Below are 54,233 nucleotides of genomic sequence, written 5' to 3' on the forward strand. Positions count from 1 at the left end.
AATCTAAATGAGAAATGAAAAAAAATTCAACCCATCAATATGTACAATACATATGTTTTGCACCACAATACTCTGAAGTAATTGACCCATAAGGAATCCATAATTTTGCTGAAGGAAGTGCCTCTGTCTCTGCACTTACTCCCAATTTCTCTCAACATGGGACAGAAGAGGTGTCAGCGAATAAATGAGAAAAACAAAGTAACTGCCGTTACTTATTTGAAAAAGTAATTTAGATATTTTCTTGAAAATTTAAAAGTAATGCATTACTTTAGTTACTTGAAAAAAGTAATCTGATTACGTAACTCGCATTACTTGTAATTACTTGTAACTGGTCACAAAGTTTTATTTTAAATTTTAGTATGGTATAAAGTAATTTTTACTAATACAATCTCTCAAATAATATGAGGTCATAAATCTGCATGCATAATACTTAAAAGAATAAATACGGTTAAAAATAGATGTAGATGCAGATGCATATCACACCAAAGTGAAAAACCAACACTATCAAGTGTTTCACAGATTGTAATGTACATTATTATGATTAAATTAGCTTTAGCCATTTCTGAAGTTGTTCTAACTTGGTTGTCTACAGAGAGACATCAAAAGAAACCTGGGGGCAGAATGAGGCAGATGGGAAGAGGCGATTTAGGGCTTGGAGGGCAGATGGGGTCCCTGGAAGGATGGCTGCCCAGATCCACATGCTAACAACATCTGAGCTCTTAACATTTTTTCAAGAACTATTTCAAACATTGAATCTGTGCTAAATATACCCCCATCCCATTAATCCAAAGCTAAAGTGTTTATCCTCAGTCTGAACTGCTCATCATGAATGGAGTTTTCTAAAAGAGCATCTTGTATCACACCTTCTGGTCAGAGAAATTATCGTTTTTGTGATTGGTTTGCTTCCTTTTATTAAATCAACAGGAATTCACAAGATAATAAGATTTCAATCAATCGTCTTCCTGGAAGATAGGCTTACATTTTTCATCTTCATGGTAGAAAGTCCAACCAACTGTGGATTGTATGTGTAATGATTCTGTAGTGGAAAAGGTTGACTGACAATCACTGTGTTTACAGAAATACTTGCACTCAGCTCCCTCACAGCTCCAATATGGCTTTTGCTCAATAAATGACGCTTGGATTTATAAAGGTTACATTAGACTTGTGCAGTAGCAGGTAAAATTAAGCTACAATTTTATGTCACAACTGCAAAGCTATAAAATTATCAGACCACTTGTCACATAAATGCCACCACAAAAAAAGGTGAAAACATAAAAGCAAATAAGTGAGTAATAAATCACTCTGGGTCAATTCCAGACATCACAATAATCCATTAACCAGAGCATCACACGGTAATGGCACAATTTAAAAGTGCTGGTATTAATTAGATTGTGCTTATATGATGGGCAGCCTGTCATCTACAATGGTGAGCCAGAGTTAGAACACTGATAAGAGGGTCCAAAGTAAATGAGAATGTTTAACTGCTCAGCGGGACTAGGGTCATTTTAATGCCACCGCTACCAAGAATCTGCAGCTGTGCAAAAAAATCAGACGGGTTTCTTGACGTGTCCCATTATGTGTTAAAAGGTCCAGAGATCCTTATTACTCAGTTGGGCACATCACTAAGCGACTAGGCACGGACTGAAATTAGTATTACTGGAAGCCAATAAAGTCGATGACTGAGGCAGACACACACAAACACACACACACACACACACACACACACACACACACAAACATAATCTATCCTCAAAGAGAAGGACCCCTCAAAGCAACCTTGCACTAGGCTGCTTAGATGAACCTTACTCAAGTTAATTAAAAATTTGCTCACAAACAATTGACCCTTTCTTTACAGTAAAGTAGTAATTAGTCTAAACAAATGAAGACTTTTATTTTCCTGTTATGCCTGTGGTTCTGTGAAATTTAATTTTGAGACCGGCAAGTAAATCAATTTTGCATACTATACTGAGCAATCCACATAGGATGCATAAATTACTTACATGTGCATTGTGCAAGTGCCGTGGTAATGTATTGTTTCTAAGCATCTGAATAGGAACGACAGTAAGGAATGTTACAGATAAGACACTTGTGTATTGGATATTATCTCAGTTTCTTGCATTTTCCTACTTAATTATTTCTTAATTTAATCTGCACAGCTAATCATGGGGTTTAATCTTGTAGCAGATGAATCACTCCTAGTATTTTCCCTCTTGTCAGTTTGAGGCAGGGAAAGGAGGCATTTCAGACATTATCTATGGGAGAAGATACTTCTGATATGCTTTCATCAAATAATCTCTCATGTCAAAATATTTAGCAGATTAAAAATATTCAGTTTCTTTCTTAATAAAAACTGATTTGGAGAAATTTAGCATTACATCACTTGCTCACCAATGGATCCTCTGCAGTGAATGGGTGCCGTAGGAATGAGAGTCCAATCAGCTGATCAAAACATCACAATAATACATAAGTAATCCACACAACTCCAGTCCATCAATTAATGTCTTGTGAGGTGAAAAGCCGCATGTTTGTAAGAAAAAAATCCATATTAAGATATTTCAAACTTTTGCTTCTGAGTCCTCAATCAGTAATATTGCAGTGAAAAATATATCTCCAGTGAAAATGTCTCGTCTGAATCAGGAGAGAAATACACACAGATCAGTTTACACAAGTACCATTTACAAGAGAAAACAGCTAAAGCCATTCTAAAAAATGTTGGTGGATTTTGATGTGAGTAGACAACATGGGGTAGACTTTTTCACTGGATGAAGCATTATTATGGCGAATGGACTTTTAAAGTTTAAAGTTAAAACACCTCGATGGATTTGTTTCTTACATGCAGCTTTTGACTTCACACATAGAGTTGTGTTGATTACTTGTGGATTATTGTAATGTTTTTATCATCCATTTGAACTCTCATTCTGACGGCACCCATTCACTGCAGAGAATCCATTGGTGAGCAAGTGATGTAATGCTAAATTTCTCCAAATCTCTTCTGATGAAGAAACAAACTCATCTACATCTTGGATGTACAGAAAGGATGAACATATACCGTTTTGTAGATAGAGGAGCCTGCCGTCCGACGCCCCGCTTGGTTTGATTTTGAGTGCATATGTCTATATGTTGCATACCTCATTTTTGCACCTTTGGTTGTAATGACACAAATGGTAATGTGATATAAATATGGAGGTGTCCATGAGGGGGCAACCTGCTCCATATAAAATAAAAGCTATTTTCTCCCTTTTTATCTTTTTCTAGAAGAGTGATATGTCTGGAGACTTCATTTCATGTGAGTGTGTATTATTTTAATGACAGTTTTTCAAAAGAACTGTATGTGTAAAACTTTTTCATTAGCAAAAAAACGACTGCTTGCACCTTTAAGAGAGCAAAGCGCGTGACGCCCCTCTGAAATGTCTCGGTAAACTTGGAAATGGACTTTTCTCATTACCCCGAGGGATTGAGATGGCCATGCTGACGGACTGTATATATAAAGGAGAACAGCATGAATCTACTTATGCTCAACTGTGGACGCAAAGCGAGCGGACCTGTGACGTTTAATTGCAACCTTTACGCAAAGGCGCTCTTCTAGATTTCTGCCTCAAGTAGATTGCTTTACCAGAAAAGATTGGAATATTTCGAAAATTATTAAATAATAAGAACACGTATACAACACACATTAATTTTACACTTATTTATGTGTGTGTTTTAATTAATATCATTATTTTTAAACAGACATTATTTTTACAGTACGCAAATTCTGTGTCTGTTAGTATAAAAACACCTGTCTTGAACTTTCAAGAAGCTCCCTAGTGATGATTTTATGATTTTTTTCCCCCTGGTCTTTTTTTATCCCAATGCCCGCCCTAATTACTGTCATGGAATCGTTTGGGTCTTTTGTCACCGAGTCTACCGACATCACCACACCGGACGATCCGTTCTCGGGTCCCCTCAAGTCTGTTGCGCCCTGGAATTACACTTTCCTCGCCTGTCTGATGTTCATAGTGACTTCACTGTCTTTAACAGAGAACTTCACCGTTATGCTTGTGACGTTTAGATTCAAACATTTAAGGAAACCGTTGAATTACATTATTGTTAATTTATCTGTTGCTGATTTTCTAGTTTCACTGACAGGAGGCACTATAAGTTTTCTAACTAATGCACGAGGCTACTTCTTCCTGGGCGTCTGGGCGTGTGTGCTGGAGGGATTCGCTGTCACTTTTTTCGGTGAGTTATTATATAACTATACCAAAAGGTGTAACATGTATTACTTTAAACTAAGTAGTTACTAGTTATGTTACAGTTTATTATATTTATTTGTTAGTACTTATTCCTCTGCTACTAGCCATTCCCAGTGACAATTCCATTGTTAGTGGTAACAAATTGCACATTTTTGTCATTTAGTTCTATTGTAGTATGTGTTCCACTTGTTGCTGGCCTTTTCTAGTTTTATTCTTTAAATAATAGTATTATTTCTTAGTTACTACCTACCAGGATTTATCCCAGTATATTTATTAGTAACATTCAATATGAAAAATCAGTGGAGGAAAATTAGTAGACTATGTTAAAAACAGTGACTAACGCTATAGATATGATTCCCTATTGAATTTCTTTCTTTATTTTGGAAGATTATATAGTTCTATTGGCATGTTGTTGTTGTTTTTGTACAACACATATCATGGTTAAAATAAGGTTACTATAGTAAAACAATGGTAAATCTGTGGTTACTGAGGTTTTACAGCAAATACTTAAACTATAGTTACTGTAGTAAATCATGATCAATTTTCATCCATTTTCATCCATCCATCCATTACAATACCATCATAAGTGTAGTAATTAGAGTACTAGTTTAGTTTTACTGAGTAAATGTTAAAACAAAATAGAAGAGTTTATGCAAAGCCCTGATTCTGTGCATATTGTCTTTGTTTTACTAATCAGCCCTTTTCTTCTACATAAGAAAAAAAAATCTTGCTTTGGTAAATCATAAGTATGACATGAAAAGTAGAAATTATGAGCTCCAGTCTACTTTTGAGATATAAAGTTGAAATTACGACAAAAGTCAACTTTTTATCTAATCATTTTGACATTTTATAACTGTGATTCACCCAAGCATGATTTTTTTTTCTTATGTGGTGGATAAATGGCTTCCACAGTTACCTGCAATCAGGTAATCAGGGTTTTATTTGAGCTTGAGGAGTTGCCCCCTCCCTGCTGTTCTTCTCTTCTCATGGGCCACTTCTCATCTGACACGTGACTAGTAAGCGACATTAATAAAAGACTCTTCATCTCCACCCTGGACTCCCTGTCTCTTCATTCCTGATCCAACACATCCAGTAGTTGTTCTTGTTTCCCATGATGCTCATTGCTTTTAATGTAAAATAATAGATTTTCTGAAAATCAAGCTGAAATCTAATGAATTCAGTTTAAGTCAAATTTACACAGAACTTCTGTTTCCATCTCTTGTTAAATGTCAGTACAGGTACATATTATATTACTGACACAGTACAGTAATGATGGGTGTACCTTCTTGGTTTCTAGGGATTGTGGCTTTGTGGTCTTTAGCAATCTTGGCATTTGAGCGCTATTTTGTGATCTGTCGTCCTCTGAAAAATGTCCGGATGGGAGGCAAGCACGCAGCGATGGGTCTTGTTTTTGTCTGGACCTTCTCATGTTACACAGAACTTCTGTTTCCATCTCTTGTTAAATGTCAGTACAGGTACATATTATATTACTGACACAGTACAGTAATGATGGGTGTACCTTCTTGGTTTCTAGGGATTGTGGCTTTGTGGTCTTTAGCAATCTTGGCATTTGAGCGTTATTTTGTGATCTGTCGTCCTCTGAAAAATGTCCGGATGGGAGGCAAGCACGCAGCGATGGGTCTTGTTTTTGTCTGGACCTTCTCATTCATCTGGACAATCCCTCCAGTTCTTGGCTGGAACAGTTATACAGTCAGCAAAATTGGCACCACCTGTGAACCCAACTGGTGAGCTCAAATTACTATTTCACTGAATGTACCCTCCTTCCTTCAGTTACTCACTCTGTTTATCCAATATTTGTTTTTCAATCTCTGTGTTTCTCTGGCATGGACATGTACACTCTAAAAAATGCTGGGTTGTTTCAACCCAATGTTGGGTCAAATATGGACTAACCCAACTGTTGGGTTAAATTTTGGTTACATTTTTAAATTAGCTTTTTAACCCAACAGTTGGGTTAGTCCATATTTGACCCAACATTGGGTTGAAACAACCCAGCATTTTTTAGAGTGTATTAACAGAACAACATCCACAGTTATATATAATGTGCCTTGCACATGTTCCTTAAAGTGGCATAATTTGGAGACAGACAAGGAGTTCAAGTCAAGGCTTCTTCCTGAGTGTTATATTGTGACAGAAAAAAAGAAACCACTTATAAACCCAAGGCTGATGCCATGCAGCCATCAGTTGAAAAATTGCCTTCAAGAGACTGGCACAAAACATTTGTGGCTGTGGCTTAGCCTTGGCCTTGGAACACAAACAGTGCAAAAACATGTAAATAGGGAATGCACAGTGACACAGAGAAGACCAAGGATGGGGAATATTTTTACCATTGCGGGGCATAGTTGCATCCGTGTTGATGTTCAGTAGAGTAATGCAGATGAGATCTCTGACAGCAAAACTGTAAGCTTGTAAATTTTGGTGTCTATTTAGTCTCAGTTATCCACATTTTGACACTGCCTTGAGCTTACAGGTGCTTACTACTCAATTGTTCTGTTGCAATGTTTGTTTGGACTGAACAAAGCACATCACAAAGCACACAAAGCATATTATGCAAGTGTAAAACGTGCATGTGATCTTACTGTTAAAGATTAGTGCAGAATTATCCACACTAAAGTTTGTGCTCAAATGGTATGTTCAAGTCCTCCTGGGAAGTTTGTATTTATTAGTTGGGAAGTCGTAATTGTGAACTCAATTGCATTCAAGTCACTTTTGTTGGAGCAAGATGGCGATGTATTTCTACAAAAAAATGAACTCTTCTTCTATTAAATGATGAATAAGGAATGTGCATCAGGTGTGTTTTTGCTTTTTTACCTTTTTATTTAATTTATGAAGATGCTGTAAATTGAATCATTATAAATTCTATCATAATTGTACTGTACCATAATATTTTGTGCATGCAACTTTGCTAGTTTCATTGTAAATTTAAAAAAGTTAATTTCAACAATACAGATGCTGCATCCATTGCGGCTGACAAAAAGCTAATTTAAAAATGTAACCAAAATTTAACCCAACAGTTGGGTTAGTCCATATTTGACCCAACATTGGGTTGAAACAACCCAGCATTTTTTAGAGTGTATTAACAGAACAACATCCACAGTTATATATAATGTGCCTTGCACATGTTCCTTAAAGTGGCATAATTTGGAGACAGACAAGGAGTTCAAGTCAAGGCTTCTTCCTGAGTGTTATATTGTGACAGAAAAAAAGAAACCACTTATAAACCCAAGGCTGATGCCATGCAGCCATCAGTTGAAAAATTGCCTTCAAGAGACTGGCACAAAACATTTGTGGCTGTGGCTTAGCCTTGGCCTTGGAACACAAACAGTGCAAAAACATGTAAATAGGGAATGCACAGTGACACAGAGAAGACCAAGGATGGGGAATATTTTTACCATTGCGGGGCATAGTTGCATCCGTGTTGATGTTCAGTAGAGTAATGCAGATGAGATCTCTGACAGCAAAACTGTAAGCTTGTAAATTTTGGTGTCTATTTAGTCTCAGTTATCCACATTTTGACACTGCCTTGAGCTTACAGGTGCTTACTACTCAATTGTTCTGTTGCAATGTTTGTTTGGACTGAACAAAGCACATCACAAAGCACACAAAGCATATTATGCAAGTGTAAAACGTGCATGTGATCTTACTGTTAAAGATTAGTGCAGAATTATCCACACTAAAGTTTGTGCTCAAATGGTATGTTCAAGTCCTCCTGGGAAGTTTGTATTTATTAGTTGGGAAGTCGTAATTGTGAACTCAATTGCATTCAAGTCACTTTTGTTGGAGCAAGATGGCGATGTATTTCTACAAAAAAATGAACTCTTCTTCTATTAAATGATGAATAAGGAATGTGCATCAGGTGTGTTTTTGCTTTTTTACCTTTTTATTTAATTTATGAAGATGCTGTAAATTGAATCATTATAAATTCTATCATAATTGTACTGTACCATAATATTTTGTGCATGCAACTTTGCTAGTTTCATTGTAAATTTAAAAAAGTTAATTTCAACAATACAGATGCTGCATCCATTGCGGCTGACATGTTTTCTCACTGACACACCCCCAACTTGGAAATTTGGGGTTTAAAGAAAAGTTTTCCACTCGTAATTATGACTTTGTGGTGGCACTCATGTACTTTTAACTCGTAAATGTGATTTTTCCAACATGGCTTGAACACACCAAAAGTACCTGCAAGATGACATGTAGGAAAGATAAGAGGAGGTCTGAAGTCTCTGTTTTCTTTCTTTAAGGTACTCGACTGATTACTACGACCACACCTACATCATCACCTTTTTCATTACGTGTTTTATCCTTCCTCTTGGTGTGATCATTATCTCCTATGGTAAACTTATGCAGAAGCTCAGAAAGGTTGGTAATATACTGTACTCTTGTCTTGATTTTCATTACTTGCTTTATAGCAGATCATTAGATATAAATAAATAAAGAGCAAAATACTGAATAAAACTGGTCAAACAGCTAAAAAGCTTTTGTTTGGTTGTGTATTGTACATTAACATTGAATGTTAATTTAGTCTTTGACTGCATTTGACCTTAGAACTCTAATATGTTTAATAGGTATCGAACACTCATGGAAGGCTGGGTAATGCGCGTAAGCCTGACCGAGAGGTGGCGAGGATGGTCATTGTAATGATAGTTGCATTCATGGTTGGATGGACGCCTTATGCAGCATTCTCTATCACTGTCACTGCCTGTCCCACAATTCATATTGATCCTCGCCTGGGCTCCATACCGGCCTTCTTCTCAAAGACTGCAGCTGTATACAATCCCATCATCTATGTCTTTATGAATAAGCAGGTACGTCTTTGCCATTTGTCTTCCTTATCTGTCATTTTCGGATTACTTACACATTTTACAAAAATAAAATGCTTATAAGTTTGGACAGATACTTATAAGCTTAATACCTATAAGCTGAGAATAGAAAATTATAGGGTTTTATATTTGATGTATTAAGAATCGATTTGTAGTGTTTTTATGCTATCAATCAATGAAAGACAGAAAAGCAACAAGGAGTGAAGACATTAAACAACAAACTCATCTTTTTTTTTGCGGTAAACATCATTTAATAATTATTGCACTATATGGGAAATGGTTATAGCTATCTTGTCAGAATTGACTGTGCTCTACTAGAAACACCATTGCATGAGCAGGTGGTCTGAACTTCTACAATTCTTTCTTTTATCATATGTCAGGGATAAATCACAGACATCTGATGATCTTTACGCTGACAGTTTTGGTTGAGGGGATTCCATTTTCTTAGTTCAAAAATATATGAAATATTCATATTTAATGTTAAAATTCACAGAGGTTGAGTGATCCATATATACCCAATGAAAACTTCCTTGTATCTATCGAGTTACAAATCCACCTCAGGAAATGTTTGGGTTCCTTTAGCTTTCCTAAGGGGAGGATTTAGGCCCTACAATTCAGTTGCTTCAATTGCTTTGTCGTCCTGGGCAAACAATGGTTTAAACCTCTGACTATTTCCATTTTAAAGATATTCTGTAGTTACGCATTATGAGCGATACTGTGTGCACAGTTGCTCCACGATATCTCATTCTTTTTTATTTATTTATTTTTTTGACATACATTAAGCCACATACATTAAGCTCGGAGAGGGAAATTTCTCCTCAGTGTCCCTGTAGTGTGTCGTTTGATGTAAAGTGCGAAGCAGTGATCTTTTGTAGTCATGTGACTCTGATGACCACCCCTAGGATGTGGGTCCCAGGTGGTTTAGAGCGGAGGCTCCTGGACCCCTTGAGCTGTGCACATCTTCCAGAACTAACCCAGTTCCTTCCCAGCTGTTCCCAGAATAAATTCAGGTCAAGGGTCACAGGGTCTCACATTTCTTTGACATGAGAGAGAGAGACAGACTACATTATAGAGACACGAGTACAAACACTCGAGAGTGAGAATAGGGATGTTTTCTTTAACCATATAGCATCTGTAATGCTGCATTGTATTTGGATATCACAAGAGCTCTTGAGTACATGGAGAATCCTACAAAAATGAACATGTCATATACGGGCTGTATATAGACATGTTTTGTTGAAGTTTGCTGTTATTTGGTGTATTCAGTAAGAATGCAAAGCTGATTGTCAGTCTTTTCTGAAATGGATTGAATATAGATTTGATAGATCTGAAATAGAACATATATACTGCTCAGTTGCCTTGGTAGAATATATAATATGCTGCTCAGTTTGCTAACATTAGTTCATGCATTAGGTAACATGAACTAACAATGAACAATATTTTTTCAGCATATAATGTTAATTTATGAAAATACAATTGTTTGTATTTGTTTATAAGACATTAATGTTAATACATGTAAAAATTGTCAATTAAATATTAAAATGTATTAGTTGTAAAAGAACATTAACTTTCACTAATACATGCTGTACATGCTCATTTTTAGTTCATAATATCTAATTAACTAATATTAACAAAATGAACATTTTTGTAAAGTGTTATCATGTGCTTATCATCTAACACTTCAACAGCTTATGTTATTGTATAAGCAGTTAAAGTTTACTGTAACTTTTCCATTTCAGATCAGTGCAGTTTGTCTTTGTACGTTCTGCTTGTGTTATTCTGTAAATGTATACCGACCGTAGTTTCTCTGCATTATAAATTTGACAGAGAGAGTAGCTGGTATTATAATTACCCAGGGTACCTCATTTTCCAAAACCTTGAGGAAATTAATATATTTACGCTCATGACCTTATCTGCTTTAATTAAGGTCAAAATGTCCTTGTTTTTACATAGAATACATCTTGCTTAATGACCTTTTCCTCGTTTCGATGCAGAGGTTGTGCAAATGTTTAACTACTGAAAACAAATCTCTACTTGGTGGTTTAGAGACTGGAAATATTAATGAAATATATTCTTTTGTGTTTTGAGCATACTCTTATAATTAAAACCCTCATTTGATTTTATTTGTGTGTGTGTGTATGTGTGGGAGAGTGATTTCCTTGATAGCACTTTAGGAAATTCAATGGAACGACTATGATCTGTATTCACACTGAAACTAACACTCTTTCTCTCAGTTCAGGAAGTGTCTGATCCAGATGTTTAAAGGAAATGTCACCAATTTGGACTCCACTAATCTGAACCAGACATCAGACAAAGGAGCCATCACTGCCACAGCTGAGAGTAACCTTGAAGAGATGTCCACCATTGCTGCTCGCGTGCCCATGTGCAACATGGAGAAGCGTGAGGATGACGAGGAAGAGTCGGAGCAAAGTGGGAATGAAGGTCCGAAGCAGCTCTCTTTATCAGATAGTCGAGTGTGTCCTTTGTAGAAAAGGGGTAGTCTGACTTAATAAATGTATACCTTTAGTCTAACCTGTTGTCTAACTAAAGCGTAGATCATGCAGTCGTTACCACTATTGGAATGAATATGTTAGAATGTATTGTTTGCATTTTCATGTTCTTTGTTGTTGTTTGTATTTCTTTATGTTGTGGCAATTTGCAGTCTCTGTGTATCTGTGTACTTGTCAGTATTGCATTATTACCTTACATAAACATGAAGGAGGCAGGCGATACATTTCCATTCAGTCCTCTGAACGAATGCTATTTGTTTTTTATTTGCTATTTGGTTCGGTTTGATTTTGGTTCAAAAACCAATAGGCTGAATGGTTGTTGTGTTAAATCACAGGGGTCTCAAACGCTTTTATGAGACAAGCAAAAAGAAAAAGAAAAATAATAATACAAATAGTCGAACAGCAGAAATAAAATTAGCTGCTTTTGAAAATGTAAATAATCACCCGGCTACAGCTTGGGACACTTTCCCCACCCCTGGCCTCTTCTGATTGGGCTGCTGTTTTGAAATTGACATTGATGAGCTTCTCTTTGTCTTAAAATCTAAACCTGACCTAAGAAGGTCATTCTAGTACATGTTTACATAAAAAACAAATATAATATAATAATTTTAAATGTAAAAGCATGTCTACACATCTCTGGATATAACATGCTGCTGTATATGACACCATAACAATTAATTTAGTGAACTAACGGGTCAGACTGCTTTGGCAGTGTATCTGCTTTGCAATACAGTAATAAACCTGCATGGTTTATCCTCATCTGACAATTAAATTTCTTGTCTATTGTTGATTTTTCAGTCTTGTTTTGAGAGGTTTAATGAAGGAAGAGTGATCAAATTGTATTTATTTAGCAGTCTATATACACTTTGGTATATGAGTGCTTGTGAGTTTGAATGAACTGTCTGAATGTCTTATTAGGCCATAATGTTCGGTGTTTGCTCACAATTTCTGTCCAAACTGACTATTGATATCGATGTTTGTCTGTGGCATGCCATGTAATGTTTTACGTATGTATTTATTTGTCAATATCTTGGAGTCATTTAGATTTGGTGTCATATTTCAATTAATATGATTTTTCAAATTTATTTTTTAAAACATGTCAATGTTGTAGAACACTAATAAAACAACTTGCAATAACTTTCCAGAGTGGTCACTAAGTATTATAGTTCAAGACAGAGGCACATTGTGAATCAGAAATGAAAAAAATAATTACAACAGTAGTACTGTAGCAAATCCAGGGTGTTTATTGCATCACACAGAGAACCTGAAATAGCACAGAATCTTTTTAGATGAGAGTTGAGCACTGTAGGTTCTCTTAAGCTCAGAATCACTCTTTCAACATCAGCCTGGTAAATGAAAACATCTGAATTCAATTTTTCTTGGCCATGGTTTGTTAACACCCTAGGTAGCGAGAGGAACCAAGTATCAGATCACAGAAAAGAAAATTCATCAGCAGAGGACCCCCATGCTTGATCTCACCCATAAAGTGAAATATCAGAGGAGTATAACAGTTTAATAAACAGTTTTGCCTAAAGGAACAGTTCACCCAAAAATTAAAAATTGCAGAACATTTACTCTCCCTCAGGCTATCCAAGATGTTTAGCATTACATCACGTGCTCAACAATTGGTCTTCTGCAGTGAATGGGTGCTGTCAGAATGAGAGGTCAAACAGCTGATAAAAACAATCACAATAATCCACAAGTGATCCACACAACTCCAGTCCATCATTAAGTCCAGTCTATAATGATTATAGTATAATCCATAATAACACTTCCATCAGTGAAAAAATCCATCCCCTGTTGTCCTATTATCAAAACCCACCAACATATTTGTTCAGAGCTGTTTTATACTGTTTTTACTCTGTGCTTGATCTGTGACTATTTCTCTTCAGATTCAGACAAGACAACTTGTTCACTGGAGAAAGCAATAATATGGATAGAGGGCTCAGAAGCACCAGTTTGAATTTAAAAACGCCTTAATAATGGATTTGTTCATTACAAACATGCAGCTTTTTGCTTTATAAGATGTTAATAGATGGACTTGAGACGTTGAGATGTTAATGTAGATTACTTGTTGATTATTGTGATAATTGAATCAGCTGTTTGAACATCAGATGTTCTGATGGCACCCATTCTTTGTTTTGGAAACAATGGTGAGCAAGTGATGTAATGCTAAATTTCTCAAAATCTGTTCCAATGATGCAAGAAACTCATCTACATCTTGGATGGCCTGAGGGTGAGTACATTTCCAGCAAATTTTGAGTGAACCATTCCTTTAAATCCTACGTTACCTATTCAGCAACAAAGACAACGTTTTCTTCAAACTTGACAATTACAAAGGCCTCAAGATTAAAGTAGATGGGTTTAAAAGATGAAAAACCTCAATTTTTTTGTGCTTTTGTGCCCTTGATGTGTATCTTTGATACAGTCATTAAAACAACACATGCAGTGTGAATACATCAGGCCCTATAGCATACATTTTTATGTGACATAGACATCATAAACATTCATGTCACTATCCTCAGGGGATAGTTTGAGTGTGTGTTAACCATTAACGGAAAGAGACAGAAGATATATATCAACCTAGTTTTATTTTTATTTTTTTAACAATGCTGTGCAATAGCATGAACATTAGGTCAGATCTTATCACTGTGAAATTAAGAGTTTACCCATAATGCAAAAGTTTTAGGTTTTTATACTGAAAGATCTATAGCTTTAGTCATACTTATGAATGTGCCTGGCAATTTTTTTTTTTAAACATATATGGTTGGATTCTCATTGCAGCTTTACAAGCATAAAATGATTCTTCGATTACTTTAATTATTTTTAACAAAATCTTTGCCAGACCAGATTTGACTGATAGTGATGCTGTTCCCTTTGTTAGAATATCATGCAAACCACATAAATACACTATGAATGGAAATACATGTCTGGCTACATTACTCTTGAAAAATCTCTTTGTTCACCTTTTTTGTCTCAGTTTTGGTTATACATTATTTTTTGCTTGGAATGTTGAATTTTGTCCATGTCTTTGTCTCATTTCTATGTTAATTTTCAGAGCTTGTATTCTACTGTGAAGGCTTCAGATTGGTATGAATTTCAAGATTTCTTGCTATAGAATTCTGCAGTGCCTGAGGTGCTCTGTGGCTAGAATTCATCAGGCATGCTGAACTTTTTTGGTGGGCACTACTAATAGGAAATCTCCACAGCAATGTGATAAGAACAGGCTTAGCTTGCTCACGAGGTCAACATGTTTACACAAACAGCAATAGGGCTCACTTGAAATGAATTACTTTCTGCAGTTTTGTCTCATTAGAAGGTACTGGAATGTCATATATGTGTATTTTTTTTCATGCTATGTTATTTGTCATTTTGCTGCATTTCACACACAGTCTACTTTGTTGAAATCATCAGTAAAAGGAAAACAGTATTTTCAAAAATGTCTGGGATTCTAAAATTGATTTGAGACTCACAAAAATGTCTGTTAACAGTCTAGATAGCATTTTACATGAGACTTCAGACTATATTGTCTACAAGCTGCTTTTTTTAAATAAAATTAAACAAAACTGTTTTGCCTAATAAGAAATTAAAAATAGCTCTCAAAGCAGAACAAATAAGATATTTAAAAATAAAGATTGGTTTATTTTTCTCTTTATGGTCTAAGAACCTCTTGTATGCACAGAAATAGCCCTTGGGGTCCCCACTTGAGGAAAAGCACATCTGTCCTATATAAACACTTTTTAATCTGTGCAGGAATGCCATATGAGGAAAATTAAACTTCAGATGTGCACAGATATATGACCATTCTAATCCATAAAAAAATAAAATGTGATCTTTAAACAAAAATGGCCACCCAGAGAAAATTCATTTAAAATGGATGCCCAGTTCAAAGTACATATTAATCAACAAAATAACAGTAATATTAATAGCCTTCTCTAAGGTAAGTTCTCTAAGGTAATTTTCACTCCAATTAAAACACACGCAAGATGCGCAGAGAGCTAGTCCCCGGTATGATAGAGAAACCTGAAAGTAGCGCCAGTTTCAGTGACAATGTGAATTGGTGGGTTTTTGTTAAATGTGAGCCAAAATCATCACAATTAAAAGAACCAAAGACTTAAACTACTTCAGTCTGTGTGCATTGAATTTATTTAATACACAAGTTTTACAATTTGAGATGAATTACTGAAATAAATAAACTTTCCACGACATTCTAATTTATTGAGATGCACCTGTAGCTGATCTTCATCTCACCCCTGATCTGCATTTGCTCAACAGCTGAAATGCAGGCTAATTAGATAACACTCAAAACAATCAGTGATGAATTAAGATTCACATAAAAATTATTCTGATAGTAGATTAATAAGCAGTGACTTTTTAACTTAGTAAACTTACTCAGTAAATTTACTGTTTTAACTTCTCATTGAACTTTGCTGAGGAAGTCACAGAGGACATTGTTGGTGCTGTCAACTCAATTACCCCTCATCATAACTAAAAAATTAAAAAAGGAATAATGACAGTAGGCTACGTGTTGAAATGTGACCTGAATGGATGATGATGGGATAAGAAATTAATGCATCCTGACACCAGCAGTGTTATTTCTTTAACGATTTACTCAGTAATGAATCCATTCTCTACTTCAAAAGGAATGCAATTTACATAGCTGGTGTTTTTATTTTCTCTCTGCAATCCTCTGTTGGTCTTTCCTACACGGGACTTAAAAATCTTCTCCTCCTACTCACAATCTGGCCATTCCACTGTGGGATAATTAGCTCCAAATTGTGGACTTTAAAAATGTAGAAAGAAATGGGATGAGAATCCCGTGGAGATACAAGCAGGCATTGTAATGAGGTTAGCTGGGACGTGAATCAGCATTGGCATGCAGAGATCTGTGAATGAATGTCGACATGAGCCTGTGGTGCTGATGGTGCATATATCAACACCATCATCATTGAAGAGGTCATAGGATAGTCTTGGCTTCAAAAACGCTTCATAAATAAATAAACATTTTAAAATAGTCTTAAGGTGCCTACATCTAAAGGCAAGGTTGACATTTCTGTATGTTTCCTGACCTGGCATCGGTGATTTGGCAACTTGTTTGTAGTATTTGAAAGTCAGTGGCAGACCAAAGGGTGAGAGAACAACAAACACCAGTGGGATCAAAGCTAATTCATCAAAGTGTGTTGGTTGAGTAAATTAGTCTGGGACGGAAAGATAACTTCATATTATGTCGGTTCATTACTCTCTGCCTGCCAAGTCCTTACATAATTGCAAATTCTACCATTTTTTGCTTTATAACGATGCATGTATACCCCTCCTCCCACCCCTTTATCATTGCATATTTTTGCAGTAATTCTGGTTGTCCACCGGAATTTCATCCAATCTGACTGGACTTCCAGAAACCAAAGAGGTTAAGATTTTCTTCTTTAACAGACTGAGGTCATAAGCTAAAAAAACCCCACACAGACACCTACAGCTAAAACATATTTCACCATAACAGCATCAAATCTGTGTAAATATGTTTCTGATGTCCTAAGCAACAAATTAAGCCAAAAAGTTTCATATTAGGCATTAAAGTAAAAAAAAACTAAATAAATAAAGCAAAAAATCAAATAAAGTGAAAGTGTCCCATTTCATCGGATAATTTTCAGTTTAATTTTACTCTTACTTGTCATTGTTTTAATGCAACATTTATTATTATGTTTAGTTTTGGTTAGTTATAATTGTCATTTAATGTTAGTGCCAAATATAGTGCTTTATGGGATTGATAAAAACCCCATCAAATAATTGATTTGTATTTACTATTACAATCATTTTGATGATGATGATGATTATATTATTATTAAATATAATAATAATAGTTATTATTTAATAATTTGATTATTAGATCTAACAACAACAATAGAGGCAAGTAAAATAACATTTTAATTAAGGTTGTGTGAAGATAAATCATAAACAAGTTGTTCTTCATTGGACTCATCTCAACAACTCCCAACTAAATCTTCCATTTTTATTCACTATTAAAACAATTTTGATTATAATTATTTAAAACAGTCATTTTAATATTAACGTTAATACTAATGTTAATATTAATAATATTACATTAATTTAAGGTTTGAATGTGGCCTCTTTCTTGTTTTACTTATTTTGAGTCCACTAGAGTGCACTGTTACATCACACTCACCATATTCGTTTCAGCTCCATTCTGCAGCATGTCATAGTTGCACCGACTATCGGTCTCGAAATTGAATTAAAAATTACAGATCTCTTGCTCCTATTTGCCTCAGATGTTTATTATGGCCCAATAGGCCGTTACATGTTTGCACAAAAAGCATACAATTTTCAATTTCAATAACCACACACTGACTCCTGCTGTATGAATGCATCATTCACTAAATCATGAAATCAAAGCATTTCACTGCTTGTAGAGGAAAGGCTTGCTCAATACCTCACCATGACAGCCGTGAGATTCAGCTGCAGTTACCATTTATACTTCTTTTTTTTGAAAAAGCACTGCTGAAAAGGCAGTGCTCAAGCGTATATTCGGCACATAACGAAAAAGTGAGGAAATTCAACAGCATTTTACATCTAACAATCTAACACTACTGTGATAAATAATTCACAGATTAGAATCAAAGACAGTGACAAACTTTGATGCCCTAAATGAACATTAACAGATTCTGACAGTCAGTATTAACAGGGAGAAGAGAAGTCTTTCTCAGTGGGTTAGAGTGTCTATTTCACCTGTTTTGAAAATCAATCTGACCTACCTGCTCAAGATACCAGCAGTTAAAACTGTCATCCTTACAACACGAGTTGAGCATCTAATCAGGCAGGAGGGAAAAACTGTTGGGATGTGCTACCACTGCAATAAATGTAGGCTAATGAAAACATTCATAGTGCATCTTGTCATGCAGGAAATACCCATTGTGATGTGCTTACCCAAAACCCTATATTGTGTGGGTATACTAGGTTTTCAGTACACCTTGTCTGTGTAATTTGTGTGTTTGTGTGAAACTGAAAATGGAGAACAGGGGTGGGTGGCGGGGGCGACACAGAGCGATTCATGGCTTCGAGTCAAAACGCTGAGCCCTCAGGGATGGAACGGCCTCTCACGCCTCTCTGGTGCTGCTTAATCTTCGCTCAGCTCGTTCATAAGCTAACGTGCTGCAGGGTCACATGGTGCAGATGACCAAACGTGTCCCTAATGGTTTACATAAACTTCACAACTAATACAGGCAGTTGCTGTTTTTCTTGATAGCATGATTGAGTGCTTTTTAATGCTTGACGTAGCCGTTACCCAGTACCAGAATTGTATTTACACTAATTGAATGGTTTCATGTAGGTTAAGCAAAACAAATTTAGGCAAAATTACAATACAGATTGATTCCAATTACAGCATGTCAACACAAAATATAGTTGTTCAGCCCACAGACTTGACTTGAGGCATTATAATGCCTAACATTTATTTTCTACCCGCAAAATATGTAACTTTGAAATGTAGCATGAAACCATGGGATTTTTATAATACTATAATACCATGATATTGCTGACATAATTGATCCAAACAAACACGGATAAAGTGACTGTCAGAAAGGATTCAAACTTTATTGGTGTTATAAAACATGATCCGTGCAAACAGTAGCAGCAATAATGTTCATTGAGTACAACAGCACTTAAGAAGATGGGTAGAGTCACATAACCTGTCATTTAAGGACAATTATATGCTCATTTGAGCAGAATGATCATAAACTGCACTTAGATTGTATGGTTTATTCTGTTGTATCACTTTTATGTAGTAGGCTTAGAAATGGTTTAATAAGAAAAACTATTTTTCAGCTTCAACTCCTAAGTATTTTAAAGATTTTTCCTCTTTGTTTTAGATATAAATGTAATTATATTTGGTTAAATTCATGCTTAAAAATGCCAAATTGATTTTTTATTTTTTTATTTTTCATATGTGCATTACTGAAAAAGAAATGGTGGTGCAGTCATCATCTTCATAAAAAAAGTAATTTAGTCATATACATTTCAATTGAATTTCTAAACACATTTAAAACATATCAAAGGAGGCACATGGAGCTGTGCAGGGTACAACAGACAAAAAGGATGGGAAACACTGTGTTTACAATTTTATTTATTTATTTATTTTTTGTATATAGTTCTGTCTGCTGTAATGAGATCTGCCTGTGTTTGTGTGCAGGCTTTTCAACCCAGGCTGGCTACACGACCAGGAAAAACGAAAACACCTGGCTTCAGAATCTATCACAACAACTCTTTGGACATTTGCATTTATAGCAAATAATGAGCTTGACAATTCTGCCTTCTCTCTCTCTCTCTCTCTCTCTTTTTGGGTCTGGTAAAAAAAAGTGATTTCTAAATCCACTTTAGACCAGATAAGTGATACGAATAGCAGATAGTACTGCGTGCTTCTTGAGTGGATCATAATCCTGTTTTTTCCTGAACTGGCACTTAGACAGGCCCAGTCACACTGCATGTGGATTATCCAGACTTATGAGACACTGAAAGAATGTGGCCCACACGGTTTTAGATAAAAACCCTAGCGAGGAATCACTTTTTGAGGTTGGAGTAGAAGCCTATACATCGTGTCAAAACACATTAGCCTTAATAGAAGAAAAGGTCTGAAGTTCTCCACTAGGAATGTGAGAGAGAGAAAAAAATGGCTTGGGGATATAACGAGGAGGACGAGAACTAACAGAAACTGTATACAGCAGGAAGCAAACATATACAAATAACACATGATTGGGAACAGGTTGAGCCAAATCTCAATAGTACAGTGATAATGACCTCTGGTGTTGAGACGGTAACATTACATCTATGGCACTTTGCTAATGCTTTGATCTGTAGAACTTTTTGAAAGTGGTGTGGTTCATATTTTTGAACCCCTTTGATAATTTCAAAATCTGGTCAACAGTGGCTTTAGTTTTTATGTGCCAGAGGGAAACGTTATGGTCTGGAATAAGAATGAGGTGGAACTTTACTGCAATGTGATGAGCCTCCTGCATTTCCACAATGTTAAACAGTGCAAGAATGATTGTATACATTTAATTGAGCACTATATCCAGAACAAACCATTTATCCTGATTATTCGTTACATTAGGTGTTCATGAAATGTTATTCATCTATCAAAGCTAAATTGACTCCACAAACAATTCAGTGCCTGTTTTTCTAACTGATTACCAACTGATCCGATTACACTAATTCACTCATAAATATACTGCTGAAAGCATTAGTGAATGCCTGAATTTATGATTTGCCAAGCTGATATAACAGAGATGTTACACCAGTTCAGCGAGACCCCCTTCCTATAAACATTCTGAGCAGATGCATAAATCTGTTTGAAATTAAATCAAGAAACTTGGACGGGTGCCAGTGCACGCGTGTGCTGATGTTCCCATTATGTAATTGTTGAAGACTATTCTCTTACCGGCTGGTTCACAGTGCTCTAACAAAGGGTTAACACACTGATCAAAACCTAAAACTAGGCTTAAAGGAGAAATGTGTAATACAACATTTAAGGGAATATAGCCTAAAATAGCCCTAAGTAACAAAAAAACAAACAAATCACATGGACATTGTAAAAATGCTATTTCAAAGGTGTGAATAAAACAAATGTTCTTGGAGTGTATTTTACAAGAAAACACTTTTTTCATGTTTCTTTGTAATTTTTTGAAATTTATTAGCAATATCCGAGAAAGACGAGCGCGGACGAGCTAGAAAGACAGGTGCTGTTGTGCACAGAAAGTCCTTATTTGGGCACTAGTCCAGATTGATCAGCATTATAACGAATGTAAGAACAAATGTATATGTGTATCCGCACTTCTTGTTATAAATCCAACAGAATTGTTGTGCAAAAACCTTTTCTGAGCACATAAATACGCAGACTGTAAAAAGTTATTGAATAAGGCCAATTTCAAATAGGTTTTCCGAACACTCCCATTCGTCTGCCATTGGTCAGACAAAAAGATAGTCCCGCCCAGGATCACGTCATTAGTTAAAATTATGTTGCTTGTATGGTGGGTCTGCATGCTTCACAAACAGTGATATCACATGTTGCGATAAAGTCGCAGAGACACAGTGTTTACACAGTCTTTTCGGAGAAAACAACCATCAGATGGCTTACTAATAGCTGTCTCTGCCTATTAAGCTGACATAGGAGAAAGTAATTTAACATTGAAAAAACAGACTTAAGCTCTTACAAACCTCTGCTCTTGGGGCCATCTGAATGTCTGCAGCAATAAGAGGTGTGAAAACTGATGATACAGTAGATGTAAGACTGGATAAATCTCGCCCTGTGGCTGATATAAACTTAATCGTTCTCAGAAGAAAATGCACTGTGCTGTGAAATAATGATCAAGAAATGCTCCACTTCACTATAACAGGTTGTGAAAGCAATCATTGCCCTTTAGCATTAAACTCAGGTTATCACAGAGGAAATATGAGGGAGGGAATGCTGACTCGACAGCTTAGAATGAATTAGGGCCCGTTAGCTCTGTGGAAACCACTGAACTGAGTGTGATAACTTTTCTTTTGCTAATTTAAAGCCTATGAACAGGCTAAACTCAACCCTGGACTGAAGAAGTTAATGGGCCAGGCTAAAGGTAATCTGCCTTTGGGAAATCTGGCCTGAAAGTGTTCATTCTCTTGAGAAATAATTCCAAAGAAATATCAGTAAACCCTAAGGCAGAAGTCTTCAACCCCCTCCTAGGAGCTAAACTCTGCACGACAAGGTTTGGCTATGGGCCAGTTAGCCCCTGCTAGATGCTGTAAATACAATTTTCTGTATTGACAGTCATTCAAAAATAGCCATGTATGCTGATGAAATACTTTTTTTTTTCAATCAGAATTTTGACATAGATATTTTATTCAACTATAGTAGATGCTTTACCAGTATTTTTTTTAGAGCTTGAAATGGAATTAAGCTTTTCCCTGTCCACTGCATTTGATATTACAGGATATTTTTTAAACTCAATCGGTCAAAAAAATTGACAGACAGAGAGAGTTCCCCTTCAGGAACTCGAGCTGCGTGGAAGTCGCTTTGGGAACGCCCTTGCGTGACCGCGTTCTGAAGCACGTGTCAAATCCGTCCAATGGAGCAGCGAGACGTCACCAGCGGGGTGACGCAAGCACCAGAAAGCATAAAAGCGCATCCAGCAGAGCGCAAACCAGCTTCTGCTTTTCAATAGCGCTCTATGTATGTGTCTGTCTATTTACTGTTGTCTGTCTGCACAAGCACTCATATATATAAAACAATGAGAAAGTCTATGGCGAGCGAACGGCATTACAAACGCTGTGTTTCTCCCTGCCCACGATATCTGGCGGTGGGGGATACACACGATTTGTGTGTCGTTTGTTTAGGAGCGGAGCATGTACGGTCAGCTTTCGAGCAGCTGATTGTCATCACTGCGACTTACTCTCACTGCGCACGCTCCGCTCTCGCCTGGCTGTGTTTGATGAGAGCGGCCAGGCTCGCGGTTGCCGAGGCACAGCGCAGACTGTTGTCTTGGGGATCGCGGGTGGATTTAGTGGAGGGATCCGAGACGGGCTCGTCCTTTTCTCGGTCCTCATCCCAAACAGTTTCAGAGGCTGTTGGGCCTGATGGCAGCGGCGTCCAACGTGATACCTCTTGGCCTGCTGTACATGAGACCCTTGCAGGGGTGGCTCAGAACCAAAGGATTTTCCCAGAGGGGGAATCCGCTTTGCATGATCAAGGTCACGTGGCGATGCTTATGTGCCTTAGACATGTGGAAGAAACGTTGGTTCCTGGTTCAAGGCCCTTGTCAGGGGCTCCTTGTCGTCGCGTAATGCTAATGACGGATGCCTCTCTCACGGGCTGGGGAGCGGTCATGGGTGGGTCTGTGGGAAGGCCATCATCTCTTTTGGCACATCAACTGCCGAGAAATGCTGGCCGTGTTTCGAGCTCTGACACACTTCCTTCCAGACCTAAGGGGGCATCATGTGCTTGTCCGCACAGACAACACATCGATGGTCTCCTACATCAATCGGCAGTGGGGTCTGCGTTCGCGCCCCTTGTACAAGCTGGTGCGCCAGATCCTTCTGTGGGCTAAGGGGAAGCTCCTCTCTCTAAGAGCAGTTTATATCCCTGGGTATCTAAATCAGGGGCATCCAGCTCCTCTGGGGCTTGATGCCATGGTGCAGACGTGGCCGAGGCGTCGTCTGTGCGCTTTTCCCCCGATCGCTCTGCTCCCGGGAGTTCTGGAGAGGGTACGCCAGGATGGAGTCCGTTTGTTGCTAGTAGCCCCATTCTGGCCGGCCCATGTATGCTTCTCGGACTTGGTGTCCCTTCTCGATGGCTCTCCGCTGGAGATTCCGATCAGGAGGGACCTCTTCTTGGGTATTCTCGTTCCCAAAGCGACTTCGATGCAGCTCGAGTTCCTTAAGGGGAACGTCTCTAGGTTACGCATGTAACCATGGTTCCCCCGAGGGAACGAGACGCTGCGTCTCTTTGCCATACTCCCTGCATCCCTGCAGGCGCTACTTCATCGAAGCTGGTTTGCGCTTTGCTGGATGCGCTTTTATGCTTTCTGGTGCTTGCGTCACCCCGCTGGTGACGTCTCACTGCTCCATTGGATGGATTTGACACGTGCTTCAGAACGCGGTCACGCAAGAGCATTCCCAAAGCGACTTTGATGCAGCGTCTCGTTCCCTCGGGGAACCATGGCTACATACGTAACCTAGAGACGTTTCTGATTGGGTAAAAAATGAAGACAAATTTTTTTTTTTTACAGAGCCTAGGGCCATTGTTGCTATGTCTGATTATTCAAAGTGACTTTGAGCATAGGTTTTTTATTTTAATTAGTATTTTTTCAATATAGATGCTAAAAAATATGGGTAGTTGTGGGTTGCAATTATGTCTAGAATACACTTGTATTTGGGATTACTATTTGTTTTGCCACAATGGAACAATGAAGTATGACCGCTTCTCCATGATTTAGTGTGAAATAACTCCAAATTATGTTTCTCTGTCTCTGTCATGGCATCTGACAAGTTCTGCTCTATCTGTATGAATGAGAACTGTGAATGGGGCATCTTAGGCGAGAACTGCCTGTATTACTTTCAGCAGTTTTGCTTGTGGTCAAATGAGCAGAAGAAATAATTCATATACCACACAACTGTTTGATAATGCAGACATACTGATTCACCAGTACAAGAGAGAGATAAATATATTCATTGAATTAGTTTTGACAGTTTTGTTTGAATTAATTAAACATTGTAATTAATTTTGTAAAGTGCTGATCATATCAATGAAATAAAGGCAACTATATACTTCAAGCTAAGGTTTCATATTATTATATGTATAAAAAAATAAAATAAAAATTTAACGAAAATTACAGTAAAGACATTTATAATGCTACAAAAGATTACAAAATGTTACAAAATAATTTCTGAATGATCATGTGACACTGAAGACTGGAGTAATGGCTGCTTGTGGTGTATGAATTAGTGATGAAAAATAAGGAAATATTAGATGAAATGCTGCTGTTGATGTTTATTGAAGCTATTTCATTTTATTTTATTGAAGCTGTTGTTGTAAGCAAGAGTAGGAGGGTATCCACATTATGTGCTGTTTTACATTGTACAGTAATTGCTGTCACCTGTCATTTTAGCTTTCCTGTCTTTTGCTGTGAGTTTCTTTTATGCTGAACTATACACCCCCACCCCTGCTTTTGAGACATTGTTCCTCGCCATGAAATGACAGAATGAGGAGAAACATTTCCAAGCATCGATCCTGACATCATATCACATCAGTTTCCCTTTTGCAGTGAGCTGGTTGTTGTGAAATATTTGTGGAGCCAGTGTAGCGTTGTATGTAAACCGCTTCATAAGCTCATCGCTCCTGGGAGCTGGCCAGGGAATGAGGCAGGGTTAGTGCATGCTGTCATCGGGCACTGCGGCGGTGGTGGGTGGCACACAGCTCGACACTCAGGGCAATGCTGCCAGTCGACAGCAATGCCGGCACCAGACTCTCCTGAAACCTCCTGCCCTCTCCTGATTCATATTACTCAGAGGCCCAAGCGAGAGCCCTCGCTCTGTCATATCCTTACGTAAGTCCTGAGTTTTTTTACCCTACACATGTCAGAATTGGGCTTGAGGCTTTATCACATGGTGCTCTCGCACTCCACAGTCTATCCGCTCAGCCACGGGCTTCGAGCTCCAAAAACTTCAAACTTCACTGGAACTCCTGTCCCCCACAATGAAGGAAACTGCCAGGTGTGGTTCGAGCAGACAGACAGCAACAGGGATGCCGCTGACATTTTGTCAAGAGAGTGGTGCGACATCAAGTGCATGGCATGGACTCCAGGCTTTCCAAGAAGCTGCCAGGACGAGAGTGGGCGGCACTAGATTGCAAAGTGCCTGACAGCTTACTTTTGAGCCTCATGGGAGCTTACAATGTTAGAAACCGGTCTTGCCTTGTCGAGATGATGGCATTAGGAGAGTGCTGTAGGTGTTGATCGAGCAATGTTAGCCAACCTGGGCAGAGTTTTAAACGCCAATTCTCTCCCTTCTTTCACTCTCTTCTTGACAGGTCTCAAGCAGGGACAGGTCATAATTCATGCAGCTGTTGCCTCAGTTTCTTTCTGCTATTACAGTTGCACCCGACTTATTTCACTATACGGCTCATCGTTTGCCATCTGTTATGTGTCTTCACAGGAAATTACCTCATCTCTTGCACAAGCTAAACAATCAGCATATTTTAGGCTATTTAAAATAGGTACTTTTTGCCCTTTAACTTTTTCTTCAGCTAAATTATTTTTAAAATAATTCAAGTGCAATCACTGAAACAACAGTAAAACAATACTTGAATAATTACATGTTTTATATAAGTGCATAAAATGTTAAATAAATTATTAATACTTGCTATAATTAGTTATAATTAGGCCCAGGTTCAACTTAACAGAAGGCCTACAATTAAAGATTTATCAAACAAAATGAGGAACTGTCCCAGTGGACTACTTGCAGGCAATTAAAACTCAAAAAGCAGTGAGCAGTCTGAGTATGGTCTTTGCTGTCCAATCACTGCTTAGATCAGCAGCATAAACAGCATATCAAGCACTGTGCAAACCCATTTTTCTATGTGACTTGGTTCAAAACACTGGCAGCATCCAGATTATTATACGTATGGATTTGTTAGAGGTTATTTCAAGAAATACAAATAAAACAGTAATTGAATTCCTGTTATTAGTCAGTTTAATATAATATAATATAATATAATATAATATAATATAATATAATATAATATAATATAATATAATATAATATAATATAATATAATATAATATAATATAATATTCAACATAGTATGACCTAATTTTTCTGCATGAATTCTCCATTATAGATAAGATTGTGAATTTTGTTCGGTATGATAATGTGTCAGAGCAGTTGGCTTTGTTTATTTTGCCATTAAATTTACACAATTAATGTCTTGTCTGTTTTAATGTAGTGTTGTTTTTGTCCCAAGTCATGCTTCATACTGAATAATGATTTAAATCCCTTATAGGTTCACAATTCTCTGTTCTGTTCTCATGGGGTGATACACTAAAGGACATATTTAAATGTCTTCAGTGGGAGTGTTGCAGGAAGCCTGCACTGTCTATATTTGCATGAGCGAGCAGAGAACTTTTTGGACAGGAACAGCATTGCGTTTGACATGCAACCCTGAAAATGTTTTTATTCTGCAGCATTGTGGGAGGAACCTATTTGAATGCATCTTGTGTAATGTTTGATCTGACAGGCAACATGCTGATGTGCATGGATATGCAGTCAATTAGCTTTGGCACCAATGGACTTGCAGGTGCTTGATGAAGATAAATCAGAGAATACATGCTGTTTTCAACCACAAATAAGTTCTGGGATTTTTTTTTTTAGTTAACTTACCTTCTCAAAACTTCAATAGCCTACAGTCAAACATACAATGATCTACACACATTTTCAGCTCTCAAATATGCCAAGAAAACATCCATCAGTTTCAAAATGAATCTCTTACAATTAGATCTATGTGCCTGTTGGCAGTTAAATGTTGGAGAGAAGCAGTAAGCGGGTTTATTACGAAATTGCAGAATCCAGCCTCTAACAACCTGCTTGAAGAAGCGAATGCATTTAGAGTGCTCTGGTATAATCTATGCATCTTATTTGCCAGAAGTAAGTGGGCGAGCATGTGAAAATACAATTTCATGCCTCAAAGGAAATAACCTTTTGGTCAAAGTGACATGTCATATAAAAAAGAGATTGGGTTTGCTTACATGTGCAAAATAGCCTATGGAGATTAGTAGTATGATGTGCCTATGTGATGATTACATGCCACTGTGATTCAATGCAGGCTATATTTTCAAAGCATGTGAGATGTGCCACTTTCCAAGCCTGTTCCTTCCAATCACTATTGAACCATCACTGATAGGTTCTTCTCCTATGCGCACAGCGCAGAATGTGTCTGGGATGCAACCAGTAGTTTAGACAGACTGCTGTGGAGTAGTTGCGCATCACTGACGGATACCGGCGCCTGGAAAAACCGCTGAAAGTCACGTCTTTCTTTTCACAGAACTAAATGGCTCGGATTTACAACAGATACAGCATATGTAGATGAGTGATTCGATATTCTAAGAGTTTGAGAAATGCAAGCGATTGCGCGGCTTTAAATGTAAGTACGCAGTGAGTCATATGTCATACGTTTATGAATTCGAATGAAATATTTTGATGTATGAAAACATGCAATGTCGGGACTGTACGATGGATTGCAGGGTTATATTTAACATATCGTTTACGAAACATGTTTGTTGTTTAAATCACTTGATTTTGAAAACAGTTTAATTAGATAAACAGTTTAAAACCGGCTTCTTTTATATTCTAGAAGACGATTTGTGTTACTATAGCTAATAGATTGAAATTGTGTTTTATAATTAATGTGAATAGTTTTAATGTATATTGTGCTTGTGTTTATAACGGTTCCACTGATCGTCAAATTTAACCATTTCAGTCTTGAACTAGTTAAGGAACGCAACAAATATGACCATGATTTATTTCTACTCTAAATCCTGTCATAAATGATAAAATATCAATCCATAATAATGCTTTATAGCTATGAATGATAGCTATGTAAAAATTAGTTTGTGTGTGATGTGTGTGTGTGTGTGTGTGTGTGTGTTTATGTATATATATAACACACACATACACACACATGTGTGTGTGAAAATTACTGAAGATTGCATTAAATGTGCATTATGGGAGCATTATAAGTGAAATCACATGTGTCTGTTTTGTCTTTTGCTTGCACTTAGACTCACCATTACAGTGAATAATCATCATGATAATCATATCAGCTTCATTTTAAAACTGTCAAACTATTATTGATATTAATGCTGGCTTAAGAGACTTAATTCCATATTTTCTGCCCTGTGTCACAGGCCTCATTGCTTAATTTCATTAGAAGATTGCTTTGTAGTAATAAATAAATAAATAAATAAATAAACAACCCTGCTATGCACATATGAGTTATCGACATCCAAAAGTGATGTGCACTGGAACGAATACTGTGTCTGATTGAGTTGGCATAGAGTTACATTAAAGTCACAATATGTAATTGTTTTGCCACTGGAGGGCGCGTATTCAAAACAAACAAAGAAACAAAGGGTAGTTAGATGACGCCGTGACTGAGTGTGGAATCATGGGAGTTGTCATCTTCATCTCCACAGCCGATGCAATCCGATGGGACTCGGGCAGAAATTATGTTCATGGATGAGCTAATGTATTAAAGATTTATTAACATCGTAGTATGAAGCAGAGTGAGGCGGAAAGCCGTCGAAGCGAAACGAGGCCGCTGAACGAGCGTGACACATGGCTCGAAAGCAGCGGAGCTTTTATTATGCCACAGTCGACCGCTTCCGCTCCTTCCGGAAAGCAGCGGAAGTAAGCAGCGCTGTTTTATCATACTAGATACATTTGAACGTTCTGTTATAATGCTACTCTGTGCAGTCGTCACCTGTCTAATAAAATGCATAGCATATTAAAGCGTCTTTGGTGTTTCCATGTTTTCTACAAAACAAAACCGGAAATTGAGGGTGTATGACATCATTGGCAGGCGACACAATGACACTATGGTCCGTGTCACTAGTTAGAATTTCTTATTTCTCTGGATTTAAACATTCTTCGAAACATTTGGGATAATATAAGTACACAAGTCAGCAAAATATATAACACTGTTCTAGTGGTTTTTGGATATTTTAATAAACAAATCTTACATATTGTGCATTTTAGGCCCTTCAATTGAGATTATATTGACCTTCTCAAGTGACATGAAGGTTTATTGATAGCAATCACTGTTTGTTGCTATCTTTTACTATAGACTGTGGCCTGAAAAACTATGAGAAACTTTGCAGATTTCCATCTTGTGATTAGCTGAGGGCTTAAGGCTAAGCTGTCCATTGGTTTTCAAATCAGCATGTCTCATGTTCTCTGTTAGCTGGTAAATGATCAGTTGTGTCGAAAGCTGTTAATCTTTGGTGCCATGAGATGCCCAGATAATCGCTGTCAAATGCAGAATGATAATATTTACCCTGTAGGCTACATAAACTCTCTCTCTTCCACATCCATATTTTATTATTTACAATAATCTGATGAGATGAGATGTTTTCCCTGTTACATCATACACACAAATAAACAGCAAAAAAAATAAACAGATCTTTTCAATAAATTATAAGGCCAAGAAAGGCTTTAAAAAGTAAAATGGTTCGCGTTATTCTACTGTTTTGCTTCATGATTAATTCAGAAGGTTCTCATGGAGATATTTTTAAGTTAGTCAAAGAACAGTAATTGGACCTTGCTGTTGTGAGATACAGAAATCAATCATTCACTGACCTAGATTCTCGCTGAGATATCTAGTGTTTGAAGTCAATATAGCAAGAAGGTGTGTAATAAAGAAAATAGCTAAGGCTCTTTGCTTTGTAGATGGATGTAGCTTAGCACTGTCAGACCAGCCATCAGATTTCCTAATTATACTACCGTTCAAAAGTGAAAAGGGGATATTAAGATACGATAGATAGAAAAAAATACTTTTATTCAGCAAAAATAAGGCAATTAAAATGGTCAAAAGTGACAGTAAGGATATTTTAATTTTATAGAAGATTTACATTTTAAACAAATGCTGTTCTTTAAAGAATCCTAGAAATAACTGAGGCACAGTTGAAAAGAAAAGCAGCTTTCAGTAAAATATTAAATAAAAAATACTGTTTTCAGAATTGATAATAACAAGCAATGATTCTTGTGCACGAAATCCGCATAGAATGATTTATGAAGGATTATGTAACATTGAAGACTGGAGAAATTATTGTTGACAATTCAGCTTTGGCATCACAGGAATACATTTCATTTTAAAATAATTACAAATAGAAAGCAGTTGCGTTTTTTCCCCAGCCTTGCTGAGTGTATGGAAGCTTGATTCAGCAATGGCATTAAAAATAAAAAAGGTAATAGTGACGTTTTATCTAACAATTAAGACTGTTAAGATATAAAGTCAGAATTATATACTGTAAACTCAGAATTCTGAGCAAAAAAAATCAATATTGTGAAATATAAATTCATAATTGCAAGAAAAAGTCTGAATTGAAAAAAAAAACTGAATTGTGAGATATAAACTCAGAATTCTGAGAAAAAAGGCAAGATTGCGAGATGTAAACTTGGAATTGCGAAAAAATAAAATAAAATCTGATATATCTTAAAATCTCTTATATCTTAAAATTATGCATTTCCCCCAAGAATTCTGAGTTGCAAGAAACCTTTTTTAAGAGACTCAAAACATTTAAAAAACGTACTGATTCTAAACGATTGAATGGTAGGGTATATTGGATGAGAAAGTCAAGAGAGCAGAACACTTGCACTGGAGACACAATACCCACCACCACAACATTCTTAGCTGCAGGGCTTTTGGGTTTCCTGGGAAGGTTGCTAAACAAGTCCAGTGTACCCTTCCCGTGGGGTCCTTCCTATCAAGGTTCAGACTTCATGGGAGATGTCATCTGTCACTCTAAATGAGTGACACCTCAGTCTTAATATCAGGATCCTTCGAGCAGCCACTGACTCACAAACCACTAGGGTAGGAACGAGAGTGAAGAGAACAGCTTTCGCAACAGAGAGGAGAGAATATGTGTGTGGGATGACTGCCCTTTTCACATGTTCAGGTACAGATAAGTCAGGAGACATCAAGATTTTCTCCAAGTAATTATGTGTCAACTTGTGCTTTCAAAAATTAAAGGGATATTTCACCTAAAAATAATTCTGTCATCATTTATTCATCCTAATGATGTTCCAAACCTGAATTTCTTTCTTCTGTGGAATATAAAAGAAGATATTTTAAGAGTTTTTTTAAAGAGGTTTGGAGTTTACCTCCAAATAATGTAATTCCAAAACTGAATGACTTTCTTTCTTCTGTGGAACACAAAATAGGTTTTTCTGAAAACCATTTTGTATTTTTTTTTAATATAGAAGTTGATGGGGTCTGCACAGATGAAACACTCTTGATGATGATAAGATGATGATGATATAGATGTATCATCACCATCTTATCATCATCAAGAGTGTTTCATCTGTAGACCCCATCGACTTCTATTAAAAAATTCTAAATGGTTTTCAGAAAAAACAATTTTGTGTTCCACAGAAGAAAGTAAGTCATTCAGTTTTGGAATGCCATTATTTGGAGGTAAACTATCCCTTTAAGATGATTTCTGTAATTTTTACCTCAGTTTGACAACCAGAAATATGCTCTTATGGTAACATGCTTTACCATGGTCAGGAACAGGGGTTCTTATTCTGCTACCTGCCTCCATCACAATCCATTATGAAGAGCTGATGAGTAGAAAAGAGTATAAAAATAATAAATAATTAAATTAAATGTTCTGATCTTAGAGATCTTTGCTGTATGTGGAGCAACCTGGATTTAATAGCACTGACAGGCAGAATGGAAGAGCATTCATAACATCTTAGTGTGTTTTTGTAATGGTCTGTGTAAAAAAATATTGTTTTAGATTTTTCATGTTAACATTATGACAGTTTTGTGTTTGTTTGGCCATGTCTACATAATACCATGATATCAAGAGATACCATGACTGCTTTGAATAGCCCTATCCATGCAAACCAGAATTTAAGTGCATTTGTGCACTTCCTGCACATTGTGTATTTATGAACACAGGCTTCAGGGCAGACGTCTGTTGTCTCAAACTCATCGTCACAGCTGCACACAGATTGCAATGGTGCTGGAAGACTGAGCAAAAAATCACAGACTATTTTTTGCCATCAAGGCTCAAAATAGACATCAAGAAGATAAAATGTAACTCTGAAATATAGGGCCAGATAAAAGCTATGTTATTTACAAGGCTGAAAAGAGAATAATTTTAAAACCTAAATCTACTTATACGGTTGTATCTTGTCATCTTTGTGTAGTTGGCGAAAACATAGCTAAACTGGTTTTACATAATTCCTTGGAAAAAATGCACAGTTTCTGTTGAGTTTTATGTCACCATCAGAATATCTGTTGTGAGAGTGAACTGTATTCCAATGTTAAAACATTTTTAAGGGATTATTTCACTCCATGCTCTGGAATTATGCATCAGAGTGCATATATTCAATGGTTAAATTTATATGTACAGGTCTGAAGTTAATGATTTCAGAAGACAAATGTTTCACAAATAATAAGTATTTTAAATGATTTAAATGAGCAATTTCACATTGTTTTTTCATATATTCATTGGTTAGCTCAAAGTTTATCGAGTTTATCACCTTATTACGCAAGCCAAAATTTGAGTAAGTAGTATATTTTTGTCTCTAAACAGTCTCTAGACACATTTAAGGTGGATGGAGAAAACCTGCCCTAATTTTGCCAAGCTCATCAAGTTAAAATGTTGAACTGTGAAATTTATCAGTAATACTTAATCTCTGTGTACAAATCGGTTGAATCTCTACATAATCTCTCCATTCTTTGTCTCTCATTTCTCAGTCAGACGCGTAACGCTCAAGCAGCCATGCATTTGTGTAGCTCTGTGGGCTCTTTGCTCCTCGTCCTTTTCATCAGCAGGTAAGAAACTCCTGGTGGCTTATTAATATCTCACTTTTGCTATTCCTACACTCATTACTGCCATATGGCTAGCTGAATATGAATGCATCCTACACTGTTTATTGCTTTTGTGTCATTCCCCCTTAAGTTCTTTGTCTCAAAAACTTGTAGAGTGTAGGATGTGAATTCACTTCAGTAGTAACTTTGTAAAGTTGATAAACACAGCATTTCTTAACGCACATAGGAAAGCCGAGGCGGAAAACCCATTTTTGTCAATAAGTTCTCCCGGGTGATAAGCTTTCGGAGTGTCGTCTTTGCCGAGATGACAAGCCGGGTATAATTTTGGTTTTACTCTTTTGGCAGCAAATAAAAGACTAAATGCCTTAAGTATCCATTCACACCAGATTAGGCTATGTGGGCTTGGTGAAAGGTGTAGCTATAGGAAGGATGGAATTATAGCTAATCTTTGTAGACTTTTGGGTGAGCCTGAATGAGACCATCTGAGTCAATGTATGGGTTACAGATGGAAATAACAGTGCTTGTATCGTGTATCCTCGCTGTTTTGCCTGTTTGAGCTTTTCTTTCCATGCAGCGGTACAGTAGCTGCAATGCTAACACGATTAGGTGACAGTGTAGAGACAAGGCAAGTTGACTTACTGGAACGGCCACCACTCAGCCATGTTCAATGAGAGTTCAGGCAGATTCAATTTAATGAGATATGCATCTGATCATCGATGCTGGTATTCTGGCCTGCCCTTTGAAATTTGATGGGAAGCTGTAGGACCTGGTCAGGACGACGCAAAAGATCAAAGGGGGATGTTGAGGAAGTGTGCCAACATCAATTCACCTCACCATCTGCTTTCCCCCACCCCCTTCCTGTCCTCCTTTCCCCTCCAATCTCCAGTCTCTCTTCCTGGCAAACAGGGAGACTTTAGTGGGTGCACATATAGTTTGGCCAGGAATTCAGCTTCCATCACATAACAAACCACAACAACAAGAGCCATACCTCCTCTTTGGGTTCTTAGAGCTTAGCTTATGAAGATAAGGATGCGCTATTGAAGGCCTAATCTTGCAGAGGGACTAATGTTTTGTTGTTTGAAATCTGAAACGGCTGGTTTCAGGTCTATATAGACCCAATATTGTTTAGGTGGATTTTAAAGGGGCCATGTCATAAAAAATGTTACTTGATCTTTTGAGATAAAAGAGCTTGTGGTACTATGAAATCATACTGTAACTTTCAGAACTCAAAACTCACTTTCCAGCCAAAAAGAGCATTTTTTGAAACCTAGCTGCAAAAACAGCTCATTCTATATTTCTGCAACTTGGACTGAATGCATCAACACATCGACATTCATGTTTATATGCTGATGAAGCCTGTTAGGTGATTAGAAATTTGGCCCACTGATGTCATGCAAATTACTTATTTGCAACACCTAACAACCACAATTTTTTGCTGTGATTATGTGTGATATCTATGTTATTTGGGACATGGGATAATCTATGTCATTATGGGAATGTTAATTTTGAATGCTCTCTTAACATTCTGAAACAAGTAAATAACATTAGGTGAACGTCCAGCTAAACGTTTTCAGAAATAAAACATTCCATAGACAATGTATAATTAACATTTTTGTGCTAACATTTAAGAACAGCAGCAAAACCAGATAACTGTGAACAACCGTTAACATTACTGGAAGGACGTTTGCTCATACTTTGAGAAAACCTTGCCAGAACTTTAGCTGAGAATGTTTCTTGTTAGCTGCGATAACGTGCATAAAAAACTGCATTTACTATTTACAAAAATAATTAAAATGTTTTGCATATATCAACCCAGTCACTGACAGTGAAACAGTCAATGACTTTTCAATGAGCCTCTCTTTCTTTCCTCTCTCACTCTCTCTCACTCTCTCTCTCTCTCTCTCTCTCTCAAATACCCATGTGTATTTTGGAAATAAGCCTATAAAATGCAATCTGCCACTGCCCAAATTTGTGACTGATGAAAAAAAGTCGCTTATAATAAGCGGATATGGCAATAATGTTGGAGAGTTTAGGATTTGGTGAAGAAAAGTGGTATTTGTCATTTCAAATGCCTGTTTAATTTCAAGATTCAGGGAGAGGTTGAAATGGGCACAAAAAACTATGTTATTTGGCACAAAAAATGTATTAACATTCAAATTGGACCTCAGAGAAAAACATTTATAATATGACCCTTCTAAAAGTTATTTTAACGAAAAACTCCCCATGATTAAAGTTTTATTTTATAGGTCAGTTGGCAGAGATCTGTAGAAACAGAAATATACTGTAGGACTGTTTTGTAGATGAGAGACACAGCTGAATGATCTATTTTAAAAGCCATATTTAATGCATGAACTCGCAGTACACTAAGCATACACTAAGCATTTCTTTGACATATACTTCTGGGTAAACCAGACTAGATCCAAGCCACATGAGGAGATCAGAGTGGTGAAAGTAATTCGGACATCATCACTCTGAACTCACTAGCTTCAGAAAACAAATTGCCCGGCAAGCGTGCTTATTTATTTATTTTTTATTCATTAATTTGTTTATTTGTTTTATTGCTGTTTCAGTCTGTTTTCTATCAGTTTAAAAATATACAAAATTTAATTATTTTCTGCACAATCTTTCTGGGGTTGTTTAATATTTCAGTGCTGGGCAAGGTCTCCCAGATACTCTCAAAGAGAGAGTTTGTGATGTTGGGGCTCATATCTCATATGACCACTGATGTGTGTAGACGGGGAGATGGAGTTGATACAAGCTTGAGAAACTGTCTCTGTGGACCAAAGCAGAAACAGCTGGGGAGACAGTCCTGCTAGGAGTGCTCTACCTCCATACACAACACATCAGTCAGCCTAAACACCAGAGACACAGGCTGGATTTAGTCTCAATGTTGGTTCAGAACTAAGAAAGAAAATGTATAGAGGATTTTTTAAAGACATGGCTTATTTCCTGCAAAACCATACTTGTATAGACACTTACTGCCAATTATTATGTGTGTGTGTGTGTGTGTGTGTGTGTGTGTGTGTTTTAAATGAAGATTTATTAATTGTGTTTATTGTAATTTCATGTGTCTCCTTCATATTTTGCAGAAATTAAAATAAATTTTGATGCCATTTGTTTTAGATTTAGTTTAATGCATTTATATTAAACAATACTAAAACTTGTTTATATATCAATTGGCTAAAAAATAATCCCAATCTTAATAAATCCTAATGCTAGTTATTAAAACCAACTCGTAAAACATATTTCCACTAGCTTTACTTGTATCGTTTGTAGTAATACTTCAGAAAGAAATGGCTCTTGTTTCTCGGAGTCTGTGAACTGTTATCACAGATCATTGTGAGAGAGAGTAGTGACTGACTCAATTAACTTGAGAACTGCATTCAGTCCGATTCAGTGAACTACATTCAACCTGTTCATTAAATTCAGTAAAATGGTTCAATCTGTTCATTAAAAGATAGTATTCAAAAGAGCGATTTGTTTGGACATCGAAGTAAAATCGTTTGCAGACACATCTCCATTTCATATTTCACATAAAGAGTCAAAGCATGTTGTATCAAATGTATCAATATAATGTTAGATGCCTATAAGAGTATGATGGATGCTTATCAACTGCCACACTCAGCAGAGAAAAACGGTCTACCCAGCTTTCACAGACCAGTAACCCAGCATTCCCTCAGCCTGAAGGGGGCAGCAAACAAAGGGTTGCCTTTTAATGCTAAAAATGTCTAATCTTACTAAATAGACAAGCCTGGCATATAATCACTCTGTTTATTTTCAGTCAGAAGAAGTGTTTTTTAAAAATGTAAAATACACAGCTTGTGTGATACGATAAAACAACACAAATGGCATTGCTTTTATGATATGGCTATTTTTTATTTAACCCACATTACTTGTTTTCCTTGCATGACAGAATACTAAATTGTTCTTTAGTTAGAGGATTATTGAGCTTCCAAATGTAAAGACCCTGTCCTGTTTTCCTGACTAGCATGGATTATTAAAGCTGAAGTGTGTAATTTCTGTGCAACTGGTGTCACCAAAAAGAATTTCAAAAATGATGTCTGTTTGCCATTGGTCAGACGGTCAGTGTCAGGGATAGTCCAGCCTCGTCAGGCCCAATCACCTCACACACCCGTTCACAATCACCAGAGTACTAATCAGCCGCACCTGTCACCGCCTCATCGACACTAGCTCAAATACTCAGTCACTGCAGTCACACTTTGTCTGGTCTTGAGTTCACTACGCTACTCCTTACCTGACTCAAGAACCCGGACGCCGACCTGTCTCTGTGCCATCCTCTTCAGCCCGATCCTAGAAGGAACCCGTCATCATGTGAGCTAGATCCCTTCCATTCAATAGACTGTTGCTTAACCCGTTTGCTCTCCATCTCTTCTCTCAGCCCCTGTTCAATAAAGAACCCTGGTTACTTTACTTCTCCGTCCTTGGTCTCCTTCTGTACGGTGACAGTCAGATCCTGCCCCAAAGTCACATTATTGGTTGAGCCAATGTTGCTGTGTTGGGATGCTCAAACAAACAGAGCAATGGCTACACCTCAGAGAAAGTGTTACGAAAACAACCTACAAATGGCTTGCTTTTAGCTGTCTATGCTTATTAAGCTGAGATAGTAGAAAATATTGTAACATCAAAAAATTTCACCCTTCAGCTTTATCATGGGATCCACATTTATCATGTGGAGTCAGACTTCATCTAGAAAAGCATCCTGAAAAACAGACATTCTGAAACACTAGCTGTGCTTTTCAGCCATACATGTAGAAAGTACCAAGTTTGCAGTGATGCAGAACATGATCAGATGTGTCTGAGGAGAAAAATGTTTTCCAACAGCCTTTGTTTATAGGGGGTAATGTAGAGGCAGTGACCTGCATGTTCACTTCTTGTTTTATTGAATTATTTGTTTTAATTTAAGTAACAGTTTAATAGAGCGATCATGTCAATGACCTAGAGCTCTCCGTCTGTCTTCCAAACTCTCTGGGTCTCTCTCACACTCTCTCACCATCTGTCTCATTTCCTTTCTTTTGATCTTTTGTCTTTTTTCTTGATACAAATATGTGTGTGCATTTTAGCATGCATAATTCCGTACATCATATGGATAAAAATGTCAGAAAAAAATGTCTCATACCTGGATACAGGTGAAGATGAGTGATTCTATTTGAGGCAAACCTGATTTTGGAATTAGAAAATGTTTATATTGAATTATAGATTTAAGTCAATAGCTTATATAGAATGGATTTTTCCTTATACTGTTTTTTTTTTTTTAAATTACAAATAGTAAGTAGTAGGGCAATGTTTTTGAAAGAAAAATATATTACTCTTATGCTCACTATGGCTGCATTAATTTGATAAATTAGATTTTCAGCAGCAATTACTCCAGTCTTCAATGTCACATTATCCTTCATTCTAATATGCTGAAACTTATTATTTTTTATCTTATTTCTAACTTTTTTCTTATTCTTATCAATGTTAAAAACAGCTGTGCTGCTTAATATTTTTGTGGAAACATGGATACCTTTTTAAAAAATTCAAAAAACATAACTGATTTGAAATAGAAATCTTTTGTACCATTATAAACATATTTACTGACACTTTTTATCAATTTAATCCATTCCTACTGAAAAAAAGTATTCATTTAAAAAAAATAAAACATACTGACCACACATTTTTGAACAGTATATATTGTGAGCAAAATTAACATGAATTTCATACTGTCTTAACATTTGATTTGTCCATTTTATATTTTAATGACCGCAGCACTCGAGTTGCATGAACTTTTGTCAAATCTGATGACGATGTGTTCCAGTATAATTTGAGAAAGATCCAAAGAGCATCTTGAGATTCAATGAAAGCAAAAACATTGGGTAAATCAGTCACTTGATCAATATTGCAAATCTACTTTGATTAGAGACCTAAAAATAATGCAGAATTTTAAGTATTTCCTAATAATTTTACATCAGAATGTTTTATGCTTTATTCTTTGTTTTAATTGTTTCATTGTAACTCCTTAAAGCTTCTGTTTATGTCCTTTTTGGATTTGCAATGTGGTCTCAGACTGTATGCAATTATAGAAGAAGAATATTCTGGGTATGGCGATGTCTGAGAGAGCTACAGAAGGGACGGAAGAGATCTGCTGCATTGAGAAGCAGTACAAATCCATGTGTACCTCTGTCCTCCTGCTGTGCTTGGCCCACAGTACTTGTTTCTGTTCATTCTAGAATATTCGTGAGGGTATTGTGTAGTGTCAACCAAGCAGGTTTTTTTATCCCCCTAAGACGTCTCTTGAAGTATTTCCCACATGTGCTGCTGTGCTCTGTGGGGTTGTTACCCTGAAGCTGAATAATATCTGAAGCTCATGGGCCTTTTACACTGTAGAAACAGAGACTTTGCTCTGCGGGAAAGAACACAGTTGCTTCTACCATCACTGAGGATGTTCAAATTGCACACGCCACAGTCAGCAGCAGTGCTTTAATGAGAGAAAAGATGAAATCTAAAAATACACAGTTTCAAATCTAGGCCATAAGTTATCGGCAATTAAGTCCAAAACATGCCCTGGCTCGGTGGAAGTAACATTGCTTTTCTGCTTTTCTGCACTGACTTGTGGAATAATAGCGCAGTACTTAATGCGTGTGTATTTGTGTGTTTTTTGTGTTCTGCTGTTTTTACAGGAGCATGGATGACTCTGTCAGCAGCACAGAGGAGATCTTGCCTCCCACCATTCAGAAACTGATGAAGGGATACAACAAGTACCTTAGGCCATTATTTGGCAGTATGACGATCAAAGCTTTTACATTTACACAAACTATTATCTTGCATAAGTGGATTTTTATCTTCTCTTAAAATCCTATCATCATCCTCAACAGCAATTAAAACAAATGTAAACTCAGTGGAAACGTTCCGGGCTTGAGTTGATGCAGTCCACTCTTGTAACGCATGTAAATTAAGTACCTTTTTCTGCTGTCTTTCTCTGTGAGCAGTGTTGTCGCTCTGTAGTGAATGCAGTGCGTGCCGTTGTGTTTTTTTTTTCTTCAGATGGGCCTGTTACTGTAGGAATGAGTCTGGATATCGCCAGCATAGACACCATATCAGAAATCAACATGGTATGATAATCTTACAAACCACAAGCATCTAAATATTATTTCTAAATTACTAAGCTATCGCAAAATATTCTACATTTTTCTGTAAATGTTTTCTTCATACAACTAATATGAAAGCATGGGGTCAGTGACAAATTCTTCATTTGTATCTTAGGTAATAAAAAACAGAAATTTCTATTTAGAAATATATGTATCTCATTCATAATGTATCTACACATGTATAAAATTAATCTTATCAATTTTCTAAATGCATGTTTAATCCATACATATGTTATATATAATATAATATAATATACACCAATTTTGGACTTTAATCCCTACAAAAACTTCAAAATGAATAGTAATTCAGAAATTGACAAGAGATGTGTTCAAGTCATTGTCTGTATAAATTGCATTTTTTTTTATCTCAATAGAAAAAAAAAGTTTCACATCATTGGCCCGTATTTCAAAGAGCCTGTTGTATAAGAGCTGAATATATAATGTAAATCTAAGCTTGTGGTGCACATATCTGAAATGAGCATCTCTGTTCAACCTCCCCAGGATTACACAGCCACCATCTTTCTTCGTCAGCGCTGGACAGACGAACGCTTGTGTTTTGATGGCAATAAGAGCTTGAGTCTGGATGGGAGACTGGCAGAGCTCCTTTGGGTCCCTGATACATTCATTGTGGATTCCAAGAAATCCTTCCTGCATGACATCACTGTCGAAAACAGACTGATCCGGATATTCCCCAACGGAACCGTGCTGTATGCCCTGAGGTAGTGAGGTGTCATTCACCGGATCTGTTCTACAGTCAGATGCTACTGGGGTCTTATAAAAGGAGATTGAGGACAGGGTTTACTATTGAAGGACTGACTGGAGAATTGATGGAGGGATAAGGGCATGAGAGGACAACTAGAAAGAGGCAGGGATAGTTATGGGCCAGTGGAAGAGTTCACAATGGCAGAAAACAGGGTAAGAATAGAGGCGGCGGCAAGGGACTCAAAGCTTGTGTACAGATGGGTAGCTGGCACCAAAAATTAAGCTTGAAAGTAGCATCCACAGACAGTGAGCTGATTTCTAGTGTTATATAAGCAACAACATTCTCTCATGTACGTCACTCTTTTTTTTTCTCTCTGTTTCACTAGAATTACCACAACGGTGGCCTGCAGTATGGATCTAACCAAATATCCCATGGACAGACAGACGTGCACCCTTCAACTCGAAAGCTGTAGGTCTCAAATAATAGGATATTTCTATAGACAGATTGTAAAGAATTTACAACCCTGTGGGTTTTTCACTAGTAATAGCTTAAGTGGTCACAAAATTTAACATTTATATAGGCCTAGGCTAAACATGACTGCATTTTTATGCATAATCATATCAAATAAATGCACCATCTTGTAACGCATATTTTGTTTTATTCTGAAATATGAAAGACTCATTGCAGAGTTCAAAATATATTTATAATTTATAACATGCTTAAAATTCTATCTTTCATAAAGTTAATTTGATTTAGATTTTTTTATTCGTTTATAATATAAAAAATATATCAAAATCATCAAGCGGATGTAACACCAGCTGACAAAGTAAACCTTGAAATATTTTGAATGACTGCTGCCTTAAATGTCTTACAGTGGCTTCAGAATCAATGCAACATATTAGCATAATGCTCATGTGTATAAATAATATAAAACCTCTTTAATATTCATACATGACAAGCCAAACACTCACACAGCAGTCTTAGGTGAGTGAGCATACGGCATGCAGATGTATGCAGATAAATTTTTTTACAGCTTAAGGGATATTTATGGTGTGTACACCTGGAGCATCTATCATTAGTGAAATGAATATTTCACATGTACTACACAAATTTAGAAAAAGGTAGAAACATGCATGTATCTTAAAGGGTTTAGACCCTCTGCCTGTCACACAACATATGTGTACTAAATCACACTTTGGACGGAATATAGCATTCTGTACTGCAAATTCAGGAAGAGACTAGGAGCAATATAAGGTCACCTTGAAAAACACCAATAATTCACTAATTGGGTCTCATTCACATTTATTTGCGAATAAAACGTGTAAAATGATCATTTAAAAAACCTTTTTGAATAGTACTATTAGAAAATATAAAAAATATATTATTACAATTTAAAATAACAATTCTCATTTGTAATATATTTTAAAATATAATTTATTCCTGTAATTATTGTGATATAATGATTTTTTTCTTTTATCATTTTACATGTTTTACTCACAAATAAACGTGAATGAGACCCAATTAGAAAAACCCTTTAAGATACATGCATGTTTCAAGCCTTTTTCTAAATTTGTGTAGTACATGTGAAATATTCATTTCACTAATGATAGATGCTCCAGGTGTACACACCATAAATGTCCCTTAAACTGTAAAAAATGAATCTGCATTCAAGATCTTCAGTATGCTCACTTACCTAAGACTGCTGTGTGAGTGTTTGGCTAAGCATGTATGAATATTAAAGAGGTTTTATATTATTCATACACATGAGCATTATGTTGATTTATTGCATTGATTCTGAAGCCACTGTAAGATAGTTAAGGCAGCAGTCATTCAAAATATTTCAAGGTTTACTTTGTCAGCTGGTGTTACATCCACTTGATGATTTTGGCCAGTTAAATGGACATTACCCTGCTGAAAAGACAAGTATGGCTGGTCACCAGCATATGGTGTGTTTTGGATGCTGGCATCTCTACCTGGCTTCTACTTTAACAGAAAGACTGCTGTATGTGATTTTTGGCAATATTAGATGGATTACTCACACAATATGCAGCGAGAGATGAATGAGCCAGCTACTGTAAACATCATGAAAACATAAAAGAATAAAGCAGCCTGGACCAGCATGTTAATTCTTAGTTGTGCATGCTGGTATTTTCAGTAGGACATATAAATAAAGTTAAATAAGTGACACAAGCTATTAAAAACAGTTTGACAGCTAGAGTTATTTACTCAGGGCAACATATTTCACAATGTTTTATGCTCTAGATTGGGGGAAATATTTAATCTGTGCAGCAAGTTTTTTTTATGAGATCGCCTTTGCACGCTAAACTTTGCATGACACAGTGCCATCTTGAGGTGCACATTATGTATTACAACATAATACAACATGCTGCAAGAATAGAGCAGCTTATTTTGCGGTTCTAAAACCCAGAAGAGTATTTTTTAAATAGGGTATTTTAGTTTATAAGGGGAAAAAACCCTGGTGACCAGATTGCTGAAATGGAAACTGGGGACATTTATTAGTTCAATGTTTAAATTAATAAAATAAAAGTCTCACTTTAAAAAATTGGGACAATATATTTCTGTATTTTTCTCTACGAAGGGTTATATTATTGATTGATTAATTGATTGATGTTTGTGTGTCAAACTAACCATAGCTAGTTTTAATACAATTCACCAAAAATCACATTATGAAACAGTCAAATTAACATTACAATAGCAGATCAAAACAGTATTATACTGTAACTTTATATTATATTATATTATATTATATTATATTATATTATATTATATTATATTATATTATATTATATTATATTATATTATATTATATTATATTATATGACTTTACAAAAACACATTACAAAATAAATAAGAGATGACAAAACTGTATTTAACAAAAAACATTTTCTCGTATTTAATATGATTATTTTCACAAACTGTGAATACACTGTATACAGTGATTTTTTTTTATGTTCTGCATCTAATTCGGCTTATTATTTTGCATTTCAGGCTCATATGTGCTTTTTGCAAATGTAACTGTTACAAGTGTAATTGTCTAGCTGATTAAAAAAAAGAGAGAGACAAGAAAATGGCTAACAAGGATGTAACTATTGCAGTCCTTATTTAGCAACTTTCCTCAGAGGACCCCTGTGAATTAACATTTCAGGTTAGCCTATAAATGATTGAACTGCTATGTTCAGAATTATTGATGTTATGGTAATGCCTATATTATAGTATAGTCCTTTAGTAGCATTGCATATAAAATTACTGGTAATTGAATGCTTTCTTACTGCTGTATAAGTGTAAGTTGGTGGAAATATAGCAGCTCTCAGCATTGGAATTACTTATTATGTAGTGATAACTGTCTCCTCAATTTATATTATGTTTTCCACAGGGGGATATAATGTGAAAGATGTGGTTTTCTATTGGACAAGGGGAAACCAGTCAGTTAGTGGTCTTGATCATTTACAGCTGGCTCAGTACACCCTTGAAGATCACTACACCTCTGAATCTGAAGCCGTTTATGAGACTGGTATGTCCACAGACAGACACACACACACACACACACACACACACACACACACACACGCACATACATACAGAGAGAGAGAGAGGTTTAGATTTACACAAACTTAATTCTATATAACTGATAAGCCCAAAATACCAAAAAAATGTCCCTATAAGGTCAAAATGTATTGGTATTACTATACTTGTGTGGGGACATTTGGTCCTCATAATGTAGGGAATACTAGGTACACACACACACACACACTGGAGACTGTATGTGCTGTATTGATGTTTTTACTTTCTCTTTAATAATGTAACAGGTAATTACCCAAAGTTGATCTTCCACTTCAAACTCAAGAGGAGCATCTTATATTTCATTCTGGAGACGTATGTTCCCTCCAGTGCTCTGGTGGTCCTGTCCTGGGTCTCATTCTGGATCAGTCAATCTTCAGTACCTGCTCGCATCTGCATAGGTAGGAACAAAATGCAATCATTACCACATTAACATGAGATCACCAGAATTTTTTTTTTTTTACTGAAAGAAATTACATTTATACTTGTAATTTTTGTTTTTTTGCATAAAATTCTGAAAAACAGCCTGAAACAAAGTAGTTTTCACAAAACTATTAAGCAGCATAACTGTTTTAAACATTGATAATAATAAGAAATGTTTTGAGCAACAAATCAACATATTACAATTATATTTGAAGGATCATATGACACTGAAGACTGGAGTATTGACTGCTGAAAATTCAGCTTTGCCATCACATGAATAAATTACATTTTAAATATATTAAAATAGAAAACAGCTATTTTGATTTGTAATAATATTTCATAACATTACTGTATTTTTGATCAAATACAGTGCCTTGGTGAGCATAAGTTTTCTATTTGCTGATGCAACCACTTAGCAAAATAACAGATTTTGTTCTTTTATTAATAGTTTCAGATCACATAACTCCATTACTCTAACAACATAGCTAATGCAGTGGATCTGGATTTGCTTTTTCACAGAAATAACTTATGCAACACTCTTGTCTAGTAATAGCATTTTTCTGACCTAACGTCATACTCTCTTCATCACCACAATAACCCAAAACTCAATAACTCAACAATAACTCAATACTATTTGTCGTTAACTCACAGGAGTGACCACAGTCTTAACTATGACCACCCTGATGATGGGAGCCCGCACCTCTCTACCCAATGCCAACTGCTTCATCAAAGCCATTGACGTGTATCTGGGCATCTGCTTTAGCTTCATCTTTGGCGCTCTGATTGAATACGCAGTCGCTCATTTTTGCACATTACACCAGCCAAACGCTGCCAATGCATATATGGTGAGAACCTTTATCAAAATGAATGATTTATGCTGCTTGTTCAATTTAGTTATAGCAACACAGTTGTTATAGAAGTTTATTGTGTTCATTCCATTTCAATGTATGTAAAATTGAAGTTTGCTTCAGTTGAATCCCTTTTTGTTGCATTAACTGAAATGTACTATACTATAATGTATCAAGTCTCAATGAGAAGTATATGCTGTGCAAATGTCACTGCAGTGACACGTCATTTCCTGCTTTTGTTCTTCAACATTAACAGGTCCTTCCACTATATAAGCTGATATATCTAAAAAACATTGTCTAACTAAAAATGTATGTTTAATATGAAGAATATTAAAACCACTTACCTTAAAGGAATAGTTCACCCAAAACAGAACATTTGCTGAAAATTAACTCACCCTTAGGCCATCCAAGATGTAGATGAGTTTGTTTCTTCATCGAAACAGATTTAAAGAAATTTAGCATCCCCTGCTCACCAATGGATCATCTACAGTGAATGGGTGCCGTCATAATGAAGTCCAATGAATGAAGTCCAAACAGCTGATAAAAACATCACAGTAATCCATGACTAATCCACACGATTTAACAACAGATGTCACTGGAGAATGCAATATTAGGATATTATTAATATTATGTAATATATTAATATTACATTTTAGCCGTAAGCAATAATTAAAGGGGTCATATGATGCTGCTAAAAAGAACATTATTTTGTGCGGTTTAAGGTTCAAAAAGCACATTATTTTCCACATACTGTACATTATTGTGGTAACACTTTACAATAAGGTTCATTAGTTAACATTAGTTAACTACTTTAGTTAACATTAACTATGCATGTACAATACTTCTACAGCATTTATTAATCTTAGCCAATGTTAATTTTAACATTTACTAATGCATTATTAAAATCAAAAGTTGTGCTTGTTAACATTAGTTAATGCACTGTGAATTAACATGAACTAACAATGAACGACTGTATTTTCATTAACTAACATTAACAAAGATTAATAAATACTGTAATAAATGTATTGTTCATTGTTTGTTCATGTTAGTTAATACATTAACTAGCATTAACTAATGGAACCTTATTGTAAAGTGTTACCATTATTGTTTCTCCTCTATGCCTTTCTGAAACGCGTACATTTTTACAAAGCTCATTGGTCTGAAAAAGCGAGGTGTGCTCTGATTGGCCAGCTATCCAGTGCATTGTGATTGGCCGAATTCCTCAAGCGTGTGACGGAAATGTTACGCCCCTCACCATATTGTGATGCCTGCGGCAACCACATGTGACGACCCCGGGCTGGACTCCACTTCGTCCATGGTGAAAGCCGATCCGGCGATTGACAGCGTGAAGTTGTTGTATTTCCTCAGCGACCAGCACGGATCAGCTCCAGGCATGACGAAGCGGATATCGTCCTCTTTTGGAAGGCCAAACAAAGTAGTTTCGCTTTCACAACGAAGCACACAGCGCCTTCACGACATGGCGGCGGTGGCAACAATACTACAGCGAGAATAAAAGTTACGCCTTCTTTCTTTGCGTGAACATTTGGGAGGCGTTATGCAAATCTTACCAGATAGTGATGTAGGTATGTGGGGGCGTGTTAGAACGAGCCGTTTTAGGTAGGTGTGGCTGACTCTTAACTTTTATAAAGAATATCTCTTTGGATTTGAGACTTTAGTCTTTGCAACTTTACAGATCTTCTTTATGCACCAAGAGTTTGTAACACTCCAAAGAGAAAGGAAAAATTTAAATAGCATCATATGACCCCTTTAAATAAATAAAACGTCATAATGATAGAATAATTTATTACAAACAGGCAGTTTTTCACTTCACAAGACATGGACTGGAGTTGTGTGGATTACTTGTGTATTACTGTGATGTTTTTACCAGCTGTTTGGGCTCTTTCTGACGGCACCCATTCACTGCAGAGGATCCGATGGTGAGCAAGTGATTTAATGCTAAATTTCTGTTCAGAGGAGAAAAAAAAAAGAAAAAAAAATGTATATCTTGGATGGCCTTACAGTGAGTAAATTTTCAGCAAATTTTAATTTTGGGGTGAACTATTTCTTTAAAAATATTAAGTAAAATCAAAAAGCCATTTTTTTCAGTAATGGCCATGTATATGATTATCTTCACCTTGCCATAGTCATAACAATAAATCAAACACATTTATGTCTAATTGTTGCATCAGTATGGCCAGGAAATGCAGGAGCGCGAGGACGAGATGAATGGCATCGTCACCTCCATTGGCAGCCACACTTTGCGGGTCCGTAAACGGGAGGAGATGCTGTCCCGAATGGGCAGCGCCAGCAACCCCACCCCCAGTGAGAGTAAGGAGGAGATCAACTCCTCGCAGCCACAGACCCGCTGCACCAAGTGCATGTCGACGGCACGCCAAATCGTGCGCTGTCTGAACTGCTGCAAAGTGAAAAACCCGCACTACATCGACAACTACTCAAGGCTGACCTTTCCCCTCTCCTTCATCATGATCAACCTCCTCTACTGGACATACTACTTGTACTTCTAAAGCTCCTGTTGTCTGTGTCGAGGGGTCTATAGTGATGTATGTGTGTCCCTTTTTGTGTCACAGTTTACCTAAGGGTTTTTACTCTTACATGTCAGCATGCATTTCAGTTAAGTATGACTGATAGTGTTCATGTCACCCAAGTATGTGTCATTCCTTGAGGTACGCAGGATCTGAGTGACTTTGGACTGCACAGATGTATGCAGATTTGTACCATGTCTAAACCTTTAAGATGCATCTACATCTCTGTGTCAGGAAAATGTGGCCTTCATTTTCAAATGGAGCTTTAGATTAACTCAAATCCGCAACAAAATCAGTCTAGCTGTAAATTGTAATATGATTTTATGATATATGTACAACAATTTCAAATGGACCTGAATGTAAGTGTGATTATTTGTCTTTTAGCAAAAAAGAGCATGATTTAAAACTCACTATTGACACAAGTAACAAAACATAAGCAATTCATGAAACTGAAAGTTGGGGGGGGGGGGGGGGAAATTGAACATCAGATTTGCATCAGCATGTTTGACAGCTATAGTAATAATAACGGGACCAAAGATTTAATGTGTATTTAATGTTCATAATTGCAATCTGAATCCACAAGTTATACATTGTTTTTGGGGCATATACTATTTGTTTTTGCAAATTCAGTACTCGTCTGTCTTGTTATCAGCTGCCAATCAAGAATCAAGCTGGTTTTTCTCATTTTCTCCTTGTGATTTATCTGTGTGAGTTGTATGGGAATATTCTCTTAGGGATAGAATCTCTGATTATGAATGATACTGTATTATTTGCATGATCATTTATTTATTCTGCTGTATATTGTTGTATTTAATTATTAATTAAATTATTAAATAAATTATTTATTTATTTATTTATGTTTTGTTAATGAAATGCTTTTATCTGATCTGAGCTCTCTGACCTAGTTAAAGTTGGGTTATTAATGGAATAGTTGACCCAAAAATGAAAATGTTCTCATCCTCAGGCCATGCAAAATGTAGAATAGTTTGTTTCTTCACTGGAACAGATTTGGAGAAATTTAGCATGACATCACTTGCTCACCAGTGGATCCTCTGCAATGAATGGGTGCCGTTAGAATGAGAGTGCAAACAGCTGATAAAACAACAGAATAATCCACACTGTGGATTATCCAGTCCTGCAGTTAACATCTTGTGAAGTGAAAAGCTGCATGTTTGTGAGAAACAAATCCATCATTAAGGCATTTCAATTTAAACCATCGCTTTTGGCCAAAATATATCCATATTCCAATAATATTGCCTCCTCCAGTGAAAAAGTCAACTGTTTTTGCTTGTAAACAGTGCTTGACCTGTGCATATTTCTCCCCTGATTCAGAGAAGACATCTTTTTCACTGGAGAAAGCTTTTATCAGCTGTTTGGACTCTCATTCTGACGGCACCCATTCACTGCAAAGCAAGTGATGTAACGCAAAATTTCTCCAAGCCTGTTCCGAAGAAGAAACAAACTCATCTACATCTTGGATGGCCTGAGAGTGAGTAAATTTTCATTTTGGGGTTAACTGTTCCTTAATGAATCGCACTACAGTATTTTTGATAGCAGACTGTTTTTTGAAAATGGCAAAACTGAAACAGTGATGTGTAAATTTGCTAATGGCATATTCAACACTGACGTTTACAAGACTTCTTGGCAGATTTTTATGCATTGTTAATGTCAATTGCTCTTATTTGCATAAAGTTTGCAGTATACATTTTCCCCACTGTCAACATGTTTTGTTATCAGTATGTCATAGAGAATTGGTTTGTATGACCTTTTTCAAGAACATGTTATTCACCTGACCTTTGTGGGTAAATCTTTTCTTTTACGGTGAATGTCATACTTCTTACTGGTGAATATATTTAGTGCTCAAGCTGTACAAATATTTTTATGTTCTCCTTTTGCACTGAGATTTTGAATTACAAAGGCAATATTACTTTGCCAAGAAGCATTTTGTTTTTGTATATACTGACTGAATATTGCAAATGATGTTGACCAAATAATATTTATTATTAATACTATTATTTTAATAATGCATGAAAGTTGCATACAATAGTTAGAGAGACAACAGGTCATGTTGCTATGTTTTCCATGCATGAGGAGTTCTGCATCTGTTTCCATAAATTAGGACACAATACTTCGTCGTACAAGCCATAAGACTGGCTTTAAAGTAATCTATTTCACGACAGAACATGTTTGAAAATTTGGATTGAAAAATTCATTTTAGTTGTTACTTTGTACATTTACCAGTACACACTACTCCCTGGAAACATTTATTAACATTTTGACAAGTGTAACTGCCAGGTTTCTCTGTACTGTACAAAAACAAATAATGATAGTGAAATTTAGCAAACACTTAAAATGTCCTGCCACAAAATCCTTCAATGGCAGTGGCATCTTAGATTCATACTGCCTCTTACTGGTGAGTCCAGCTCTCTGAATTCCCCCTCTAAATCTAGAATCAACTCAATAGAGAAAGCAGTATATCACTGCAGCATATGACTGCCCTTAGGATTGTATGTTGTCAGTGCTGATGTTGATGCCAAAAAGCTAGTGTTTTAACATCTGAAATTAAGCACTTTCTTCCAAAAAATGAAAATAACAAACAGTTTGTTCTAATTACACAGTTTATGCACATTCCTTTGCGGTCTTTATAGTAGTTTATAATATATTCTTAAATGCTGTGTTCACTGGACAAGATTTTGATTTCAGCATGTAAATGAACACTGCTAATGTGTAATATAATGTTTCAATTTTAAAACTGAGCCTCAAATGGAGAGGCATTAAATTAATGTTTCAAGAATTTTTGTTGTTGTTGTTGTAGAATTTTATGTATTTATTATTTTTTTTCGATGTAGTAAGATACTTCATGTTTCACTATGCATGTAAAGTTAATGTTTAGGATAATAAAATCTTTTTACTGAAAGATGAATATTTGTACATTTGTCAGTTTATAATTATTTGTTTTCAACCATCCAGAAATGTGATTTCTTAGCTTCCTTGTTAAAAACAATTACCACTTAATTTACCAACATTTCTTTGACAACATCATTATTATTCAAAGCCTGATGAAACCCAACCACATGGTGGCGGTGTGATGTCAACTTCACTATGAAGGGCTCAGCTCAGAATAGACATCACAGCAGTTCTAATTGATTTTCTCCATTAAGAAGAATCTCAGTCTCTCTCATCTTCTTCTTGAGCACGACCCGATACCTATTATCTTGGTCCCAAACCTGTATAATCATCTGTCTCTTAATGCTGAAGATAGCGTGTCAGAGATGGTTTGACAGATGAAGAAATGGGAATATGGGCCATGGGGTTGTTAACATCTAAGTGAGATGTCCAGTCAGCCATGCTTAGGCTCTTTCTCCTGCTTCATCTAGGATCACACAAAAGGGGAATGGATATCGAGAGCAGGGGCTGCCAAGCCAAAAAATTAGCACACGTCATCAAAACCCCCTCCTTTATCAGTCATACACACGTGACGGCTGCAAGCATTACAGTTTTGTGCTGCAGTTTGGTATTAGGCTAGTAACATAGCGACCTATAATATTAATTATGATTTATTTTATTAAAAGAAATTACATTTAAAAATGTAAAACTTAAATATCAAACATTATTTATTAAATTATTTTAAATTAATATATTAAATTAATCAAATTGTGTAATAATAATAACATTATTAGCAGTATAATGTATATACTGTATATATATATATATATATATATACAGTGGGTACGGAAAGTATTGTATAATTATTTATTAGTTATTTATTGCCTTGAATACAACTTTATATAATAAGAATAATAAGAATAATGAAATAAAAAGTAAAAAATAATCTTTAATAAAATAGTATAATAAAAATAAAATTTCACAAAAATAAATAATACTAATACATAAAAAAAATCAAAAAATCAAAATCAAAACACACAAACATGTAAAATATACAATATATAATATATACATTGTATATAAAGTATTATGCTATATATGTCTCTGTGTGTATACGCATATATACGGTATCACAAGAAATTGATTTCATTTGATGTAACACAGACTTACAAGCAAGAAACTGGTTTCATAGATTACAAATCATCCAGAGGGAATCTGTGAAGCACGTATAATGTTTGAGCTTTAGCCTTTATTTATTTAGCTCGGCGAAACACTGAGAGCTGCAGCCACGGTGCATTATGTCACTGAGTCACACCACTTTCTGCACAGATAAACTGCTCTCTACTCCCCTAACGCACTCTCCAAACTCTCTGAGTCAATAAGCACATTTGGCGAGTAAGGAAAAAGAGCCAGTACATTCTGTCTCCACCTGGAGCAGTGAGGGCCAGGTGGTATGCATGTGGCTCAGGGACAGGAAGGTCAAAAGCTGTACAACATGGATCATTTTCCACTTTTGTCTCTTTTTTCCTCTCTCATAAAGGGTAAAAGCCCTGCCCCTTCTGCTCTATTTTCAGATTTCAGGTCACATGTGAAGTATTTTATATTCCACACGATGCAAAGGAATGTGCATGTTAAGCAGAATATCCAGCATTTGTATTCAATTGTGCAGCATGTATATACAAGGATTTGTGTGTGTCTGTGTGTCTACCTGTAGTGTGGAAGCTATCAGAAGAATACAATAGACAATTGAATTATGGATGAGGAACATCTTCCAGCAATGTTTGTATATATATATATATATATATATATATATATATATATTTTTTATAGAGTTTTAGTTTTTTGTTTTATTTATTTTTTTTTTTTTATTATATAAAAATAATTTTATAAATCAATTTTATTTATTAAGTGAATATCTAAATGGTGTGTGTTGTAAACATTGTTTGTGTATCAGAAGAGGAAAAATACAGTGCATGCATCATTATTATGCAAGTTGATATTCTGATTATATTTTTTTCCAAGCACATTTGACCAATTCCAAACAACATCAATCTTAATAACTACTATTAATCTTGTATTTAATCACTTATACTTTATATATTATTGTTCATGAAGGCAGGAAGTGAAAAATGCCTTATATTCAGGTGTGCATAATTATTAAGCAGGTTATCTTCTACAGATAAAATCTCAAGATGGACTAAAAATGAACTCCCTTACTGCCAGATTCTGGAAGATAAATTCTTCAAACAGTGGTACAAGAGGTTGTGGTGCTGGTCCTTCAAGAGTCACTCTCAACTTACCTGTCTATAAAGCCTATATACACAGTATATATATATATATATATATATATATATATATATGTTGTGTTATGCAAGGGAGCTGTTGGCATTTAGAGAGCACTGAGGGCGGGCATCAGGGCATCAG

General features: G+C 36.2%; 2 protein-coding genes across 4 annotated transcripts; both read left to right on the top strand.

Moving 5' to 3' along the window:
* Window positions 1-3,467: 3,467 nt before the first annotated feature.
* Window positions 3,468-12,619, top strand: LOC107563788 (vertebrate ancient opsin-like). Its single transcript, XM_016248742.1, has 5 exons — window positions 3,468-4,221; window positions 5,770-5,980; window positions 8,501-8,618; window positions 8,825-9,064; window positions 11,314-12,619. Exons 1-5 carry the CDS (start codon window positions 3,852-3,854, stop codon window positions 11,566-11,568), a joined length of 1,194 nt encoding a protein of 397 aa, XP_016104228.1. The 5' UTR covers window positions 3,468-3,851; the 3' UTR covers window positions 11,569-12,619.
* Window positions 12,620-28,029: 15,410 nt separating this feature from the next.
* LOC107563789 (gamma-aminobutyric acid receptor subunit pi-like) lies at window positions 28,030-49,379 on the top strand. Of its 3 annotated transcripts, XM_016248743.1 has the most exons (10): window positions 28,030-28,264; window positions 33,608-33,685; window positions 40,360-40,460; window positions 40,724-40,791; window positions 41,329-41,546; window positions 41,916-41,998; window positions 44,925-45,062; window positions 45,358-45,510; window positions 46,184-46,377; window positions 48,570-49,379. In XM_016248743.1, the coding sequence occupies exons 2-10, from the start codon at window positions 33,633-33,635 to the stop codon at window positions 48,903-48,905; spliced, it is 1,344 nt and encodes a 447-aa protein (XP_016104229.1). In that variant the 5' UTR covers window positions 28,030-28,264; window positions 33,608-33,632; the 3' UTR covers window positions 48,906-49,379. The 3 variants fall into 3 exon arrangements, with proteins under 3 accessions (XP_016104229.1, XP_016104231.1, XP_016104230.1); XM_016248745.1 differs by lacking the exons at window positions 28,030-28,264; window positions 33,608-33,685 and having other exon boundaries at window positions 40,396-40,437; XM_016248744.1 differs by lacking the exons at window positions 28,030-28,264; window positions 33,608-33,685; window positions 40,360-40,460 and adding an exon at window positions 40,469-40,626.
* Window positions 49,380-54,233: the final 4,854 nt, after the last annotated feature.

Source organism: Sinocyclocheilus grahami, unplaced genomic scaffold, assembly GCF_001515645.1.
Source record: "Sinocyclocheilus grahami isolate Dianchi unplaced genomic scaffold, SAMN03320097.WGS_v1.1 scaffold889.1, whole genome shotgun sequence".
In the NCBI taxonomy this organism is placed as follows: domain Eukaryota; kingdom Metazoa; phylum Chordata; class Actinopteri; order Cypriniformes; family Cyprinidae; genus Sinocyclocheilus; species Sinocyclocheilus grahami.

Bases quoted from the DNA above. Each gene is read 5' to 3' on its own strand.
- LOC107563788 (XM_016248742.1), top strand. From the start codon at position 3,852: ATGCCCGCCCTAATTACTGTCATGGAATCGTTTGGGTCTTTTGTCACC. The intron at 8,619-8,824 runs GTTGGTAATATA...TATGTTTAATAG, and splicing joins TTATGCAGAAGCTCAGAAAG to GTATCGAACACTCATGGAAG. The intron at 9,065-11,313 runs GTACGTCTTTGC...TCTTTCTCTCAG, and splicing joins ATGTCTTTATGAATAAGCAG to TTCAGGAAGTGTCTGATCCA.
- LOC107563789 (XM_016248743.1), top strand. From the start codon at position 33,633: ATGCATTTGTGTAGCTCTGTGGGCTCTTTGCTCCTCGTCCTTTTCATC. The intron at 33,686-40,359 runs GTAAGAAACTCC...CTGTTTTTACAG, and splicing joins CTCGTCCTTTTCATCAGCAG to GAGCATGGATGACTCTGTCA. The intron at 41,999-44,924 runs GTAGGTCTCAAA...TGTTTTCCACAG, and splicing joins CACCCTTCAACTCGAAAGCT to GGGGATATAATGTGAAAGAT.